Source organism: Toxorhynchites rutilus, chromosome 2, assembly GCF_029784135.1.
Source record: "Toxorhynchites rutilus septentrionalis strain SRP chromosome 2, ASM2978413v1, whole genome shotgun sequence".
NCBI classification, from domain to species: domain Eukaryota; kingdom Metazoa; phylum Arthropoda; class Insecta; order Diptera; family Culicidae; genus Toxorhynchites; species Toxorhynchites rutilus.
In genome coordinates, this window is record NC_073745.1 from 226,140,223 (window position 1) to 226,211,700 (window position 71,478).

The following is a 71,478-nucleotide window of genomic DNA, read 5'->3' on the forward strand; positions in this document are numbered from 1 at the left end:
CATACAACTAATTTGACAAAGGGGTTTGATGCCTTGCAAAAGTTCAATCTGAAGATTCAGCTGGACAAGTCAGAATTCTTACGTAAAGAAGTAGGTTTTCTTGGTCATATCGTTACGCCGGAAGGTGTTAAACCCAAACCGGATAAAGTTCTGGCAATAAAAAACTGGCCCATACCAAAAACCGAAACAGAATTACGAGGATTTCTGGGAATACTTGGTTATTATCGGCGCTTCATAAGGGACTTTGCTAGAATAGTAAAACCCTTAACTAAACAACTCCGCAAAAGAGATACAAAAAAAAATCACCGTTTCTCACACCGATGATTTTATTCAGGCCTTCAACAAATGTAAAACATTGCTCACTAGTAGCCACGTTTTACAATATCCCGATTTTAGTAAGCCGTTCGTACTCACAACGGACGCGAGTAAGTTTGCGATTGGGGCCGTGCTTTCGCAAGGACCAATCGGACAAGACAGACCCGTTGCATTTGCTTCGAGGACTTTGACTAAAACCGAGGAAAACTATTCGGTTATAGAAAAAGAGCTCCTAGCAATATCATGGGCATGCAAATCTTTCCGCCCATATTTGTATGGAAAGAAATTTACCTTATTCACGGATCACAAACCGTTAACATATATGTTTAGCTTGAAGGATCCGAACGACAAAATGGTCAGATGGCGGCTTCGTCTCGAGAAATTCGACTACGAAGTGAAATATCGTCCGGGCAAACAAAATGTTGTTGCCGACGGATTATCAAGAATCAAGACCAATGAAATAAACGTAAACGACACATCATCAGAGTCCGGAACATGTCATTCCGCAGACACCGATGATAGCGAATTTATTATGTCAACCGAATTGCCGATCTTTAGTAATCAGATTATACTGAAGAAAGGCACAATGACTCTATAGAATACGAAGAAGTATTCCCTAGAGTACATCGACGAACAATTACTCGCACGGATTTCACAGTAGTCAGGGTCTTAGATATATTCAAGATATATATGAATCCAAAGAAGATTAACTGTATTATATACGACGAGTCTCTGATAAATATTCTGCAAATAGTCTACAGAAATTATTTCAGTCGCTCGAAAACGTTCAAGATAAAAATTAGTCAAAAACTCCTTACAGATCTTCGTACCGCTGAAGAGCAAAACGAGATTATCAGGAAAACTCACGATAGAGCCCACCGCGTCGCTAAAGAAAACCAAGTCCAGATCTTACGCCAGTATTATTTTCCAGGCATGAAGCCGCAAATTCAGCGCTATGTGAATATGTGCGAAACATGTCTTGAAAACAAGTACGAGAGAAGGCCATACAAAATTAAACTATCCGAAACTGATATCCCAACCAAACCGTTTGAAATAGTCCACAAAGATATTTTCATTTCACAACCCGACCTATTCCTATCCGCCGTAGATAAATTTTCCCGTTTTGCTACCTTAATTCCAATTAAATCCAGATCAATACTAGATGTGCGAGCAGGATTCGTCAAATTATTGACTTTATACAGCACACCGAAACACATAGTGTGTGATAATGAACCTGCTTTCAAATCTATTGAAATCCGATCTCTCCTTGAACGATTAGAAACCTCCATCTACTTCACCCCCACAGATCATAGCGAAACCAATGGAATCGTCGAAAGACCAAAATTTCAGAAAACAGTAGTGCGACAAAATAGAATCAAAACCATAATAGATTACAAAGGAAGAAAACTTCACAAAAACAAACTAAAAAGGAAAAGGAAATAATCTCTCCAATTTCTCTCCTCACAGAATGAGGACTCAACTGATAGTGCTGGTAACCCTCCTTTATAGTGCCCCATCCATCCAAAGCTCATCTCTCCAAATTCAAAACCTCACAAATAACCCAGGACTCATCCCCATCCAATCAGGTATAGCCCGAATTAGAACCGGATCGCATAGAATCTGCCATTCAATAGAGCTGCTTGAATTCGAACCAACATTTTAAAAAATTAATAAAATAATTCAGGATTTACAAATTTTCAAACACAAAGATCTATCAGAATTGCTTAATCAGAAATTTTCTAGAATAAAAAATACATACGATAATTTGTTACCAAAAGCTAGACCAAAAAGAGGACTATTCGATGCATTAGGGAGCACTATTAAAATAGTTACAGGTAATTTGGACAACAACGATTTAATTAAAATAAATGAACAGCTCGATACACTATACAAAGGAAGTAATAAGCTCATAACAGAGAATAACGAACAAGTCCGCATTAACAAACAAGTGCAAGAACGAATAAATGTTATAATTAAGCAAATAAATGAGCAGCATAAAGCAATTGTAAAAAACCTGATTAAGCCTAGAGAAGAAATAATTAAAACAAAAAATAACATACCAAATCAATGTACTTAAGGAGATTCTCAACCTAAATCTCAGACTTACTCAAAGACCAAATAGAGAACATTGCGGAAGCCATTCAATTAGCTAGGGTTAAAACTATACCAAGAAACATTCTGACGACAGAAGAAATTGTGGAAGCAACACATATCTTGAGAAAAGATAATGGGCCTGATTACAAACGTCACTTCACGGTGAAAACGGAATGAAATGCATACAATTTATTTCGTTCTCACCGTGAAGTGACGTTCGTGATCAGGCCCAATATTGCAATCAACAATTTTGAAAAAACATACGAATATTTGGAATTAGCAGCTATAATTCAAAATACAAAAATTATATTCATTGTTATGATTCCTAGTTTTAAAAGTTCAAGTTACACCCGCCTGCTTCTGGAATTCTTCCAGAACTGTACTATTACTATCAACAACACAAGATACAATCGGCCTGATTCTACGCGGCGTGTGAGGTGAGATGACAATTGTCACATCACCATCACGCAACTCTCCTCACTCTATTCCTACAGTCGTTTCGGATGCCGTGAGAGGTTCATTTGATGTATGTGAGAGGATGAACAGCAAGTGACAAGGCGTTCATTCTGCTGGTTGCCAAATCTGATCAGAGATGCCACATTCGCACATGTGTTCACGAATTTGTAGACATTTAACTTTTATCATAACCTTTTATTCCTGCTGCAGGCTATTTAAAATAGTGACAAAACATTATTGATTCCATATGATAAACGAAGCTGGTCAGTATGTCAGACATTAGCACATATTTACAAATATTTCAGATTTTTATCGCATATATTTGAGAAAAAACATCTGGCATCCCAGAATTTTATTTGTTTCGCTCAGAGAGGTCAGATATTTGTTTTGCTGCAGTCAGTACCGTATCTATAGATCTGATTTAACCTGGCCTGTTGTTAGTGTATCAGGACATTCTGCCGAATTTGCAGGTATTTGATTTAGATTTGGTGAAACAGTTGATTGCATCCTGTAAAGTTTAGCATTTTTGTTTGTTTTGGTCGTAGTTGCTGCTGCTCTCTGCACTCTCAGTGTTAAATTGTTGCTCTGGCTCCGGCTCGGGCATATACCACGGCTTCTGAAATGGATATGCAGTTCGGTGACGATGACTCGCGGATAGATAGATGAAACACAAGACCCATATGATAGATATATTTTAGAGAAAATAAATAGATTTCATGAAATGAAAATAATTTCGGTGTGCTTATTCGTCCAATTGAGGAATAACAGACTCACTACCGCTTTCACAAAAAAAACAAACTACTTGCAATTTGTCTTTCGTACTGTGAAAATTGAAGATAAATTGAATTTATTGATACATATAATACCATTACTATCGATTCTATACGACCCAAAAAAAACACTTATTATTCCTCTTCCTTTTTTCATTTGTTTTCATGCACTGTCGACACCTCAAGACATGTCGACGATTGTCACCTAGAAATCCCAGTTCATGTGACAATCGTCACGTATATTTGAGAGCGGGAATAAAGTGAGAGTTCATTCAAGTGAGATTTCTCACGGCATACGCCTGGTGGAATCGCGTGACATAAGTGACAATTGTCATCTCACCTCACACGCCACGCAGAATAAGGCCGAATAACATTGAATTATCCGGCAAGGAACCACTTCTAATGATTCCACTGAACGGATGAGACATTGTCGAATCCCATTTAGAAACCAATGAAACCGTTACCCTCGAAAAACTGGAGGAAGCACATTTTTCAACAAGAAAGAAGCTCGAAGTCTTGCATAAACAACAATTGCATCTCACTTTTGGAACATGGACTTTCGTAGTATTCCTAGCAATAGCAGTTGGACTTATGAAAACCCGTTACACATCATGCAAACCAAAACCAAACACTTCAACCAGATCCATCGAACCGGGACGGCTCGATCTTAAAGGGGGAGCAGTTACGGCCCATTCTGGCCCTACACAAATCGAGACAACCCAATCGATAAACACCGTCAGCAAAATCGCCCGCGAAACATCACAGTCCGACGCACCATCAAATTCCAGCGACGACCTGGATATTATCGCGGCGTCAACAACTCAGCCACGCGTGCACGCAACCGCCGAAGTAAGCAGAACACATCCGGTCAACAACAAACAAATTTGCGGAAGCAGCAGAACATCAGGTCACCATTCCATTTTTAATTGAATAAAGAAATCAGTTTCAATTTGACGACCGAATCGAATCGACGCATTTTTTAAAAAACTCTAAAAAGAAAGTCCCGGTCGTTTTTTATATATAACTGTAAATTTTCGGACATAAAAGGCAATTTTAAATGCAATTCAGTAAAACTGTAAATTTTGAAATAATTTATATTTACTATCAACATGTAGTCAGTTCAAGTATTTGGTATGCTATTACTAATGACAAGAATATACATCTTCTGAAGCCGCTATAACGCGGAACAAAATTAAAATGTAAGTTAACCCTAACAGATACGAGAAACTCAATTCTGCATTTCCCAACACAAATCAGACTTTCAAAAATTACGATAAGCTACTTAAATAGTGGAAAATCGTATGTTTAATCAACTTCTTCCATGTGTGAGGCATCCTCGGTGTCATCCACTAGTGGAGGGGCATCTTCACCAGTAGTTGCGGCTGGAGTATCATCCGTGCTCATAGCTTCGTCCTCGTCGATTCCAAGACCCAGCTTGACCATACGATAGATACGAGATGCGTGCACACCGGGCTCATCCAGTGAGAATCCTGACGATAGCAGCGCAGTTTCAAACAGTAAAATTACAAGATCCTTCACAGCTTTATCATTCTTATCGGCTTCAGCCCGCTGACGGAGTGTTTCAATGATGGAATGGTCTGGATTAATTTCCAGATGCTTCTTGCCGGCCATATAACCCATCGCAGAAGAATCGCGGAGAGCTTGAGCTTTCATGATACGTTCCATGTTAGCGGACCATCCGTATTGAGAAGTGACAATACAGCATGGAGAGTCAACCAAACGATTCGAAATAACGACCTTCTCGACCTTGCTGTCCAAGACTGATTTCATTACCTTGCACAAGTTCTCAAACTTGGCCTTATCCTCCTCGCGTTTCTTCTTCTCTTCTTCATCCTCTGGCAGTTCGAGTCCTTCCTTGGTGACGCAAACCAGCTGCTTGCCTTGGTACTCCTTCAGTTGTTGGATGACATACTCATCAATAGCTTCAGTCATGTAGATAACTTCAAAGCCACGTTTCTTAACACGTTCTACGAAAGCTGAGTTCTTGACTTGTTCAACGCTTTCACCAGTAATGTAATAGATGTGTTTCTGGTTCTCCTTCATGCGGCCGATGTAATCTGTCAGCGAACAATATTCATCTCCAGAGGCTGAGGTATTGAAACGGAGAAGATCGGCTAATTTTTGACGATTTTGACTGTCTTCATGTACTCCCAGCTTCAGATTTTTGCTGAACTGATCGTAGAATTTCTTATAGGTTTCCTTATCCTCAGAAAGTTCTTCGAATAATTCCAAACATTTCTTAACCAGATTCTTGCGAATCACCTTAAGAATCTTGTTTTGTTGCAACATTTCACGAGAAATGTTTAGTGGCAAATCTTCTGAATCTACGACACCCTTGATGAAGTTCAGATAATCTGGAATGAGCTCCTCACAGTTATCCATGATGAAGACTCGACGAACGTACAATTTTATGTTGTTCTTCTTCTTCTTGTTCTCAAACAAATCGAATGGCATACGACGTGGAACGAAAAGCAGTGCTCGGAAATCTAGTTGACCTTCAACAGAGAAATGTTTTACCGCCAAATGGTCTTCCCAGTCATTGGTAAGAGACTTGTAGAACTCGCCATATTCCTCCTGGGAAATATCGTCAGCGTTTCTGGTCCAAATAGGCTTAGTTTTGTTGAGTTCCTCATCCTCGGTGTATTTGACTTTTACGGTCTTCTTTTTCTTGTCCTTCTTATCTTCATCATCTTCAACATCCTCGATTTTTGGTTCGTCATCCTTTTTGTCTTCTTCCTTCTTTTCCTCCTTCTCTTCTTCAGCCTCGTCATCGCTTACTTCCTTCTCACGCTCCTTTTCTACCAACAGTTTTATTGGATACCCGATGAATTGAGAGTGTTTGTTTACAATGGATTTGATTTTGCTTTCCTCCAGATATTCCAACTGATCTTCCTTCACGTGCAGGACAATCTTGGTACCGCGGCCCAAAGGTTCTTCGTTGTCGGCGCGGACAGTAAATGAACCACCGGCAGAAGATTCCCACACGTATTGTTCATCGTCATTATTCTTGGAAGTGACAATGACTTTATCAGCAACCAAATAAGCCGAGTAGAAACCAACACCAAACTGGCCAATCATGCTAATATCAGCTCCGGCTTGCAGAGCTTCCATAAACGCCTTAGTTCCGGACTTGGCAATCGTACCAAGGTTATTGACCAGATCGGCTTTGGTCATTCCGATACCAGTATCGATGATAGTCAGGGTTCCAGCTTCCTTGTTGGGAATGATCTTGATGAACAGCTCCTTACCGCTATCCAATTTTGAGGGATCGGTGAGCGACTCATAGCGAATCTTGTCGAGAGCATCCGATGAGTTGGAGATCAATTCACGCAAGAATATCTCTTTGTTCGAGTAGAAGGTGTTGATGATCAGTGACATCAACTGAGCGATCTCAGCCTGGAACGCAAAGGTTTCCACATCTGCGGCGGCTTCTGGCATCTATCAGGAATTGAGAAAACATAAAAATCAGTGATACTGGGTGATTTTTGTCGCTTCAAACATAACTCTTAATACAAGAAAAATCATAAAAAATACATTTGCTCAAAAACTTCAATGACTAATCAAAACAAAAAAAAACGAAAGACGAGTTCTAAAAACGCAAATCAAATGTTTCATTCATATAACAAGCCTTCGAATCAAACAACTGAAACAAATAACTTTATAAGACCAACAGATTTGGGAAAAAATAAATTCACGATAAAAATTTCTCTCAGAACTTTCATTGAAAGAAAAACTTTAATTATAATAAACGAGAAATCTTTAAAAACGAAGAAATGCACAATGCGAAAAATGTAAAAATAAAGGTCAATATTGATTTTGATTAATCAAATTGAACTGAATGAGTATCCACTGAAGTATAACTTCAAGTATAACTTGAATTACCTTGATCACTTGTTTTTCTTTACAGGGGGATAATGGTATAGCACTTCCTTTTAATTCAAATTGTTAAATTTTGCACAAATCTCTTTTGCTGAAATTAGCACAACTCTTCTTTCACCTCTCACTTTTCACTTAGAGAAAGATTTTCCTTTGATAGCTTCCGTAAGTTATTCACTCTTCAAGCGTCTTTTCACGACTGATGCCGAGCAAAATCGACCGCTGGTTTTTATCATAACAAACCTATCTACCGGCAAATGCCAGAAACTTCTAGCATAAGGGTGGAACGGAAGCGGAGCCTTCTTTGATGTTGTTTCATTCGCACATATTGTTCGATTAGGTTGGTCCGGAAAATTTGTAAGACAGAAAACGGAAACTGACTGATGGAAAAGTCGCGATGCTTCTAGATTGTTCGAGAGGCTTCCAGACTACTGACAGACTCGGTACAAAACGCTGTGTTGTGTTTCTCTCACTTTTTACCCCTTATGAAGGGGAGATTGGGTTCGCCTATGACAGTCGAAAATATGTTTGGCTAATTATCATGTTCTGTGAGCTTTAAAAAAATTATTCAATTTTTATGTTTATGGACTGAGATGGGGAGAAAATTGTCGTATACATAATGGATTGTACTAGCGAAACATTGTGATTCCGATCCGAGGAAAATTCATTAGACTCGGAAAAACAGTTTATGAATATCATAAGGTTGACTTTTACTAAATGGATACTCGTCGTTAGTTAAAATCCTCATAATGAGGAATAAAAAAATGATTTGTATGTTTTAGCAAGGATATAGAAAAGAAAAAAAAGAAGCAGTATAGCATACTACGCATTATGTGCTAAAGAAGTATTATTATGAATTAATTATCATACATAATAAAATTTAAAATACATTGCATTTTCTAACTCTTGCCAACACTATCACACGTATGCATAATCGAACCCCAGACCATTTGATGGAGCTTGTGAATCTACAATATTTTGATTAGTTTTATCCTCATTGAATTCTGATGATTACGCAGAAACAAAAAACAATGCTATTTCTTTCCCGCCACTTCACATTTGCTGCCGGTTATGACTGATAATTTTCAAAAAACTGCAGAGCCATTTTATTCATCCTTAAGTTATCTATACAATCCATTTATTATTATCATATCTACAGTGACTCTTAATAGATACCTAAATCTACAACAATTATTCGATACCTGACCAACCGATTAAGAGATTTTTGGAAGATGGCTATTGTTTGAGAGCTGTCGTTGCTCTCTGAATTGAAACATATTGTATTTGGCTACAAAAACAAACTGAAAACTGAAAACTTCAGTATCCAAGGGTCACCATAAATCCATTTCTACCTGTTATTGATTGTTTATATAACTGTACATCAAAAAAATAAAAAATTTTTGAAAAAAAATCTATTTTCGCGTTCACGTTCACCGAAGCCAGTGAAGGCAAGTTTAGAGTTCCCGTGAACGTGAACATGAACAGGTGGTGAAAAGGTACGATTATTTCACGGTGACCAACATTGCGAACAAACATTTCAAAAAATCGTGGTGGATAGAATGTTTTTGTTCACGTTCACGTTCATATTACAAGTTCGGCAGTAAACGTAAAGTAAATGAACACCGATCATCAATAAAGTAATTCGGATAAAATATACAGTTGTTCACGAATCAACCCGTAGCAACGAAGTTTTTCAACCCGCGCAGAGATCCGATTGAATGAAATTGCATCCATATCGAAATTTTCATTGAAACTCGAGAATTGCTAAATATATCCTTCTACAGTTCACGGTGAAATAATTTTCAGAATGCCTTGCGGCATTCGAACGTGAACATGAACGGGGAAATATTTTGACGTCTATATCCACTACTGTTTTCACGTTCACGTTCACCGATTCCACGGTGGAAATTCAATGTCGTAGTGCAATATTGAATTAATCCATTTTTATCCATATGAATTGTGTTTAAATATGTTTTTCAACTAGAAAGTGCTTCTTCCTATCGTTTCAAGATGTTTTCCTCGCGTTTTATATATGGAATGGTGAATTATTAACAAAAAAAAGTGTTCGCGTACACGTTCACGAGAGCTCTAAATCTGCCTTAACGGATGAAAATAATTTGATATTATTATGGCAAGTTTTGGTAGAGTACTAGGAAACTTATAGTAAAAGGAAAACGTAAAGGTTCGATTAGAAGATCAATCAATCTTCTTCTGTAGGAGCATTGTACCACTGCGACCATTAGTTTGATCTAATGTAGTGCACTCCAGTTATGCAGTGTCAGTTCGTTCCATCACTCAGGGAATAAGTGATAGTCGCACCAGAACTTTACATATCCCCCACGACGGTATGACTTCCTTTATGAAGTTCCTCACCTTTTTTGGTTCTCGTTAGGCATAATAATGCCCTTTTCAAGAATCCGCAGTCTTCGCTGAATTAGTGTACAGCCTTGACACAGCAAATGTTCCGAAGTTTCAGCTTCGAAATTGCAGAAACGACATATATCATCTGCCAGTTTTCCGATTTTTTTAAAGATGATACCTGCTCGGACAGTCAATAGATTTACCAATTTTAGATCCATCGGTATAAAACACGAGAAAATCAATCAATGAACAGTTCTGCGATTGGACCCATGAACATTCACTTAGTAAAAAACGTGAATGTCTGAAAGTATTGATAACGAAAAATCCATTCTGTGTGGGACGAAGTTTGCCGGGTCTGCTGGTTTGATATATAATTTTATATATGTTTTATGATGTTTTCAGGTGAAGCTTTCAACTTTGCAGATTGCTTCACCAGAAAACAATATATATTAGAATTGAACGAAGCAGTTGCCAACACAAATCGCATTATCTTGCTGATATGGAACTATAGTTCATTTCATGCCTCTACATCTGAAATATCTAGGAAATTTATATTTTAAATTATCAGATAGATCAGAAAGATAAGTAAGGCAAAATTCTGTTTTCTTTTGGCGGAAAATGTGTACAATGGAGTTTGGAGTTTTTTTTTTTGAGTTTGATAATCCCAGTTTACCGTGACTATATATTTAAAGAAAGAAACAATTTTTTATCACTTCGCCACAAATAACACAAAAATATCATCTAACACAATCGATATTACTTCGCCGTCTAAATTCAAATTTACCCTAAAACTTACAAGCTTCTCTCAATCTTGCAAACTTTTTCTGGATCTGGATGCATGCTTGAACAACATTAGATAGTTCATTTTGAATTGATTTTCAATACTTTCGTAGGAAACTAAAGAAAATTTTTTTGGCATGTGAATTCGATTTCTCAGATGGCAATTTACCATACAAATTTTAGAGAAATTTAATCATTTTTTAATAATGCAAATGTACCAATTACAATTAACATAGATTGTTCGCGTACACTCAATTTGAAGATTCTAGAATAATCTTTGTGACGGGCTCTGTAGTCTTACACAATTATTTGGCCCATTATATTATTCGACCTGACAGTAGAAACCCACCGGCAAGCTTGCGCGCATGTGCTCACCCCACTCTTTTTCCAAATGTTTCACAAACACATTCAAGCGACAACTCTTTTGAAACTCGAGAAATTGCTGCTTCATTTCCTATTCTGTTCCCATAAGCTGATAGTTCTAGACGTTTGCAGCGCAGACTTCCAAAGCGTGTTCTTGAAAAACTAAACTTTTAGAGTAAAACTTTGAAAATTTTACAAAAAGAACAAAAAGACTCGAAGGTATGTGTAATATTTTTTTTTCTTAATATCGATTATGATTTGAAATGCAAAATTTTCTGACATCAGAAAATGTAAAGCATTGCACGATTTTGGTTATGATTTCATTGTTTAAAACTCAACTTTTCAGATGCCAGAACCAACCGGAGATGTGGAAACTTTCGCGTTCCAGGCTGAGATCGCTCAGCTGATGTCATTGATCATCAACACGTTCTACTCGAACAAAGAGATATTCTTGCGTGAATTGATCTCCAACTCTTCGGATGCTCTCGACAAAATTCGTTATGAGTCGCTCACCGAACCCTCAAAATTGGACAGCGGTAAGGATCTGTTCATCAAGCTCATTCCCAACAAGGAGGCTGGAACTTTGACTATCATCGATACTGGTATCGGAATGACCAAAGCCGATCTGGTCAATAACCTTGGTACGATTGCCAAGTCCGGAACTAAGGCGTTTATGGAAGCTCTGCAAGCCGGAGCTGATATTAGCATGATTGGCCAGTTTGGTGTGGGTTTCTACTCGGCTTATTTGGTTGCTGATAAGGTCATTGTCACTTCCAAGAATAATGACGATGAACAATACGTGTGGGAATCTTCTGCCGGTGGTTCATTCACTGTTCGCGCCGACAACGAAGAACCTTTGGGCCGCGGTACCAAGATCGTTCTGCACGTGAAGGAAGATCAGTTGGAATATCTGGAGGAAAGCAAAATCAAATCCATCGTGAACAAGCACTCTCAATTCATTGGCTATCCAATAAAACTGTTGGTAGAAAAGGAGCGTGAGAAGGAAGTAAGCGATGACGAGGCTGAAGAAGAGAAGGAGGAAAAGAAGGAAGAAGAAAAAAAGGATGACGAACCAAAGATCGAGGATGTTGAAGACGATGAAGATAAAAAGGACAAGAAGAAGAAGACCGTGAAGGTTAAATACACCGAGGATGAGGAACTCAACAAAACTAAGCCTATCTGGACCAGAAACGCTGACGATATTTCCCAGGAGGAATATGGGGAGTTCTACAAGTCCCTTACCAATGACTGGGAAGACCATTTGGCGGTAAAACATTTCTCAGTTGAAGGTCAATTGGATTTCCGAGCACTGCTCTTCGTACCGCGTCGTATGCCATTCGATATGTTCGAGAACAAGAAGAAGAAGAACAACATTAAATTGTACGTTCGTCGAGTTTTCATCATGGATAACTGTGAGGAGCTCATTCCAGATTATCTGAACTTCATCAAGGGTGTCGTAGATTCAGAAGATTTGCCACTAAACATTTCTCGTGAAATGTTGCAACAAAACAAGATTCTTAAGGTGATTCGTAAGAATCTGGTCAAGAAGTGTTTGGAATTATTTGAAGAACTTTCTGAGGATAAGGAAACCTATAAGAAATTCTACGATCAGTTCAGCAAAAATCTGAAGTTGGGAGTACATGAAGACAGTCAAAATCGTCAAAAATTAGCCGATCTTCTCCGTTTCAATACCTCGGCATCTGGAGATGAGTACTGTTCGCTGACCGATTACATCGGTCGCATGAAGGAGAACCAGAAGCACATTTATTTCATCACTGGTGAAAGCGTTGAGCAAGTTAAAAACTCAGCTTTCGTAGAACGTGTTAAGAAACGTGGTTTTGAAGTTATCTACATGACCGAAGCTATTGATGAGTATGTCATCCAACAACTAAAGGAGTACCAAGGCAAGCAGCTGGTTTGCGTCACCAAGGAAGGACTCGAACTGCCAGAGGATGAAGAAGAGAAGAAGAAACGCGAGGAGGATAAGGCCAAGTTTGAGAACTTGTGCAAGGTAATGAAATCAGTCTTGGACAGCAAGGTCGAGAAGGTCGTTATTTCGAATCGTTTGGTTGACTCTCCATGCTGTATTGTCACTTCTCAATACGGATGGTCCGCTAACATGGAACGTATAATGAAAGCTCAAGCTCTCCGTGATTCTTCTGCAATGGGTTACATGGCCGGCAAGAAGCATCTAGAAATTAATCCAGACCATTCCATCATTGAGACGCTTCGTCAACGAGCTGATGCTGACAAGAACGATAAGGCTGTTAAGGATCTCGCCATTTTGCTGTTCGAAACTGCACTGCTATCGTCAGGATTCTCATTGGATGAGCCCGGCGTACACGCATCTCGAATCTATCGTATGGTCAAGCTGGGGCTTGGAATCGACGAGGACGAAGCTGTGAGCGCGGAAGAAACGACTGCCGGAGCTGCTGGAGATGCTCCGCCTCTAGTTGACGATACTGAGGATGCGTCACACATGGAAGAGGTCGATTAAATCAAAACTTAAGAAAACGAAACGCTGTATTTAGAAGATTTCTTGAAATTCACCGTGTTTTAACGGTTTTACGCCTACACCAAACGCTATTTTTATTAGTAATGTAATGGATACATCTTCAAACACATTTACTTTTTGTCCTTTTTCAGTTGAATGAGAGAAAGTAGTAGCCAAAATTGCATTTATGTGATTATAAAACAGTGAATATAGCAAACAAATAAAGAAAATCTCTTGTTCCATAACAATGAGCGCTTCTATAATAGCTGAATGTTAATCAGCTTTGAAAGAAAAAAAATTCACAGTTCGGTAAATCACATTGATAATTTCGCACCGTCTGACAGAATTGGTATACCAATTAATTTTCGATGATCCATCGAGAGGCATGCAAGTATCATACAGAAAGAAAATTGAACGACGTTTCAATGCGAAGGTGTTATAAATGATTCCCTCTCTCGTTATGTACAGACTGATCACACACTTCACACAAATAAACAGCAACAGTCTTCGATCTTCTCTTGCGCCATTCATCTGTTTTCATTCGGAGTCTAATTTCTCTCTGAACAACGATTGATGCTCTGTCGTCTTATTTGATACGTTTCTTTTCTACACGGGCGTTCCGAGATAAAGCTAAACACATTGCTCATGTTGCCTCTCATGGGTGTTCCAGTGGCTTAACAATTCTACTAGAGAGTAAAAATCGCATAAAGATCAGAACCTTTCAGGTGAGTGGAAGTGTGACACTGCAGCTGTTTATATCGTGTGAATTATAGTTCGCGAGGACTGAAGAGTTGTAAACATTTTTTCATCGTTCTGTGATAAAATATCCTGTTTTCTCTTTGGTATGCGTATATCTGAAGGGTCTTCACCAAAACCTAGCAAAACATAGAAAGTTGAGAATGTTTTTTTCTGTCACTCCCAGTTTCCCTTATTGGAAAAAAAGTGTTGCGTTCAGTTTGCTATCGAACTGAGGAAAAAGCAATAACAGAAAAGACATCCGTTGGATGTCTCCAGCAGAACTTGAGCTTAATTCGTCGTTTTGTAAAGTGAGTTTATGAATGTTTCAAGGTATCAATGCTAAAAGTTCTTTATTCATTCATACCTCAATGAAAGATAACATCGGAGCATGTGTTATAGTGAGTGACCGGTGAGAAACATGAGGCGTAATCGGCACAACTGACTCATTTGTATTCACCGATGATGATGTAACGTAATTTATGAGTCTGACAATCTCATTGTTGAGTAGCTAATACATCTTGAATGTTTCTACAATTATATCCAGTGAATCATGCCTCATTAAAATGAATCCTGGTGAACATGGTATCTAGGAGGGTTTTTTCAATCTAACGTAATTTCCGAAGAATCCCAACGATCGAACAGGAAGAAGTTTCAGAGCGGTCTGTTAGAGAAAATCGATATATCGGATGGTGTTTGTTTCATTTTTGTGGAACGATCGCTTATCATGATGAGGTAAGATGAACAAATTGTTTGGCACCAATAATTCGTTAATCTCAAACCGTGAACGAATTCCGGTGCAATATTCTTTTTTGGCCAACTATCTAATGTTTCATTTGCCATAATTGTCCAACATTTCATTCTCTTTATGAATGTTTTCTTCAGTTTAAGAAATGTACGCCTTGAATGTTTCGATCGGTGCGTCTGGTTATTAAGAGAATTTCTGGTCTCATGGAAAATGTATTTTCCTCCTGCTGGCATTGCCACAGAGTCTGTTGCCGGCCTACCGAGTTCGCCTCAGCTCGGAATTTGTTCCTGATACCGTTTTTAACTCGAACTTAGGAAGTTTGGAACGCGACACCCGCCGCAAGATGTTTCACAGCACAGTCCAGTGTGTTTCCTCCCTACCACTGGTTTTTACAAGAAAACTTGCTGTCATGGGTACGATCTCATCAAATCGATGAGTAAGTCGAAAGGGGGTTCCTCTATTTAATAACTTACAGAGACTGCTGGCGTGGATGACAGTAGACCGGAGACAGTCCGTAGTATCTTGGTGTGGATTGGTTCCAGTGCTATTGGGAGCTTGTCAAACACGCCAGTTCAAGGCAAAAGGTGAGCCAGTTGTTAATGATTGCTTCGGCCACCCGTAGGTGGTTCTTCCTGTTGTTTCTCCGATGGGATTTAGATATTTTTTAAGCAGGTATAAGCGGGTGCCGCAGTGCTTCTTAAATTCCCTCAATTGGCGCTGGAAGCTAAGGTTGTGGTCGACAAATACTTCAGTGATCTTCAATATTTTAAGGCGTGGGATGAAGCCGTTATACAGTTTTATCTTGGTGCCTGGTGTCCGTAAATCATCATATGCCCGCTCTTCTGCGCTGAGAGCTTAAACTCCTTTTTGAGCTGCCCATTAACCGATAGTTTTGGTAGCTGCCTGCATCCTGATACGTGGGATTTTGTACGCGTCTCCTACCACCACCAGGAGAATGTTGTCGGCGTAGACAAATACGAAAGCTCCTTCAACTGTTCATGGAGATGAGAGGCTGACGATGTTTTTTGACGTAGCACTACGCCTCTCATTTCTGTACCGGGGTGTAAGTTCAAAGCTTCGAGAACGAGAGAGTGGAACTGGAGTTCAAGGTTTTCAACGTTAATACCTCTTTACCGGCTGAGTGGAGTGGTATAATCATCACTCCATTCGAAAGATGCCAAAGAAGTTAAATGATTGTCACTCATTGGTCCAAAAAATCGTTTCAATAGCTTAAAATTTGCTTTGAAAGCAGGCTATTGAAATCATGACCACCTAGCTCATTGATGATGATTGCCTTTGTGGTGATCGGAATGTTTTCCCGAACACGGTCGCAAAATCAAGGCAAAGGAAAGTAAAAAATTGCAAAGGATTTTGGAATTTGCGCATTCGGTTCCCGTGATGCAATCGTATTCAAGAGCATCAGTTTCTGTTTTACTTTCGCATGGAATGATCATGAAAACTCTCGTGTATTATTCTCACGAAAACAAAATAGATTTCTGTATCAAACATCATCAGTTGCTTTTGAAAAACCACGGAAACCTAATGGTTCTTTCCTGGACCACTAACAAGTTCGAAATAGTTGAATTTCATGTTAATAATAATTTCATACTCGTACTCATCCACTCACACTCTAACAAAGAATTTTCAGCAATCTTTCGAAATAATCATTCATTCGTTCGTTGAGAATTGATTCAGATGCAATTTCCAACAAATGATTAAAGAGCCAGCGGTAGTCCTACGTCTACCTTGCCGTCATATCACAGGTTCCACGGTTCTAGTGTTATTCTTTGTTTATGAAGCTTTGGGCCGGTTGGCCTTTGTAGCGACTTTATTACATAAAAAATTACATCGAATTTGAACTATGATTAATACGAAAATTAAGCACATTAAAAAAATAATTTAATAAAAAATATTGGTGTTCAACTTGCTGCTTGAATGCAAGCTGTTCTCGGGCCATGGTTTCAGGCAAGTGGAGATGAAACCGTGCCGCTGGAGATGAAAAAGTATTTTTATTCCCCTTCTTCATGGAGGGGAAGGAACAATGATCTTCGTGGCTGATCCATTATTCACGCGTTAGATCTTGAAGAATAGTTCGGCATCTTTCTAGTAGCAGAAAAGCGCTGCTACTTTCGCGAAATCCATCCACACAGGAATTGTTCGACGGAGTTATGAATTTGGCAGAGGTCGCAGAGTAGACGGAAAGACCCTCTGTTGACTCCGTGCGAGACCGAGCATAGACCGGTCTTCAGTCTAGATAGAATACGCTGTTCTCTCATTCATTTTACGTCCTTGAAACTGCAATCGACCTCTTAACTTTTCTGAGGAATTGGCTTGTCTCTGCGAATCACCTCTCGGTTCAAAAGTTCGAAAAGAATTGGTGATCTACAACTCGTTATCAAGCGGCACCTCTCGAGTGCAAATCAGTCAGATGTCGATCGGTCGCTTGTCGGTTGCTCCGGCGCGGTTTGAAAACAGTTTTCAAAAGGTTCAGACGAGTGTCACAACTCTTCTTCTTAAAAATCGTAGTTCAATTTCCTGTTTTCGTACAGAAAGTAATCCAAGTGTTTGTTCGCCATTCTTTCCAGTATCTTGGACGAACAGAAGGTTGAGGAAATTGGACGGTAGCCTTTGACGTTCTTGCTGCTTTGGCCGGCCTTAGGAATGAAGGAATTCTTGTATGCTCTACAGATCGTTAAAATGCTGAGAAGCACGGACTGTCCAAGCTGGGACAGCTGTATTTTATATTCGATACCGCCAGGGCCGATTGACTCACCTTTGTCGGAACGTAGGGCGTCGAAAAGTTCCGACGGTGAAGTTCCTACAGTGAGGATTATTGAGACGAATCACCGGGACCATGGAGTTGCTGATTGAAGTGGAATCCGTTCCCTGTTGACGAATGCACTCGGAGTCATATTCGGAGATTGAGGATATTTTCGCGAAATAATTCAACGAGTGCATTCGTAGTATCTGCTGGATCGCTGAGGGTTATACCGTACACTTGAAAAATGGGGTTGTGTCTCCTCTTCTCATGCAGCGCATTTACTCTGCCCCAAAGGTCCACAAAGAACTGTTTCTCTTTGATAGACTCTAGAAATTAGTCCAACTGTGTAGCTCCCCTGATATATTGCGCTAGATATCTGTTCATGGGAGCTTCCTTTACCGGATCACCGAATGATAGTTGTTTAGTCGCATACAGAAACTGCCTGAAATGTCCTCGAACCATCAATGTAGCACGTTTTTGTCCGGAGTGGTTTTCGTTCTTGGGATGTAGGATCCGGCCACCTCCATGAAGATTTTGTTGAAAGTGACGAAGGTGGTCGAGTTGTCTCTAGATAACAAGAAGTCGGATGATGTTGGAAAGGCAGCCCAATCGGCTTTTTCGAAAATCCATCTGGTTCTGCGAGGTCTGTAGGTCGTCGACTTTGTTCCACCCTAGCTTAACCACTAAGTTGAGTTGAGACTGGCTGCTGAAATATCATAAATAAATGGTTCTTGAAGTATAGTAACTTGTCGTCTGTCTCCCATCTACGGTTTCTGTTGGTTTCAGCTATCACCTCCCCAAGGGTACTCGGCCGAAAGGTGAACTGCAGACGATAAAATTTTCTGTTTTCGGACACAAAGGTAAGCAGACATCTATTCGCCATCCTCTCTAGGTTCTCGGAAGAAATTGGCACGTAGCCTTTAACGGTGTAGTTGCTCTGGCCGATTATGGGTATGGGTATTACGATGTTAAGTCTCCAATCTTCTGGGAACTCGTGCTTTAAAGTCGTTGGAGATGTGGAGGAGAGTGGTAACAATGCTGATCATAGATATGATGGGATCATTAGATCCGATTTCTGTTCTAGTTTGGCTTTCATCCGATTTACACCGGTACACGCGTAATCTTGAGCTTTCCGCTCAAAAATACTACCGAGGCGTGTCGTTCGGATCACATAGAAGCCAACGTTTGATTGGTCACTATTTCAAAGCTTCAATGAAACGTGTTTGTCAATTGTTTCATTTCTTAACGACGAAAGCAACCTCGTAAGTGGTAATAAATCGCCAAGCGCCGTATTAACCAATCTACGATTTCTAGAACCACAATTGTCATAACTTGCTCTCTGAAGTTGGATCGAATCTAGATAAGCATTTCATCAATTTTGTCATACAATCTAATCTTTTCACGAGAGGCAGATTAAATTCAACGTTTTGTAATCTGTAGATAAAAAAATACCTATACGATTTATTATTTGCTTTTTTTTTCCAAAATATATATTTTTATCAAGGCACATATGGCGTTAGCCTCACGGGGCCGGGAGATCAATACTTTGACAATTTTTCTTATTATCTATGTTAGTAATATGTAACCGATTACCCGCGGTTGGCTCAAGTGTTTTCGTAATTCGGATGTTGCTGTCTCCAAAGCTCTGTACGTGTGCCCGACACGGAATACTTCCTATTGGGATGCAGCTGACCCTTAATCAGCAACGCCCCCCTAGTCTGTACCTCATATCTAGCGTGGTGCGTCTTTCTCGACTCGAGGAATCCAGGATAGAATGGTCACTAACCGGCGCAATCATCAGTTCATGTAGAGTTGTCATGAGCGGTACAACCTTTGGCTCTTGTTGAATGATCAGTGGACTGCACAATCTTTAGTCCGTGTAATTATTTGCTTTTGATGTAAGTGTTTCTAATCAATCGATTATTGCTGGTAATCACGAATGGTCAAAATATGTGATAATGAGATAACGGTAATAGAATGAAAACTTTTCATTTCTATTGTAAAGATAATTTCAAATATTTTTATACAAAAGCTATGGAGATAAACTTTAGTATCATCAATAAGATGCTTCATACAATTACTGCATGCAACGATCTGTTTCTTTTTCATGTTCAGTATCCCGTGTGCAACGATGGTTTGCGGGCACCTAATCGTATTTACGGTGATATGTACGGTATTCTTGTCCTCTGCTGACGGTGGTTGCTGCGAATCGTACTGCTACAGCCAAGATAGCGACCGTACTCAGTCGAAACATTTTGCTACCAAAACAGCCTATGAATTGATCCGAGCTACCTCTAACCGTGAACACGTAGTACCAAGTTAGTAATCTACGCAATAAACAGTCCACCAAGATAATTGATTCATTGATTTTGTTCAGATTGTAGACCATCTAAGTTTTGGCTGCTAAGTCGACACGGGACGCGGCTGCCCGGCAAGAAGGACATCGAATCGCTGCCGCGAACATTGTTGAATGTAAGTATCTTTTTTATATATAAGTTAACAATATTGATGTTCTTTTCTATTATGCTTATCTTTAGCTACGTGAATCAATTCTGGACAACTATGGAATTCGACGAACGGCGCCGGACACTGGACGCATGTGTCAAGATGATTTAGAACTTCTTCGCAATTGGCGATGGGACAGCAATATTACGACCGATTACGATTCATTCCTGACGACTCAGGGTTGGAACGACCTAAAATTTTTGGCGAAACGTGAACAAGATCGTTTCTATGATGTTTTCACAGGAAATTATGAGAGAGAACACTATTTGGTTCGTTTTGTAATTTAAATCGTGTGCATAAAAGATTTACTGACTTTCGCTTTCCAGTTCCGCCATACAAAGTCACAACGAACAGAGGCAAGTTTCAAAGCCTTTGTTGAGGGTTTGTTTGGTGATGGGGCATACAACAGTATCGAACCGGAACCAGAGCCAAATGACGACACCTTGTTGAAACCGTACGAATTTTGCCCTGCTTATGATGCCAACAAGGACAAAAACAACTTACCAGACTCAGAACTGAACAAGTTCTTAAAATCGCCTCTATTTGTGCAAACTCTGGCAGACATTTCCATGAGATTGGGTTTTCGGTATAATCTGAGCACCGATCAAGTAGAAGCCATGTGGAATGGTTGCCGGTTCGAGCAAGCATGGCACCTACAACAGTTGAGTCCCTGGTGCAGTGTGTTCACGAAAGAACAAGTCAATGTACTTGAGTACAAAGAAGATCTAAAGTATTATTATCAAAATAGTTACGGATATGATAAAAGTCAAGATCTTGCATGCTATGCAGTTAAAGATATGGTCAATCATCTCAGTCATCCAAACAATCCACTAGTTGTGGCATATTTTACTCATGAATCAGAAATTCAAATCTTCCTTGCTGCCCTAGGTGCTCGAAAGGATCGCGAAAGACTGCGTGCAGATAATTACTATTCAATGCGGGATCGCAAATTCCGAGCTAGTGAATTGACACCTTTCGCTGCTAACCTGGCAGCAGTCAAATATCAATGTTCAGATCCAATAGAACCAGTGAAAGTAATATTTTTCCTCAATGAGAAAGCGTTGATGTTTGACTGGTGTCAAGTTGGTCTGTGTAATTGGTCTGAAGTGACGAAGCGGTACAAACGGTATACCGAAGATGATTGTGCGAAACTGTATTGTGGGGGAAATATGACTCCTCCAATGGTAAGGCCGAACTGGGTATTAAGCATAGTTGTTGCTGCGATGTTAGTATTTGTATTATAGCATCTGAGGTTATACAGGCATATTTCAATAATAAATTTTGTGAATTCCAAATTGATGTTTTTCAGAATCTTGGTTAATTTAATGACAATTTGAATTTCTCGTTCTACAGCTAATACTATGTTACACAAAACATTCGTAACAATCATTAAAGTTTGAAACATCGTTCGGGAGAAAAGTATAATTAAGCAACAATGTTAATGAAAATGCTTTAGTACGTTGTTTAGGGTGATGACAATCATTCAATAAACAATGAAGATCCTCTATTCATAAACAGTTGTTAAAATTTATTGAAATTGTAGAGGTTCATTGTTGCTTGGCATATCGCTGACTAAATTTCTTTAGGTTCATTCTTTCAGTTTGTGTACAATATACATTATTTCTTCAATTCCGGATACGGCGCGATCGCACGGTTAAATACAACACTCGCTGGTTGGGATGCGTATCTAAAATATTTTCATGTTACAAACACCTTTGTCATTAAATCAGTTTATTCGCACTCACCTGAAGAATAACGAACTTCCCCGTTTGTGCTCTCCCGCTTTTCTCAGTTTTGCATAGCAATCTCGCCAATCTCGATAGGGCTCCATGTTAGGCAAGCTACCTGCCTTCAATCTGAAATATAATTGATTCATGTGACATCAAAGTTTAATTATTGCTACGAAATACGAAGGTTTACCTCGATCCATTAACAATCATGCATGTAGATACTACATGATACGGATAGAACATGCTTGATGCAACGAACTGCGAAATGCTCGAAAAATACACACGACCCTCGTGTTCTTTGATAATATATCTGCTAGCCAAATAAGTCACTGAGCTAGAAACGATGAGGCAGCCCAAATCACATAACAGCCGTGGTACGAAACCAGCAAAAAAGCCGAATATCCCCTCCTCTGACCAAATTTCCCGTATCGATTGCCATACGCCGGAGTAAAGCTTTTCTCGTCCAACGAACTGGGCCATCATCCGGATGGAGATAACATGGAATGGCTGCGAAATAACCACGCCGGCTGTATGAACCACCAAGTTGCGCTTCAATTGTTTTTTGAACTGCTCATCCAATTGCGTATTATCTACTTGTTCGTCATTCGTTTTACGTTTCACATCTGTGTCGTGTACCTCTTCCAGACCAAGCTCGTCGGCAATCTTTTCGCTGTAATGAGCGCTGAAGATATTGCCAATTATCTTGGCGCTCAAACCGCGGAAGCAACCCGCAAAACCGTCAACGCGCTTAATGTAAGCGGCTGAAAGATATTGAAGTTTGATTATTTGATTGATGAACTTAACATTAATTTTGAGGACAAATGAGATAAAACACAAAAGAATGGTTTGTTATCAATTAAACATTAAAATGAGTTCCGTAACAGTTGATAATGGCTAGTGAAATATCCACAGAGTGCCTCGCAAATAACAAAATAAAGTCATTCAACGAATAATGAATGCGTCACTTTATTGTATTTGCCACAACGTTGATATTTATGGACTTATATCCATTCATCGGATATTCAAGATATTACAACTTACCATACTGGAATACGTTAGGCAGTATAAGAGTTGGTTTTCCCAGTAGTGTTCGTCCAGGCCGCGGGTCGATTGGTTCAAATCCAATCTAAAAAAACATAAATATTACCGAAAGCGAATCTTGTTACTAGGTCTAGGTCGGTGGCTTACTTGCATTAGCACCTTGGCGTAATCGAAAGGATGTAGAGCGGTGGTTACTCCTAGTCGAAGACCAAATCGGATCCATTGGTTTGCTTCGTGCTCATTGCCGTTGCCATCTATTTCCAGCATCGTTGGCATTGTTCAACAGTATTCGCTACGATGGATCGGAAAAAAACACAAGCTTAGAATTTGCGTTATATTGGAGTCCCCACGAACGAAAATTGTTGAACAGTTTTAAATAATCCCTGCTTTTCAGCCACCCGATTTGGATTCTTTTATCGTTGCTGTTGACGGCTGTCAAGGAGTATGTGATGCAAAGTGTCAAACCCATGAGAAGGATTATTAGGTGCAAGACGGGTCTATGGTACTAGGTGAGGCCGTTTCGTCACTAAGTTGGTTAGGGGAGCGGTATATGAAAACAGTACGGAAGAAAGCAGAAGGGGAATTATTTGCTTGTAGCGTGAAAGAGACAGACTGATCACGAGCGAGCTTCGGCACTAGCGTATTGTGTTTTGTTTACAAACAAAACACAGTAGACTTCCAAGATGGCTGAAGAGTGGTTTTAGCAAGTTGGCCCACCTTAGGATATACTTCTAGGCGCCTTGATTAGGTGGAGCCCAAGGCGCGTAGAAGTATATCCTAAGGTGGGCCAACTTGCTAAAACCACTCTTCAGCCATCTTGGAAGTCTACTGTGTTTTGTTTGTAAACAAAACACAATACGCTTGTACCCAAGCTCGCTCGTGATCAGTCTGTCTCTTTCACGCTTCAAGGAAATAATTCCCCTTCTGCTTCTTTCCGTACTGTTTTCATATACCGCTCCCCTAACCAACTTAGTGACGAAACGGCCTCACCTAGTACCATAGACCCGTCTTGGTGGAGCCGATGGCAGAATTTACGAGCGTAGTGTGCGTGATAGCATGCCTTGCCATAACTACTTTTCACATTGTGACGTCGTATTTGTGCTTATATTCAACTAGCTGACCCGGCAAAATTCGTTCCGCCCAAAATTTGTTTTTTGTTATCAATACCTTCAAACATTCACGTTTTCTTACTATGAGTAAGTTCATGAGTCTAATCGCAGAACTGTTTATTGATTGATCTTCTAATCGACCCCATTGAATTTACCTTTCACTATAACATTCCTAGTATTTCTAACAAAACTCATCATTCTAATATCAGATTATTTTCAGACACAATTCTCGTTCAAGATTTTTCAACCTCTTGCAAATAACGTGTTTCTCCGTTACATGGAATAACTGTTTTATACAAAAAAATATGATAGAATAAAGACAGCCCTAAATCGGACAATTCCTTCCTCGAGTTTTGCTCTTATCAACACATTCGGCGATACTTTTTTATTGGTATAGATAGAAGAAGGATATAGGAGTGCGTTTCATCGTGCGTAAAACATATGGGAATTTTATTTTCCGAATTTTCCCTTTTCCCTTCAGAGTTTTCCGAAAATTTTCAATTGTCATGTTTGGTTGGAATATTTTTGGTTGAAATATGTGTAATATTTTTATGGGACCCCCTCTCCAGGAGGAGAGAGGGGTGTCATACCATCATAGAAACATTGCTCGTACCCAAAATCCCTCACATCCCAAATTGTGCTTGGTTAGTTCTCGAACTATGCAGAAGTTTGTGTTTCATTTCTATGACTGAAAGGAAAGGTGGGAGGAGTGTGGAACCACTTCAGAAATGTTTCTTGACCCCTCAAAGCTCCCCATGCCAAATTTGGTTGAGTTTGCGTCAACAAAAATTTGAGTTTGAGTTGAGTTATGCAGAAATGTATGTTTCATTTCTATGGCAGCCCACCTCCTTAGAGAGGTGGGTGGATAGTCTAACCACCATAGAAACATTTATTGCACCCTATAACCTTCACATGCCAAATTTGGTTTCATTTGCTTGAATAATTCTCGAGTAATGTAGAAAATAGTGTTTCATTTGTGTGGCAGCCCCCCTTTAGAGAGAGGTTGGAGGGTCTAACCACCATAGAAACATTTATTGCACCATGAAACCTAAATATGTCTAATTTGGTTTCATTTGCATTAATTCTCGAGTAATGCAGAAATTTGTGTCTCATTCTATGACATGATTTCTATGACATATAATGCACCTAACTAGCATATGCATGCAAAAGTGGAGGCCATACCCAGCAAACATTAAATCGTATAATTTTGCACGTGCCAAGTCTTACAAGAAATCCGAATAAATCATAATCGCATATGATATCAATCAAAGTATGTATCGTGTATATTTGAAATCGCATTAAATGTAAAAACTCGATTTTATATACCATTATCAAATTAAGTCGCATATCGGTATAATAAACATCAATTTTATGATGTACATTGTCGTAAAATATATTTAATCCGCATATGCGTATATTACGCTGATGCAGTTTGTGTGTCGTATAAGCGTATAATTTAAATCGATTCAGTACTGTAGTAAATCGTGTTGCATGCTGAAGAAAATCATGAAACAGTAAATCATATTAGATCCTAATAAAGGACATATTACATCATATTGAAATGTCAATGAAATGCTGATGCACTCAAAAGTTTTAACCGCTGTTGAATTAAATTGCAGATAGCCGCGCGAGATAGCTGGTGGATGATAATCCAGACGACCGGAGTTCGAACCCATATCGGAGCAGTTTTCACCAATCTGTGCCATTTTAAACATTCAATTCCACTCCCAACACAAGTCAATCAAACAATTATTATTTCTACAAACATAAATACTCATATATAAAAATGGCGATTCGTGAGGCTATAATAAACATTTCACGAAAATATTTTGCGCCATTTGTTTTTTTTCTATGTCTGTAATAAATCGTATATGAGTATGGCACAAGTCGCTATTATAGCCGGTCAATGTTGCATATTCATCCAAACAAATTCGGTAAGCATTTGCCATGTATGTATATGGCCTCCACTTTTGCATGCATATGCCAGTTAGGCGCATTATATGCCAACCAAATTTTAGGGCATATGATGTTATATATACGCTTGTTATGCGATTTAATGTTTGCTGGGATACATGGCAAATGCTTACCGAATTTGTTTGGATGAATATGCAACTTTGACCGGCTTTATAGCGATTATGTTGAAATTGAATTGCGATCTAATATGAATATATTCATGAATTGTCAAAGCACCAATTACGACTTTTGCCATACTTATATACGATTTATTAGACATAAAAAAAACAAATGGCGCAAAATATTTTCGTGAAATGTTTATTATAGCCTCACGAATCGTCATTATTATATATGAGTATTTATGTTTGTAGAAATAATAATTGTTTGATTGACTTGTGTTGGGAGTGGAATTGAATGTTTAAAATGGCACAGATTGATGTTCGGTGAAAACTGCTCCGATGTGGGTTCGAACTCCGGTCGTTTGGATTATCATCCACCAGCTATCTCGGGCGGCTATCTGAAATTTAATCCAACAGCGGTTAAAACTTTCGAGTGCATCAGCATTTCATTGACATTTCAATATGATGTAATATGTTCTTTGTTAAGATCTAATATGATTTACTATTTAATGATTTTCTTCAGCATGCAACACGATTTACTACGGTACTGAATCGATTTAAATTATACGCTTATAAGACACACAAAGTACATCAGCATAATATACGCATATGATGCGGATTAAATATATTTTACGACAATGTACATCATAAAATTGATGTTTATTATACCGAATTGCGACTTCATTTGATAATGGTATATAAAATCGAGTCGTTTTTGCTCCTTAAATAATGGAAGTAAGTCACAATACAATTATCATCTATTGAAAAACAATCAGTTACAAGATTTCAAGAGCCGCGAGTAATCGGTTACATATTACTAACATAGTCGTAAGACAAAAATTGTCAAAATATTGAACTCCCGGCCCCGTCAGGCTAACGCCATATGTGCCTTAATAAACTATATATTTTGGAAAAAAACGATTTCAAGAGCATTTTGGCTCATGACATCTGTAAAGAAACCCACTGATCTGGCCGATCTGGCCACATTGTTTGGGGCAAAAACCGGTCTAGTGGGAATCGACATCATTGACAGGTAGGAAGAATAGAGTAGAAAGGAGATAAACAGAACCAAAACAAAACGAATAGAAGTCATTAGGGTGGGTTTAGACTAGGGATATATTCATGTGAAGAAATATGATGAGATTTATAGAAATCGCATCAACCGTTTACACTAGCGTGAACTCCTATAATGAATATATTCATATTTCCGGTGAATTTATTCACCTAAAGTAGAACTGCATCCAACTTTAGTGATTTCTCACCAGTGAGAAATTCACAAGCGTTTACATATGCTGAATTTATTCAAGTTATATATACCTCGAATAAGTGTATCATATTTATTCTCACCCGTTTACACCTATTTTCACGTGAATAAATGCATCTATAGCTATAGATCTCCCTAATGTAAACCCGCCATTAGATTGGAAGTTTGGAAATTTGTAAAATAAATAATTAAAATTTGTGCGTTTCTGCAATATTACTAGCAGTAGCACTGGAAGTGGTAGAATTAGTGCCATTTAGTTAATTGCACGGTAAGAGGAATACAATAATAATTGTGTCGATAAGTTGTCCGAATATGATTCTTTTGAATGTAGGTTACACCGGAAGGCAAGGGCCAACTATAGGGTAACAATTCAAATTAAACTGCCCATAGTTATCTGGTAAGTCGAAGTCACCTGCGAACCACTTCTGTGAATATTAATTCAAGTAAGTGTTTCGAATACTAAATAATTGGAGCGCTCGTTGTAGGAGGTAAAGCGGAGAAACTATCTTTGTAAGTAGTAATTATAAAATTTTTAATTGAGCAATGTATGGAAGCTAAATTAAATTTGCAGTTTGAGCTGCTGAAATTTGCTGCTACAGAACAGTAGTGTATTCCCTACAATCCGAACAAACTCAAAAAAGATATGTCGGATATGGAATCCTCAAAAACGGTTGCAAACTTCACGATGACTGCCTGCGCCGCCTGTACGGAGGCGACAATTGGTACCATTATAGATGTATAGGATATCCAGAAGCAGGAGAAGTGGTTTTGCCCGACAGAAGAATGCCAGAAGATCGAATTAGAGATGGCAAAAAGTCGGAAGAGAAGCGGAAGAAAGGATCGAAAGGAAAGAAGACAATAGACGACGTCTCCGACAAGTCGAACTGTAGATCAGAACGATAGTCTGTTACACCGTTCGGGAAGAAGATGAAAGCCCTGGAAAATGAACAACGGGCAAAGGAGAAAGAAAATGAAGATGAGTGTCGACTATGGGAGAAGCGTATGGAGAAGGAAAGGAACCTGAAAGAGAAAAGGCTGCAAATGGAACCGAAATGCGGAAGCGCGAAATGGAGCAAGAAAAAGCGCTGCTAGAGAAATCACTCCGAAAAGAGCAGGAGCAAATGCAACAAATGCAGCAGATGCGGAATCGCTACCATGATGGCGGAAATTAAGAAGAAAAATGCGAAGCCAGAGACAGCAGCTGAGGAGAAAACCAAAGAAGAGAAGCACGTAAATGAGAATGAATCAAGCTGCTCCGAAGAAGAAGAATACGAGTCCGAGGAGGAAGAACCCGAAGGGGAATTGGAAAAAAAATGAGAAAAAGAAAGATAAAAAGCAAGTCAGTAAGAAAGTAGAGACGTGGCTGTGGCCAGAGCTGCAATTTGTCATTGTCACTGCATATATTTGGGCTACTATGACGACTATTGCAACATTACCACCAAACGACGTGCAAAAAAATATAAACCGACAAAACAAATTCCTCACTCTTCGATACTAAATAGTTTGTCAGTGTGTGTTGACGACCAAAGCATGTTGCAAGTCAGTGCCATATGATCGTCAAGACGGAACATACTATGTCACTTGATGTAATGGAAGTTCACTCGTTTACCAGGGTGCATTTGTTTACGTTGGGCTACCTGAATACCATTCTTACACGTTATCGCGTGTTCGACATAGTATTTACTTCAGGTAATACCGGGAACAACAACCGGAACGAAAATCGAACCTTTGCTCGATGAGAATAAAATGCAGTCTCCGACAATCATCAATTCGATGCTGACAATTTTACCGCCAACTTGGTCGGTCAAAACGTAACAGGCAAATTGTTGCATCGTACTCCGTCAGTCACCATTTGACCAACATTTTTGTCAGTAGGATGTGACTAACGTGGCTCGTCAGTTGTCAGTAACATTGATGAAAAAAGGCAGCTCTGGCTGGGGCTGGGGTAGACACGGGCTGGGGCGACAATTTGCAGGACCTTCAAAGGCGCAGTTGGCCGCGCGAAATGGTATTTCACGGAAGCTCCCGATATTTTCCGGAAAGCCTGAAAAGTGGCCACTCTTCATAGGAAGTTATGAAGCGTCGAATGAAGCCTGCGGTTACAATGATCTTATACGTCTGCAGGGTCCGCATTGGAAAACATTCGTGGACAGCTGCTGATGCCGAAGTCAGCTCCGAAGGTGATAGAGAAACTGCGACAACTCTACGGCCGGCAGAAAGATCCACGAGCTGCTCAACCCGTTTTCTATCAATGAACGATTCGTGTTCCGTACACTACACCATTACACTGCACAATGTTATCTATGTTGTTTATGAACGAGTTGAACGCAATCCTCTTCGGAAACAAGCGTTCATTAGTCGAAATGAATTGGATATATTAATTGGTGCGTACATCGATGCGTGAGTCATTCATTGACGCACAGATTGAAGCGAATATATTTAGAACGATGCAAAAAAACTCCTAGAATGGTTCAAAAACGAGACTAGCAACCAACCTAGCTTCAAAAATCACAAAAAGATTTTATAATTATAAAAAGTTTGACTGAATCCGATAGATGAGCCCTAGAAGAATGAAAGTTTATACAGGACCAGACGACATGCTCGATGTCATGATAACCATCACTATAAAATTAGGGGAGGTGGGGGTAAAACGGACATGTTAAGAAGAACTTCAATTATATCTTTGGAAACCTATGTTTTTCAAAACTTAGATGCAGTTTCTTGCAATTCAATATACTGTTTTTCTACCTAATTGGCCAAATATTTTACAAAAAAGTTTTTTTCAATGTTTTTTACTGAAATTAAAACAGACCGAAAAATACAAAAAAAATCAATGCAGGCAATACGGACATATAGAGGGGGTGATATGGACAGGTTTGTACTCTATGAAGCGTAGAGGTTTGTCGATCGCGAAAGGAATAATTTTATTGAACTAAGGTCACGAATGTCCGTTAAGCGATGAAAAAAATCGAAATAATCCACCTAGAAGTGATATCGTGCTTTTCATCAATATAAACGGACAGGCCCTCAACTATTTTGCTTTTTGTTCCAGTCAGCTTCTGAACAGTACACATTTGGCGATTTAATTTCCATTTATAGACGCAGGGCATTTTTTAGGAATAGATTAAACAGACATTTCACAGTCCATCTCACTCCCACTGGCAACTGTCCGTTTTACCCCACCAGTACAATTATTTCAATAATTTGAATTTTCCACTCAAAAATGAATTTAATTTTCCGTACATACCTAATATCGCTTCTCTGTTAACTCACAAACCGAGATATAACCATTAGCGAATTGAATTTTGATATTAAACCACCCAAAATGCTTAATATCGAAGCAACTAAAATTACATACACTCGCGGAATCATGTATGATTTTCAATTTTTGTTTCTGTTTTCCACTTTTGATAAGTAGTCATTGCCATAGGGTGGCTTGAATATTATAGAATAACATGTAGAAGGTGTTCTCATTAACAGAAATCTCAAATACCAAATGTAACTGTACAAATCAACTACCTGTCATTTTACCCCCACTATCCGTATTACCCGCGGTTCCCCTATTATCAACGATTCTAATGCGATAGAGATGTGCATCTATGTTCGTTCATATAACTGAATATTATAAAAATAAGTAAATGAAACTGACTTATTATTTAAAGTCTGATTTTTTTTTGTACTGATTTGTTTGTTTATTTATCTACTTGAATATTCAAATACAGAAATTTAAATAGTTACAACATAAAAAACGAAATTGCTTCTCTACGTTCATCGCTGTGTAGTGAACAGAGAATAATAACTATATAAGCAGCGTTTCAATGGTTTCTTCTTCTTCTTCTTCTTCAATGGCACTAACGTTCCTAGAGGAACTTCACCGTCTCAACGTAGTATTACTTGCGTCATTTTTATTAGTACCTAGTTGAGATTTCTATGCCAAATAACACGCCTTGAATGCATTCTGAGTGGCAAGCTCTAGAATACGCGTGATCACAGTACAAGTCGGAGGAAATTTCTTTGACGAAAAATTCCCCCGACCAGAACGGGAATCGAACCCGAACACCCGGCATGTTAGTTATGACGCTAACCACTCGGCCACGGGGGCACTCAATGGTTTCTTATATTCACCTATTAGGAAACGCTAAGTGATAAGATACTGTCAAGAAAGGCATGTTTGGACAAAAAAATGTGATTCAAATGTAGATTTAGCTTATAGCACATAATACTGGTAATTGTTGATTTTCGATCGTTGTATGAAAGCTCTATGTAACTACGGCTGTTATGCGTAGAAACAGAGATTTTTCGAAAACGTTTTTTCAAAATTGCTCAGATATTTTCGAACAAAAAATGTTTGTTCGCATGTTCGCATACGTATTATTTTGTGTAGAATGCGTAACAACGAAAAAGTCGATTTTGTTCATTTTGTCGTTTACGTCTCCTATACAAAGATAGGCAGTGTAGGTCTAAGAATTTAATATCTTTGATAAGCACAATTCAGCTATTATTTTAGAACTAATCACCGCTACCTTTAATCCGATTCGTAGAATATAACAATTGTAGAATAAGCTCAAATGTTGGATTTAGTTCAGTTTCCAATCTAGAATAGGAAAGGTACTTCGTCATAAATTTAAATATTTTAAAAATACAGTAAAACCCCAGTTTTTCAGTTTTTGGTCTTAAGAGACTTTAACCCGATGGTCATTTGTCCTTGCCAGTAAAACTCCGATATCCGCTGAAGCGAGCTCTATTGTAATTCTATAGAACTTTCCGAAATTTGTCAATGAGTGGTAGGCTCTTGATCTTTTGTTTTGGTTATGGCTTTCACATTATCTGTCCTCTGATATATACGACTCCACAGAAGGATAGTTGAATGATTGCTGTATTGATAAAACATGCCGAAATAACTTTTTTTTTGCATTCTCAATTCCGAGGTAACGTTGCCAGATCATTCCGCGGGTAATTGGGGTTCTACTGTATATGTTTTCCAACTTTAATTTGCACTATTTCCTAGCATTTCAGTAATCGCACGTACAAAAATTCTGCTTGGGTTAAGAACATTTCGTCTACAGCTCAGGAGTTGGTCGTTTTCGCACGTACTTTGCAAAATAATCCGGTCTCCAGCATTTGCATGATCCCGGTATTAAGAACCAATCGTAGTAGAGTCGCACTTGGAAGCACCCAATCTCATCATGACCAAGGTGAACCTGAGGACTTTATCGGACTTCCTGGCGAGAAACGTCTCGGAGGCTTGCGAAGTAAACGCATTTAACGCGACGCCAGTGAACGAGACGAGAAGCGGAAAAATAGGTAGAGCGGGAAGGAAAGAAAAGGGAGCAGTTTACAGCCACAGTACTCTGATGAGTTCAGGGGATAGCACTCCACTGGGAAAACCGTCGATCGCAAAGCCTACGTACGGATCATCGACTACGCTTTCGCCAAGACTTTAAGGCTATGTCGTTCGCTGATCGGTATGAAAATAGTTGAGCTGGGCAGATTGTGCAAAGTCTGCCTGAACGATCATGGAGTCGCACCGTGCAAGTTTAAAATTCGATGCGACGTGCAGCGTGTACGTGATGGATGTTGCCACGTTTGGTTCGAAGTGCTCTCCGAGTCAAGCCCAATTCGTGAAGAACCTGAATGCGATGGAGTTCAGCCATATCTTTTAGATGGTATACGCCCAACAAAACGAATCGTCCTAAGTTGTGTGATGGGGTTTTTCGATCCACTGGGACTACTCACTCCGTTCACAATCCACGGAAAGCTGGTGATTCAGGACGTGGCGAACCGGATGTGACTGGGACGAAGTGATAGATGATGCCACCTTTACAAAGTGGGATCGGAGGACTGAACTGTTGCCAATGGTTACTGATATTCGCATACCTAGGTGTTACTTTCCAGAAATCCTTTCGTCTTCTATTGAGTCTTCGGAATTGCATATTCTTACCGATGCAAGCATGCACGCATACGACTGCGAAGCATACTTCCGGGCTGTGATCGAGGGAAATGTTCGGTTTAGTATCGGCTGATGTCAGTGTGGCCGTGAATCACCTGAGTCCCTTTCAAAACTACGCCACCGACGTCCACTGGTGCCATCTGAAGCGGGTTCTTCGGTACTTGCAAGGCACGAAGCACTTCAACCTGGAGTATCAACGGAGTCCAGGAGCAGATCCTTTGGTTGGATCCGCTACCTCGATCAACCTCGGGATATATTTTCCAAATGTTCGGGAACACTGTCTGTTGGACCACCCGGAAGCAAGACACATTTTCACTGTCGTCGACCGAAGCCGAGTACATTGCTCTTAGCCAAGTAGAATGTGAAGCCATATGGTTGAGGAACTCGCTAGGAGAATTCGACGTTGTTCTGAGTGCACCGCTGGTAATACACGAAGACGATCAGTCATGCATTCGTATTGCCGAGGAACCACGCGACCAAAAGAGGATGAAGCATTTAGACATCAGGTACAACTTCATTCGCGAATGTATCCATAATCAGCACATTCAAGTGCGGTACATACCAACGGGGCAACAACTTGCGAGCTTCTTCACCAAAGGCCTTCCGGTGTGTGCGTTCAAGGAACATCGAGCAACGCTGCGTCTGAGAGGGGGTGTTGAATAACAGACACGCGATCTAGATAACTAGATGAGTTTTCATCTTGACATATCCTTTACGATGCTCTTGAGTAGTAGGCTCTTTATTTTTCTATACGTTATAAAACCGTTGTCATTAAATTGTATTGTTCTCTTTATCAAATAAACTATTGCTACGCTAACAAATCTGTACCTCATCAGAAACTAACCATGCAGCATCAATCATAGTAACCCATGAGTCAGCAGAAATAATTTGACAGCTCTATCAGTCGAACTCTAACCGTGATGGCAAAAACAGTGAAGCTACCCGGTCGGAAGTGTGCGCGTTCAAAGAACGGTACCCCGCCGTGTCGAAAACGGACAACGTGCGGCAATTTGTGGACGCCGGATACGTTCCAGCATCTACAACATCTTGAAACTATTGGACAACAATCAGAGCTGGAAAGAAAGCCCGGTTCTGGACGGTCGACGACCATGAGCGACAAGAAGCTCCAAAGGATGCTGAAGAGAAAGATCGAGGGAAACTGACTACATCGCTGCGTGATGTGATGTGATGTGCCAAACAGTGAAGAAGTACCCGAACATGGACATACATGTCAGGAAGCGGAAGTCCACTGGTCTCGGAGCTGCAGGCAATGACGCAGCGGCAGTGGCTGAATAAGATGGTCAAGTCGATTTTCCCGGCGAATCGCGTCATGGCGGTGGTGATGGACGACAAGACCTATGGTCCTGGATGGCAACGACTGGCAGGGTACTTCGTATTTTACTTCCCCGAGCTCCGAAGTGAAGTTTACTTCACACACCAAGTTCCCCAAGAAGGTGCTGCTGTGACTGACAATCAGCGAGAAGGGATGTCAAAGCCTCTCTTCTTAAGCTCCGGACTGGCCGTGAACGAGGAAATTTATAGTACGAAGTGCATGCCAGAAGATACGTCGTTCATGAAGAAATACCATAAAGGCGGAGACGCGGTGTTCTGCCCGGATCTGGCATCGGCCCACTACTCGAAGCGACCATTAGAGGAGAACGCTGAATATCGATGTGGTACCCAAATCGGCGAGCCCGCCCAACGTCCTCCCGCTGCGTCCCATCAAGAATTTCTGGGGAAACCTGAAGCGTAAGATCTACTCCAACAATTTCTTCGCGAAAACTAAGAAGGAATTGATAAATAAAACAAAGAAAGATCTCAATCACATGCCTAAACGCATGTTTTCGTCCGCCATGGCGAATGTTCCGGGTAACCGCCGGAAGGTCGCTCGTAAGGGCGTAGAATTTTTTGCAAGTAAGCTGATACAATTACCTTCCATGGGAAATTTATCAAACTCAATTTTCTATCTTAGTTTTTTTATCACCATCCGAAAATATGTCCATTTTTTGTGCAAGCGTTAGTGGCCAAGAAGTTATGCAGATCCCATGTCTCAGCAGCTAAGGAACTCATACGCATATTGCATGGAAAACCAGAACCAGAACCAGATGGAAAAGCGCAGGGATTTGGGAGGGAGTTTGAGGTATTAGAGCATCAGCCGCAGCCGTATATGGAAATGGTGATATCAGTGCATAGTAAAATTTTTCACTCATCTGTGTTTTGGTTTTTCCGTACGAATGAACGCATGATGGGTGCATGCGGAGCGTTCACCAAGTGGTTGAAGCAAGGTGGAGCAGTCTCGCCTGTCTGCGTAAGAGGAGTACACGATAGAACACATAAAGGGTACGTGCGAAGCGGTCACCGAGTGGAGGAAGCTAAGCGGAGCAACGTCAGCCTGCGTACGATAGCGATAATTGTTGCGCTTGACGGGCGCAGTTGTTCCGTGTGAGCATGTGAACAAACGGTAGAGCAACTTGCGCATGATGAGGCATCTCTACTGCGTGAAAATCATTAAAGTGGTGATGATTATGCTATTTAGAATGGTGCCAGACCCTAATGAAGCGATTGGCCATTGAGGGTAAGAACTTTTGAAACAATCTAATATGTACAACCAGTAATTATAATAAACAAATGAATACAAATTATTTTCACTTTACGATATATTTGGATTAGGTTAACAGTCGATTATTGCAAAACTCGGGGGCTAACTTAATTGAAGGAGTGTAACGTACCCAATTAAAAATTAAAAATTCATGCTTTAGCGAGTAATAAATTCTCTTCCAGGAAACATCGTTGGGCAACGAAGCTGCGAAAAAAGATTATGTTTATTTGAATACTGCAAATCCTTTCAATCTTCACCTGTTGTTAACACCCCATTCATCTTTCTCGCTATCGTCTCGGGGAAGTAGAATGTCAAGATCATCGAAGATGTTGTACACAATTTCGTTATGCGTAAATATAACCTGTTGGTGCCGTTCCGATGGTGGACAAAATATACTGAAAAGAGACAATGTTTCATTTTTGTGTACAATTTCCAGACAAAGAACTTACGAATCATATAAGTTCCTTAGTTGCACAAAGTGCCGTCCGTACGCCATTCTTGACGATCCATTGTCATTTATCAGAGCACTCCAACTCACACACAGTGTCATATGTCGATCGTGTGTCGATATAATCTGGTTGAACTCTTCATTATTTGTGTTTTCATACACTCGAATGTATTTGGTTTCAGTTTTCATCAAGAAGCTACCCATCGAATTGTAGTTTGGCAAACGTTTGATCATGTCTGCAGTGGGCGCTCGAATTACAATTGTCGAAAGTTTATTATATATATATTCGCCAGCATCTCCTTCGAACATTACATCACTGGGACGTTTCTGTAAATTGCACCTCAGGCTGAGTGTTCCGTTGGTTTTCAATCCTACATTCTCAACGAAATGTTTTTGATAACCCGGGTTCTTGATATCTTGAAAAACAATGGAACACATATGCAAAGTGACTGATTATTGAAATGAGCAACTACTTACAGATGATTTTTTTGTCATTCACTTCATACGATGAACAGTACAACACGATATCGTGAATTGTAATTTCTGTCATAAGCGGATGGTGCACCTGATTTAAGTTTTTCATGTTCAGATCGATACCTAGTTCATTGGTTAACGGATTACTTATATTGCAATTGGCGTCAAGAAGAAGTGATTCGTTAACATTGAAACTCCACGTGTGGCGGACTAAACGATACCTACAAACAACAGTACAGATTAAAAACTATCCACATTGAAAAGCATTTACAACTCACTTCAACTTTTGGTATTCTGGCGGCATCCCATAGTAAATTAGAATTTTGATATTTTTGAGACCTTTCGAGTACGGAGCTTGTAACCAAATCGTACTGATTTTGGTTTCGTTTGGATTAATGGAATCGATACCATTTTTGAACGCCTTGAAGACATACTGTTTGCGTGCTTCTTTCTCTCTTCCTAAATTCTCGTTGCTCAAGTTTCGTAGATCCCTTAGAATCGATAGTGGAAGTTCGGACTCATCCGGATTTATCAGTGCGTAGCGAGGGTTATCGACGCAGATGTAAATATCGCTCAGTACGTTCACACCCGCATTAGTCATGTTAAATTTAATAGGAATAATTTCACCAGCGAGCACTTCCACCGGACATGGGGAAAAGCTGACATGAAGCGCTGGGGCGGGGGGTAATACTTCAATTTCAAGCCTACGATCGAATTGAACAGGACGATTCTCCTTAGCATTGGTGCGTATCGGGAGCGCTTCAAAAAGCTGCTTTCCCCAAAGATTCGGTGCATCAGTGGTGCCACTGGCGGAGTTTGACGAAATTTTCCCTACAACGCCAAGAATTCTTAGCTGCCCGTTGCATCTGGGTGTAATCTTGAGGGAAATGGTTTTGGATTCGTACTCTCCGAAACTAACGGAAGCGACCGAGGTGGTTGTCACAATGCTGTCGATTTCTTTACGTTCTTCGGTTCCTACATCCCTCATGAATAGAGGCTTATTTGAATATATTTTTTGAGTTTCGGTGCGAAATTCCCACAGGATATGAATGCATTCAAATACGATCGGTGGTTTGATAGCATTTTCCAGAACGACTGCGACTTCAATCGGCTCTCCGTTGACACTACGAGGATTTTCTGTAGCTGGCGATTCTTGTGTGAATAATGACTTCGTTGCTTTGAAGATCATGATTGATTTTTTCGAAGCGCTCTGTATCAGCATTTCCTCCATTTTATTCCATACATTTTCCTCGTTCAAGTTAGAAGTTATCGTTATATTCATCGCAGGAATCAATAGAGGATTCGCTACCGGTGGTGGAGATATCACTAACACTCGAGTCATACATTGGACGATTTTTGGAAGAGAAATGGTTGGGATATCGTTGATTTCTCCTTTGGTGAGCAATGCCTTCTGCGTAGCAAGAAAGTCCTTCAAAAAGAAAGCCTGTTGAGCTGCGCTCTGAAGACTCGACGGTCTAAGCAAATGAGCCAGACAATTGCTAGCCTCATCCAGTTTCTTTAAATTGATTGCCTGTCGTCCTATAGTATACTGTATGTGATCCTCCGCCAAACTCCAACCACGATTCTCAAAAACCTGGTAGGCTTGCTTGTATGTTCGGAAGGAATGTTTTCTTTGGCCAGCTTTGGAATACCGATGCCCAGAAAGTACTGAATGGAATGCGTATTTTCGATACTGCGGTGGATTCGACAGCAGATAGCAGTAAGCTGCTTGCTCCAATAGGACAGCCGATCGGAGATCCGAGTCTTCACTGGTCATCCGAATCAATTGCTTAGCAGCTTCATTATACAGTTTGGCTGCTTTGAGACACTCCATCGAGAGAAGCGTTGCACGAGTAGCGAATTGAGGCATCTTGCAGCTACTTAGGTAAGTTACGATTGCTTCCTCCATGTAGTCATACGTTTTCCGATTTGCTGTACCCTGCATGAACGCTGCTAATGCTGCCATCTCCAAAGCACCTGCGTAATATTGCCAAGCGGAATCTGCATTGAAGTCACGCTTCGCTTGATGATATGATTGAAATGCCAAATAATAGTGACCAAACATGAAATAGAGATCGCCCAGTTTTCGAGTTTGCAGCTCAGTCGACTCATTGGTGTAAACAACCGCATTTTGATTTGTGTTGGTTCCTGGTTTATTAGTAACAAACCACCGTTTTGTAGCACTGAGAAGTGAACGACTAACGCCTTTCTTATTCGATATAGAATCGTTTAAGATTCCAACCAATTTTTCAACGTATGGAATCAATGCTCGCACAGCAAGGTCTTGAACAAAGTGCTTCAAATTTTCAAGATCACCTGCGGTCAAAAACGTCCCATGCGCAATATCAACGTCACCTTCAACTGTCCAAACATTCGGATTGATCGTTTGCTGAGATAAACTATCGATGCTTGACGTTAAACTGGATGTTTCCTGTATTTCAACACCGGTTTCCTGAACCGGACTAAGCGGATGTGTGATCACTTCGCCGCTGACAATTCCCGATCCCAGAAAAGAATCGGACGCAGTACTGCTACCCCCCGGAGTTAAAGATGCCGTCTGAACTGTTGTTGGCATAGATGTTACAAACCCCATATCTTGTGGTGTTTTTGGAGTACTGTCGAGCTCTGTGGAGGCAGCTTCAGAACGCTGGTGCTTTCTCAAATAACGAAGCCAAGGATCAGGGCATTCCATTGGGGGTCCCTGGTGGGTGTTTATTTGCAGCAGAAAGCACTGATGGTCCCCATATGTTGATTTCAATCCTTCAAATGCTTGCTGAGCCCTGAAACATTCTATGCTATACTTATGCTAATTCATCCATTGAAACATACTTTCCGATATCACCAGAGCATCCATCATGCAACATCACGTAGCAATTTAACGAATCAGTAGAAAACCATTTCGGCAATCGGGGCGGAGTAATACTCTGCATCATCTGGATCTTTTTCGTTAGTTGTCCAGCCACTTCGAGTGGATTCACGTCGATGCTCGATACCACTATCAGTGAACATAACAAGTGCCTTGTAAATTCATGATCCGAAGGAAACTGAACGGTCAAAAATGTCTCGCGCCATTGCTCGAACCATGGTTCCGATGCCGGAATATCCAAATTAGCTCCATCATCAAGTTTGATAGTTTTTAGTTTCTCTCCAACGGCCGAGTTCACGGAATCGTTGAGCATTTTTTTCGCCAGAATTGTTTGTGGAGGTCTCCAATTTATATCACATACGTTTATCCGAAGACCTTTGATTGAGACACTGGTTCCAGCCGTGTCTCGAAAATGTGCTAGGAATAAAAAAATATTATTTTGCTTTCAAGATGAGAACGGAAACATATTTTACCATCAGATGACAAGCGAAGGAATGGTTGAAGCATTTCTACAAACGATAGATTGTTTTTCTGGCACAACTCTTCGGCTTGGGGAGATATTATTGCTCCAACCATTGGAGAGAATATGTTTTGAATGACTTCCCTCGGAGCTAGATTTTGTCCGGTTAAATGGATCATGATTTCAAATTCTATAAACTTCCCGTTCTATAATCCTATCTACATTTATTTCCCGGAAGTTCAAGTTTGCTGTAATAAATTTAATACTGATTGAATAAATGAACAAAAATGCATTTGAATTATTTGATAGTTTTTTCTAGGACTGAATTCTCTAGCGAATCACTGTTTTTTTTATCCTACGGTGTCTGATTATATCATTGTGATAAACTCATGCATCTTGCATATTTCATTCGCGATTAGGATTGCCATTGGAATGTAGCCTAAATAGAACTGGGCAAATCGAACGTAATCCTATCGTTTGTTTCGTTTTTAGGTAATTACTATTTTAGCTGATATTACATTCAAAATATGTAATGCTTTTAAATCGCACTGCTTCAGCATTCGATGAAAAAAACAAACATTTATTTTCTATAACCAACAGTGTTGGTGTGCAGTCAATGAGTACATATCGAGGTGAAGCAGTAGGCAATTATACTTGTATTCGGATGCAAAATTCCGTGTCGTTATATTTGCGTTCCTATGAAATGTGTACGGAAGAAACAAAACAATGCTCAAATACTTACGGTTTCATGATGATTTGAGCTTAATTTCTCACGAAATCTTGCAACGGTTTCTTTTTTAACAGATGGCAATTGTATTGTTACTTATTTCCATTATTTATATGGTAAAAATGTCCAGAGAGCAGTCCTATTCTTAGTCTCCAGAATCATTAACATTTCCGGCGAAATACTACTTAATTGAACACTATTTTCCCACATCACACACAGTGACACTGAGAGCCATAGTAATATCAATATGGTATGGTAAAACTAGAGGTGTGCAAATCAGCTCATCATGATGAACAGCTCTGATCATATCAGCTCATCTAAATGAGCTGTTCTTTATGAACAGCTCTTCAGCTCAGTTGTCAGTGCCGACTTTCAATTTGGGTCCCAAACTCGATAGCCACGAAGCCAGTTTGAAAATGTTAAAATTCAAATGAAATTTTTCACACCATATTATTAATTACTTGAAACACGTATTCCAGACTATTATTTACAACAGACTCGGCGAGTACAACATTTCCGACATTTTTACTGAGGCTTTACATTACAATAGAAAGTTTTCTTCAAAAAAAAAAAATCTTATGAGATTTTTGCACCGCCTGCAAACAAAGTGTTTTTCATTGAAATAGAATACTCATTTGATACACAGAAGTTAATTTTCATTAATAATTTGAATTTTAAAAACGTGTTCATTCTGCCTGAGAGCCAATTATTATTTTTGGCGCCCCCTAAACTGGTAAACAAAGCTCAATGCCGTCAACGCGAATATAACAGTTGAAAAGACGAGGGACAAATGAAACTAAACTGATGTCTTAACACGAAGAGCGAGAGACGGTCAGTTCATTTGAATCTTACAGCTCACACACTCTTTTCAATTCTACAGCTCTTTTCTCTCCTTCATCATCATCAAAGTGAGCTGAAGAGCTGTTTGATTTTTTTTGCGAGCTGTTCCGCGTCAACTCACTCAGTCGATTCTTCGGAACAGCTCATGAACGGATGGCACATCTCTAGGTAAAACTAATGAAAGTTCTTTCGTTTCTATGGCCGTGGGGGAGTGAAAATGTTGTACCGAAGTATTACTTTTATTCGTATTTTTCAATTTCATAAAACACATACTGAAAATGGCATTTTCACATGGATGTGGTGAGCAATCGAATATAAACACAACGACTGACGTCATTATTTGAGAAATAGTTATGCCAGTGCATGCTATGTCGCTCGAAAAACCACCATCTTCATTATCTTTTTTCCAGTACATTGGTGTGCAGTTAATGTTTATCAAACGTCAGAAATCTCTTCAGTGTAAGCAAAATGGCTCGTAATTTACACTATTTAGAAAAGACGTATGAGGAATGGCAAGACGAAAAGTTTGGATTTGTTTATGTTATTACTTACGTTGGTATGGTTACATTTGATTTCGTCGAAGGTATTCGAAGCAATATAATAAATAAACAGTTGTCGTTGAAAATAGTAACCTAGTAATCTTTATGCATATGCTTCTGCCAGCTGGCTCGGCTAATGTGATATGATTTATTCAGGGAATGCTTTGATCGTGGTATCGCCACTGGCGCATAATTTGCAGCATAGTTTTTTGTGCTGGTTCATAACGGCAATCAACCGTGCCGGCGAAACTGCAGCGAGCCCGGCTCGGAAATTGGTCCTGTTCAGCCGTATGGCACCCGCCATGTTTTTGATGCCAACATCTAACACGTCAGAAGTATTTGTTTTTTTCAAAACAGCGATCCGCGTTGACAGCAGTGAGCTTCGTTTACTAGTTTAGGGGAGCGTCAAAGAACAGCTGATTTTCAGTCGGAGTGAACGTTTTCAAAATTAAAATTATGAATGAAAATTAGCTTTCCCATATCAAATTAGTATTCTGTTTAAATTAAAAACATTTTCGTTTGCAGATGGGGAAAAAGTCTCATACGAAAATTGTTTATGAAGACAACTTCATATTATAAAGAAAAAAATCAGCAACAATGTTGGAATTGTATGACCATATGGTTGAATGAAAGTCAGAAATACGTGTTTCTAATAATTGAATAACATAATGTGAAAATTTTCATTCAAATTTTAAAATTTGAAAACCGGCTTCGTGTCTTCTAATCTGGTAGAGATTACACTAACGATTTTGGGACCCAAATTATGACTCAAACTTGAAGTCGCCACCAGACGTCGACGTTATCGCGAATTACCAATTTACCACCATCTGACATATCGTGATGTCGATGATGAACTTTTACAGCAGAGGGATAGTGAGATAGGCGGTGACGGTAGGTAGAGTGAGATAGCGATAATCGTGTCATACACCTGGTCCTGTTGCTAAGGGCGGTCAGGTGGGTTTCCCCTCTACCGCTGATTTTCGACAAAAAACTGGCACTCCTGGCTACGATCGTCGAGTCTATAATTCAAATAAAAAAAAATAGATCAAAACGTGGTTCTTAAATTTCAGCGCAGACAAAGGCAGCTGGTGTTGATGGCAGGAGGCCGGAGACAGTCTGTAGTGTTGGGATGGGTGCCAGAGTTTTGGGAGCTTGTCTCCAGCCAAATACGCTAGTTTAAGACCATAGGTGAGGCTGGTGATGATAGCTTTGGCCACCCGTAGCCGGATTTTTCTTTTGTTGCTCCAGTGCGGTTTGGAAATAGTTTTCAACAGTTTCAACCGTATGGCACAGTTTTTGGTCAACCAACATGGTTTTCAGCGGTTTTCGGCGAGGGATGTTGTCATATAAAGAAGGTAATTCCTCGCGTATCTTTTGAAAAGATCCAATGTAAAATTTACGCCCACTCGAGAAAAACAGAGCAGAAGACTGGCACATTGTTCCGCGAATTGTTTCAGAAGGAATCGTATTGCAATATGATAATTGTGTAAAAATGAATTGAGAACGCAAAATGAACCTGGACGCTCACCATCCCGCGTTTTGCTTTAAATTTTCAGTTTATAAAAGATTAACAGGAAAGCAGCTTGCATTTCAATAAATAGCAACTATGTTCCAGAAGAATTGTGTTTCATGTTCTGTATTCAAATATTGGGAGATTGTGAACAAACTACGAAGCATTACGTCAGATGTTTGAGGAAAAGAGTCCTAGTTTAGTTTTATTAGCCGAAACTCAAATTGTTGAAATTGAATCATTCGATCAATATAGTATTCCTGGATACATCAGTTCAGCTGAAATGTTCATAAGGTTGACGTCTAGATGGCGCCTCTTGCAAAAATCGATGTTAGAGGGGCAACAATTTTTGTGAGACTGGTCAGGTTAGGAATATGGATATGAGGTATCGTTGTTATTGTGCATAAAGACGGTAATCGATGTCATCGTAACCGTTTCCACACCGACAGACATTGCTTTGAACAAGATTTATCCTGTGGAGATGCACATCTAACGAGTAGTAGTTGGACATAAGTCTAGTTATTACACAGGTTTTCCATTTTCATAGTCTTTAGATTTAGATTTTCCAAAGCAAAGCGCTTGTTAATAACTTCCGATATTATTTTATAATGCTGTGAAATTTTAGAAATAACTATTTTTCACAACATATACTCAGCTACAGCTTTTCATAACATATACTCAGCTACAGTCGATTATATACTTGTTGTGCCATCACCATTACTCCACATCTCATCACTAATCAATATAACTTTGGCACCGCATGGAAACAACAATGACAATACTTGCAAGTATCAAATATCATGCTACATGTTATTTAGTATTGCCTCAGTGGAATCGCTCCTCTAGACATCATTCGTACAACGTAAACCAAGCGCCGAACAAGCGTTCGTCATAGCATACATGCAGAGCCATACATCGGTGGCTTGAAGCTACTAGGAATATATACACTTCTTATCATTTAACGCTATTCTCAATAGAAACGCTTCTGTTAATGTAGTATAGTAATCAGTGTATGTAGATGTAACGGTGTAACGGTATGGTTTACGTGTGTGTGAGTAGATGACTGAGATGGGAGAGTACACATAATAAAGGCAGAAGTAATTTGGACAGCAACAGTTAACAACGTGTTTTACTTTCTCTCCAACGGTCTTCGTTACTACAGTTAATATAACTGGACTCGAAAAAAGTTGCATCACTTTTCCATGCTCAAGATAATCGCAGCTGTCATCCTTAGTGGAGAAAGTATTGCTACTAGCAAGCGAAACCAAATCACATACAAATTTCCAGAACGACGTTTAATTTCTTGGTGACTAAATAAATGAAATAAACTTTTTCTGTTAATCTCAACACCCTCGAAAAGAATAGCATTGTTTCATTATGATCAAGATTAGCGCAAATGCAATCATAGTTGAAAGTAGTTTTGCGACTGGCACGCGAACTCAAATGACTTATAACATTCCAGCACTACATTCAATATGCTTGGTATTCCCCAAATAATTTTTTGACGCACAACCTTAACGCCTGCTTCGCCATACCGTCAGTTCAATTCATTGAATGCAATGTTAAAGGCTACAACGAAAACAAACAATATTAACTGCTTGGAAAAAAGACTGAAAAAATCATTACTAATACCCTAACGCAAATATTTCCCTCCCACACTATTTTTACGTACGGGTTATGAAACACGCACGAATGCGCATGAATATCCATATGCCGGTTTAGATTAGCTTAGCTGCCATCCTTGGTGGAGATAGTTTTGCTATCGCCATGCGAAACTAAATCACAGACCAAATTCCAGAACATTAACCCTCTACCGCCCAAGTTTTTTATTGATCTAAAAAACCTACTCCACTTTTATCTCGAATTTCAGACTTTCAACATAAAATACTTCTAGCAGAAAGCTGCCAGCATAAAAACAATGGGCCTGATCACGAACATCACTGCCACGAACGCTTTCACGTCACATACACTTCACTTAATCTTTTTGTGTCTATCATCATTGTCGCGGACAGTTGCGTGTAAAAATGAACTCCGTGGAGTGAAAGTGTTCATTCCCGACATGTTGGTTGCATAATGTCGGGTGTTTGAACGTTGTGTCGGTTGCCTTATTTCGGACGTTTGAACGTTATACCATGGACAGACATATAGCTGTACTAGCGCTGTACGTCTACAGCGTTGTACAGGTACCACGATAGCATGACACACATACTTTGGTTGTACATTGTACCGCATGTCAGACTGACAATCAACAGTTTGAATTTATTGCATTGTATTTTCACCAATATTTCAATGAAAAAGGTTTTTATGTAGCGTCTAAACTATCGAACACAACAAATATGTTTCCAATCTGAGTTATTAACTCAAGAGAAAGTCAATGAAAAGAATGTATACCAAATGTTTTGATTCGTTTTGTTCATGCTACCCACCACTGACCGTCTATGGCGCTGCGCACAGTACAACTGTAGCCATGTACAGCGGAAAAATAGGTCGGTACAGGTACAGCGATTGTACAGAGTTGCTTGCATGGTTCTAGCGCTGTACATGGTGACAGACATACAATTTTCGAAGTACAACGCAAGTACAGCTGTATGTCTGTCATAAGTATTATGTAGTTTGCGATTATACCAGATTAGTTTGCTGAATCAAATGCTGGCTCAAAGATAAGGAGAAATACTTGGTTGCTCGGGAATAATGTAGTTGTTGAACATATGGGAATGTAATTTTATTTTCTCTTTCTATAAATTACGCTAGAATAAAACATGACTATTACGTTTAATTATCGAAATCTCGCATACTCTTGTACTTAGCTCTGTCTTACTCGTTTGAATAGTGAGAAATATTTAGAATCATTTTTTATGAACCTTTTCTACAATTTTGATGAATAATAATATCTTCTATATCTCAGAACAAACCGGAATTTATCCACCTCGTGATCAGTATAATCTGAGCTACTCTGAAGTTTAATCCTCTTATCCTTCCCATTCTCGTGTAATTTGATATACGGGATATGAGGTTTGATTTAATTATTTAAACAGAAGGAAGGAATTTGACAGAAGCGGAAAGTGATTCAGATTTTCTTCAGACGGATATCAAAATTATGGAAAAAGAACTAGGGAAGAAATTAAAAACAGTATCTTATGAATGCTCTAAAAAGTTATAACTATCGTCCTATCGTCTGGACCTACGGGAGCTACATTTTCAATCCTTAATTACATCCCATAGCGCATTTACCGAATCCAAAAAAACAAATTTACGTCTTCTGGATACGTCAGAATTTCGTTCTAAAAATGCCACCAGGCGGGTAAATTGCTATTTGTTTATCTTTTGTTTCTTAAACAAGACAAGACAAGATTCAAAATGTTAGCAAAAAAGCAAAATAAATACAAAATTAAACATACTCCATTCCGCGTGACTAGCTTTCACCATCTAAAACACAAGTGACAAATATACCTGTTTTTCTCCGTGACATGACAGTATCGTGGTAATCTTAATAACACCGAGTCCATCAAAGTCGTCACGACGGATGAACTCTCCTGGATTCTACACACACGGTGACAGCCGTAATAAGGTCATGTACTTCGTTTTCACCGTGAAGTGACGTTCGTGATCAGGCCCAATGTGTATGTGCGATAGATGAAAATATTCTAAAAACGTTCTAGTGGGGGTGAACATTGAAAATAATGTCTGAATAATATGAAACGAGAATCCGCGAAGCCCGTCTAAAGGCGGACTTGGGCTGTAGAGGGTTAACTTGGTGAGTCGACGATAGCCTAGCATGATGATTCCCCACACAAATGTGTAGCTCAGAACCTTAATATAATGGCGTCAGTTTGATGCAATGACCATGTCAGAGACATCAGCGAATGAATAACTACATCTCAACCCGAAACGAAGGCATGTGATTGTGGTATCGTGCGATGGGCCCACTGTACTATGATTAGATACTATTTACATTGGACCGTGCTAGAAAAATGAGCCATGGTTTTGACAGTGGGTTATATAATGTCAATGTATAGAACTAACGAGGCAGAATAAAGAATGGCGTATGAGTGACTAGTTCGATTTCAGATTTATGCGCGTTATTAGAGTCACAATCCGAAAACCATCGACATCACATTGGCGACGAGGATAAAACATGTAAGTAAAAGCTACTTTAAAAGAAATATTGTGTGAAGTACGAAAATGAGTGCTATTTTTGGTCAAGTGAAGATCACATTATTCATAAGCTGGTCAGGGCTATGCCCCCTCAAGAGAAAATTTTCAGATGAAAAAGATGGCCGCCAAGATTACATATAGGCCTTGTGAGTTCTCATATACATATAAAGAAAAAAAAAAACAAAGTTTATGGACACAAGTGAAACGTTGTGGGGATAATGGATTAATCTATCGTGTGAAGGGAGAGGAGAAAATATAACGGGAACACTAGAGTTGGCGGGCTCGTCATGCTATAAATAGTACAGGTATCAGCGGGTTCGCTTATGTTTGAGACGGCAGGATTGCCAGAATACTGGAGAAGAGGTGGGATCACTGCATACAGCTGGCAGGATTGCCAATAAATTTGAGAAATCATTTTTGCTGCACGATGAAGGGCAGGATTGCCCAGTTGCTTTACATGATGGCAGGATTGCCTAGAGATTTGCGCAAAGCGGGATCGCTATCGGTTGACTTGACAGGGTTGCCTTAGGATTGGGAATAGGCTGTATATCAAAGTTGATAGGTTTGCGGGTTCGCTATATTTATAGAAATATTTTGTCAAGTATAGAATAAATGAGTTGAGTTGGTAAACATATCAACTGACTGAATTGAATTGAGTTATGATTCAATTCTACAGGAGACCCTGACTTAACATTTACAAAATTAAATGTGAGAAAAAGCTTTCATCTCGATTGGAAGAATTATTTTGGAACACAAAAATTTTAATGCTTTGCAGTCGGTGATGAGCTGAAACCGTTGACCCAGTAAGTACAAACTAAACTTCAGGAAACGTTGTGCTGAGGGGAGATAGATTAATAATTCCCGAAAAATTACAGCAGCAAGTAATGGATTGTGCACATGAAGGGCATCCGGGAATGTGTTTGATGAAAAGACGGTTGAGGCAGAAAGTTTGGTGGCCCAAAATGGATATTCAAGTGGAGAAGTATGTACGAAGTTGTCAATCGTGTACACTTGTGTCGTCCTTGTCTCCTCCAGAACCGATGTTAAGAACGAAAATGCCTGACCGTGCATGGGCAAATATAGCGACAGACTTTCTTGGTCCGCTCCCCAGTGGACACCATCTTTTGGTTCTCATTGATTACTTTAGCAGGTTTACTGAAGTAATTATAATGACCCAGACTACAGCTGGCCTCACCATTAAAGCCCTATACGAGACCTTTAGTCGGTTTGGGATTCCAGAAACTCTAAGAACAGATCATGGCCCCCAGTTTGTTAGTGAGTCCTTCAATGCATTCTGTAAAGAATACGGCATCAGACATCAAAAAACAACCCCCTACTGGCCCCAGGCAAATGGGGAAGTCGAGCGGATGAACAGCTCCATTCTCAAACGCTTGCGGATAAGTCAGGAATCAAATCAAACCGATTGGAAATGGGATTTGAGAAGCTTCCTTCTGATGTATAATTCAACACCGCATTCCACAACAGGGGTAGCTCCGTCAGTTTTAATGTTTGGTCGAATTCTTAAAGACAAGCTGCCGACTGTGAATCAAGCGTGGAATGATAAAAATGAGGAGACCAAAGATAGAGATTGGACGAACAAAGTGCAAGGAGCAGAATCATGTAACGAGCGAAGAAAGGCCGAAGAATGCACGTTGAAAGAGGGAGATATTGTTATCGCCAAGAGAATGACTAAGGAGAATAAACTTACAAGTAACTTCAGCCCAGAACAGTATATTATAATCAGACGAAACGGAGCCGAAGCTAAATTACGCTCAAAAATATCTGGGAAAACCTATTTTCGGAACGTATCTCACCTTAAGCTGTTTTGCGGAAACACGACCGAATTCACTGAAGAGGCAGCAACCACGCGAGAGGATTCCAATGAAGCTGTTATTCCGAACACTCCTACAACGATGCCTGAACAGGATGAATTAAGGAAAAGTGCCCGTGATAGACGCATTCAGAAGCCGCCAACATATCTACGAGATTATATTAAAAGAGTGAAATCAACCGATAAGTAAGGGGGGGAATGTGGTATCGTGCGATGGGCCCACTGTACTATGATTAGATACTATTTACATTGGACCGTGCTAGAAGAATGAGCCATGGTTTTGACAGTGGGTTATATAATGTCAATGTATAGAACTAACGAGGCAGAATAAAGAATGGCGTATGAGTGACTAGTTCGATTTCAGATTTATGCGCGTTATTAGAGTCACAATCCGAAAACCATCGGCATCACAGTGATGACGCAAAACAAGGAAGAACAAGTGATGTTCATTGCTTTGAAAACAGAACGAGACTGAAAGTTTTCCTCAGCGAGATCCACTGTTTATACTCTAAGCAAATATTCCCCTTCGTTCTTCTTCCTTTTCTTTGTTCACGGAGACTTTAAATCTTACGATTTCCCCTTCGTTGTCCGTCGATAAGTTGCCCGTTATTGACAGCTCTGTTCAGGAAAGCACACAAATCAACAGAACAAATATATGGGAAAAAGGAAACATTTATAGCTATCATGAATTTTGACAATGTACACACCAGGGGATTGTGATATATAGAACATCAAACAAATCTCAGGGAATTTCCGATTCGTTTGATACGTAAATCGCCAAAATCCGTTCATGACAAAAATAGTTATTAATGTTAACTTTATTTCATAAAAACGTGACCTGTTTTTTGATTTGGTATGAAAGACGTCGTTCTACGTCAAAAACGTTTTGACAGCAGTTAGTGTGGCACAAGGCGCCTCTATATATATCAGGTGAAACAATCATATGAAATGCACTTTCAGCCATACTGGAATTGCTGTCGGTATTGTTTACAAACAGCATCCGAACGCTGCTAGCGGTTCTCTACAAACTGCTACGATGCTTATTCGAACGATGCCTACTATGTTCGACTTTCGAGAATTTATGTGAAAAAGAAGAGATGATTTTGTAGAATTTCATTCTCATCCAATTCGTCCATTCCTCTCGCATGTGAAAATGCAAAAATGGCGCATCCTAGCAATAACAAAACAAACAACCCCCGCTCCACAAACCGTAATCCTCTTCTCATTGAAGTGATGATGTTGCTTCACCTGTTATACATTTATACAAGCGCCTTGGTGTGGCACTGGGGTTGAAACTGAACAAAAACAAATTCGCTATAATCAAGCAAACCATTTGTCATGCGTAAATGCGAAAACAGAATAGAAACATACGGTATGAGGCATGATGTCGACGCCAACCTCTCTCAGTTTCTATTCTGTTTTCGCATTTTCGCATGACAATTGTCATGACAAATGGTTTACTTGACTATAATACAAGTATACTCCACCTACTACACCACTTCGATATGTATCTTTTGCATTGATACTTCGACATATTTCGTGTACAATCGAAATATTTCACCCAAGGCGCCTAGAAGTATAATCCTAAGGTGGGCCAACTTGCTAAAACCACTTTTCAGCCATCTTGGAAGTCTACTGTGTTTTGTTTGTAAACAAAACACAATACGCTACTGCCGAAGCTCGCTCGTGATCAGTCTGTCTCTTTCACGCCACAAGCAAATAATTCCCCTTCTACTTTCTTTCTTTGTTTTTAAGAGGCTTTAAACTTTGCAGTTCATTCGCCTCTATTCTACTTTCTTCCGTACTGTTTTCATATACCGCTCCCCTACCAACTTAGTGACGAAACGGCCTCACCTAGTACAATAGAGCCATCTTGATTTCACCTGAATCGATTAAACGAAATGTTGTAATCAGCATTCAGCCCGAATTATAAACAAGGTGCGTTTTCTAATCAACATTGTACCAACATCAAACATATAAATGAAGAAACCCACGCTCATCTCACAGTCGGGCAGAAAATGAATACTAGTGTTTTCAATCGAATTCATTATGTGATGAATTCGTTCGCTACTTTCGGTGCAACGAAAAAGGCCAACACGTATTTTGTAGCCTCAGTTTATTTCCACGATTATTTATAGTAATATTTTTTACTGATGGAGTTTCGTTCACACTACTCTCTAAATAACTAAAATGCGTTAAATATTTTACTGAGAACAATTTTGGTAATGCTCCCTCCGCAATGTGCCTTTGAAATTAGCAACGATTTGCTGAAAATCAAATTGGGGCAAAAGTGCAAGAGAAGAAGAAGTAGGTGACTTCTTCCCGCGATCCTAATACACAAATATAAAATCAAACATGATTATCCACATTTTCTCAGATTAGAATTAAAAGTGAATGAGCCAATGATGATTTCGATCAAAAAAACATGTACACAACTCAAATAGTTGCAATTGTATTGTTGTACGACAGAACTGATTCTTGGATGAAGTGAAAATGATCACCGAATGTTTCAGGGATAATTTCGGTAATGACTCAATTGTGGACTCGGCCACGGTTAGTATAGTTATGAATTTAGAGTACCAGAGCGATAAGAAATACTATGCAATTATATTTTTTGTAGGTTTTCAAGTACGATCAGCTGGAAACTGATACAAACTCCTCGGAACTAAGCCACGGCAGTACCTCGAGAGAACCGCAATCTGTGCAGGAGAAGACAGCACTCATTGATTCGAATTATATCGAAAGTAAGATTAAATGTCTCTTAAACGGAGAGCGTGCCGAATTACATTCATCTGAAAAGTCAGAAAACGAAGAGAGTAGAAAAGAAATTAGAGGAATCCTGATAACAGAAGATAGCTGTAACGCGGTTGACCACAAAATTTCGAATTCTTTGGAAGATGAGAAAAAGGTTTCTGTGGAGGATCTTTCCTTTAACGGCAAAATCAACTGCTTTAATGGTAAAATGTCTGACACTAGCCCGCGCAGCAATGCCGAAAATGTAGAATTGAATCATAGCGACGAAAAGTTGCGTAGAGATAAGTTTAATGAATCATTTGAAATGCTAACAAAGGAAAACAGTTCATTAATGCATTATACGAATGAAAAATCTCCGGATCTTTTCGATGACGATGACAGTGCTGCAAATGACCTGAAGTCAGATACGGAAGATATACCCTTGGAGGATAGATCGTTCAACACGTCGATTCTAAGTAGTAGCATTGCCAATTCTGCATGTCCAGCAGCAGAAATTGAAAGAGTTATACTGAAACGTTTACAAGGTTCCTTGTCTGGCGTTTTACCACCTCCGTCCGTGACGTTCTCCAACATCGATGTTAACCGAATGTTAACACTTTACCGGGAGAATGAAGCACGGTATGTTTACCGACATGATCAGCCCACACAGGAATCAAAGGAAGAATTGAATGAGTCCAGCGTACTTTCAAATTGTTTAAGTAGACCAACTCACACGCGATCAGATATTGAAATGCTTGGTTGGCCCGAATTGTTGATGGCCAAAGGATACGGATTGCATTACAATCGATCTACGGTTTCGGAAAAAATTGAATTGTTGGGATTGAAATACATTGATCGATACATAGGAGCTGAAACTAGCTCTACATTCAACATAACTCATTCGCCGTCCAGTTCAAAGAAGCGAAATCTACGACTGAAGTAAGTAACCAACACAATTTGAGCAACGTTTATCTGATTATGAGTTTTTAGATAGATTGTAGAAAAAAATCATGATATTTCTAACTAATAAATTGCATGTTATTTCTAATTTGCTAAACAGAATGCTTAATCAGTCACCGGGTCGCCGGCTGAGTCATTTGGCACGACGTCGAGCAATTTTCTCTTCAGCTAATCTTCTCTGCAGCTCCGGTTCTACGACGAAATCTGCCTCAATGACTACGAGTCAAACAAATCCGCTTCGTTTGTGCAATAGGCAAATTCTGCTGGATCCAAAGTGAGGCTACATCAATGTATGACTCTTAAAATTTTTAATGACATTTTCTGCCTACAGGAGCAAAACCAATCGGCGGAAAAGTAAAGGACGAACGCCGAAACGTCGCACACCAAGCCGTCGTAATACACCACGCAGAAAAACGCCCGGTTCCTCAGCAAAGAAACGTGTTATGAGTTTACCTGTGACGAAGTTAACCCAACATCCTGTTAGCCGAGAAACCTCCAAGCGTGCTCTTTTTCAGAGCCCTTCAAATGATAATTCAAAGCCAGAACCTTTGCACAAACCCGGAATCAGCAGTGTTTTGACGGATAAAATTCAGAAATCTAAGCGAGCCCTATTCTCACCTCCCAAACGCATCCATCGATTCGCATCAGTTTCCATTCGGCAAGATTCGTCAGTTAAAGAGTCGTTGATGTCATCGCAACAGTACGGATCAACAAACAACATTGATATGCTGCGTGAGCAAACTATCGAACGTATCGGGAAGAGAAGACGATCCATCGATGAAGAGGAGAATGTAGACGCAGTGCCGTCGGTGAAAATGCCCAAATTGGATAAAGAGGATCTAACGCCTAGATCATTGAAGTTTGCTAGGAGTCAAAGTTTCTGTGTGGGTTCTCAGAATCTTAACACAAAAAACGCATCCGAGTCGGGCCTATGTGGCAAATCATTATTCAGAGCTAACTCAGAAGTGGCTTTTCCTGACTCCGTTGCACGACCGGTAACAACATTATCGGAAAATCATAAAAAGGTATGTGATGTATGAATACAAGAAATGGGAACAAAACATCACATTCCATATTTTTTTAGAAATTGCTGTGGGCAGTATCACAATCACTACAGACGAAGCAGATCTCAGTGAAACATGAAAGCTTTAAGCACTATGCTTCTAACCTGGCGAGAGTTGTTAGGCGCTTATTTTTAGAGTTTGATACCCAATTAGTTGCTAGTACAAGTGAGAAGTTGTTGCGGTAAGTTGCAAACTTTATTATATTCTTTTATTTAAGTAAAACAGCATTGAGACAACGCAGAACAAATGAAAATGTGAGATGTTTTTCAACATTTTCATTGAAATTTAAAACATTTTTCGGTCTAATCCAAGCGATTGGTGCAAAAACAAACTATCGTTTTTGCCACAGTATATCGCATTATTTCATATGATGAATATATACCGTTTTGACTCATATTCCGAACACTTCATTTTAACACTAAACCAACCACGAGGGGTTAAACGACCCATTTTAAACTTTTAGTCGAAATTTTCTTGCAAATTACATTGTCACAACATAATTTGCCTACACTACTTTTCTGAAAACATACACCGAATGTATTTTTCAATGTTTACTCCTCTCTTGTTATTTTTTTTAATGAGAAATATATGTAATCTGCCCTAACTACCGCAACGGGTCATTTGACCCGTGCAAACATCCGTATATCAGTGGTTGTGATACAAACCATTGCATTACACATTTTTACTATTGCTTTACATATTTTGTTGTATTTGTGAATGAACGGTGAATGATTAGAATTAATTTTATTGCTGACTATCCAAGCGAGCTAACAGTAACATTCCAAGCTACAGTGCTATTTTGCGTGTCAAAAATTTTAATTTCATTATTTGCTAGTAATTGTTATCCTAAAATGTCGAAATATACAGGAGAAATATAGTATGCCACGTTTCTCAACAAAACTACATAAATCGAGTCATTGTTCACTAACATAAAGGGTCACTTGACTCGCTGTGGTAGGAATAGGTATGCATAAAATATCGGTAGGTTCAGTGCTAAAAGTAAAAACAAAGATTGTAAATTTTTCAGATTTTATATTTTTTATATTTTATTTTCAATATTTAGTTCATTGTTTTCATGTTAAATGCTAGAACAGGTAAAAACCTACTATAATTTGAATGAACAAGTGATCATAATGAAGAAATTTTTATTAAAATTAGTACTGAAGCAGTGTTCGTAATATGAATCATGTTTCGGCGCATGATTCAAATTCCGAACAGCAAATGTTAAAACACACTATTTTCAGGCAAATACAGTAATAGTTCACTAATTAGGCTAAAAAGACCGTCCACTTTTGAAGCAATAATAGAATAAGACCTAACACCATTTGTAAAAAAATGTTTGTAAGCCCCTTCATGGTAAATTTTGGGCCACGCATAAATCAACGAGAGTGAATAGCTTTTTGAAGTGGGACTACGTCTATCAGGAATATATGGGCATAGGAGAACGTGCAGGAAAAAATGAAAGATTTCGAATGTTTATAACTTGAACATTTTTAATAGATTTTTTTTTTTTTTTTTTTATAAATACGTTTATTTGTCGTTTTTCTTTGGTAAAAATTATTTACATAATTGATTCAACCTCGACTTCGAAACTAAATTTTAGTTCATCTATGTCAATTCTACCATTGCTGCTATCAATGAAGGTGATATATGTCAACAGCAATCTCATTATCAAAATTCGTTCATTCATTGCTATCCCCTCCAGCGACGGCCGAATGAGATTCTCTAAATGGAGTGCGCGTTGTCCACCAGTTACCACTAGCAGCTGTTGTTGTAGCACATTGAAAGCATCTCGTACTCTCGGACACCCAAAAAATTTGTGCTGTATTGTTTCCACACTCGAAGAACAGTGTATACAATTCTCATCGTCCGTTCGCCTCATAACGAACATCAGTCGCCGGTGCGAGAACTTCTCGTTTACCCACATGTATAGAAGACTACGTTGTGTTGGATATAAGTCCCGAACAGCAATATTCTTCCACACACGGGGCCAGTTAGTTGCAAGATTTGCTATTTCTACTTTCGGTTTTGCTGTACGTTCTATGAAGAAACGGTGGATGAGATTGGCGGATGGTTGCTGTCGGATTTGGAAGGGGAAATTTGGAATGTGGTTTAGGATAAGCTTTAGGCAAGGAAGATCTGAAGGGGGAGTGGTTGTTTGGGAGAGGAAGGAATTGTAATAGGGAAGGGAACTCATTTCGTGTAGGTGCCGATTGATCAACAATGCCTTACACTTTATCGCTGGCAATTGAAGATTGAGACCGCCATTTTCCCGTCTTCGTGCTAGCTGCTCCATTGGTATGGTTGCACATGCACCACGGAATAGAAAGCGTCGCATAATGGTCGTCAGTTTCGCCACGTGTGCTGCCGTTGGATGCAGATTCGCTGCCATATACCATGTCCTCGAGGAAATAAAAATGTTCAACAGCGTTACCTTCTGTGTTAATGATAAATTTCGTGAAGAATGCAGCCATACTTGACGCGAAAAGTTCGTCACGAGTAAGTCCCAATTTGTCTTTGCCATACATCGGACCGAATTGGTAAAAATAATCCCGAGTATTTTGACGGTGTTTTCCGTACGAAGCCACGTTGTAGTGATTGGATCGTTTACGCATCCAACGTCTATTGCGATGGTTTTATTCTCATTCAAGCGTGCCCCTGCTACTTTTTCAAAACGCCGGAACAAAACACGCATCGCATCAAGCTTATCTACATTTGATACAATTGCACTAATGTCGTCAGCGTAAGCGGTAATTAGGTCTGCTCCACACACGTGCTCTAATCGCTGCAGAAGTGGGTGAAGATAGAGCACGAAAAGATGCATCGAAAGAGGATCTCCTTGTCGGATAGATCGTTGAATTTGGAATGGTGCGGAGAGGTGTCCGTTTATGAGCAAGCGAGACGAAGAGGCTGCTGATACACGAGAGAGCAAATCTACAAGTTGTAGATTGAAGCCCAGAGCTCGCATCGTGGTAAATAAGAAACGATGGTCCACACGATCGAAAGCATGATCGAGATCGAAAGAGATCAGCTTGCCTTTTTGTCTGTCCGCTTTCAGCTGAGCAATTTGTCTTTCAATGCTAGCGTTGCTTGAAAGATATTGCGACTGCCGTTTGAACATTTTTGTGAGCGAGTTAAAATGCTATGAGCTCGAAGCACATTTTCAAGTCGCTGCTTCGAAACACGCGACAGAATTTTGTAGTCGTAATTGACTAAACTAATCGGTCGGTAGGAACGTGCGCTGTCTCCCGAATCTCGTTTCTTAACCAGTACGATCACCCCATCGACGAACTGGGATGGGAAATTTGACCTGATAGCGTCATTGATAACCAGGTTCAGCTCACGATGTATCACATCGAAAGTTCGCATATAAAACTCTTTTGGCAGTCCGTCGGGTCCTGGTGATTTTCTCGATGCGCTTGTGCGGATAATGTTAAATGCTAGAACAGGTAAAAACCTACTATAATTTGAATGAACAAGTGATCATAATGAAGAAATTTTTATTAAAATTAGTACTGAAGCAGTGTTCGTAATATGAATCATGTTTCGGCGCATGATTCAATTTCCGAACAGCAAATGTTAAAACACACTATTTTCAGGCAATACAGTAATAGTTCACTAATTAGGCTAAAAAGACCGTCGACTTCTGAAGCAACAATAGAAAAAGACCTAACACCATTTGTAAAAAAATGTTTGTAAGCCCTTCCATGGTAAATTTTGGGCCACGCATAAATCAACGAGAGTGAATAGCTTTTTGAAGTGGGACTACGTCTATCAGGAATATATGGGCATAGGAGAACGTGCAGGAAAAAATGAAAGATTTCGAATGTTAATAACTTGAACATTTTTAATAGATCGGAAAGATGTTTGAATCAATTGATTGGACATATTTCTGCGCATCTATCATAATGAATGAAATGTTATTTTTCGTGAGATACACAATTGAATAATTGTTAAATGTCAAGCGATATCATACTACAAAACCATGGAGCTTGGGGATATCGGTTTTGCAAATATATGCAAGCTGCGAGTACTTTGGTACTCGCTTGCCTTTGTGCAGATCGGAATATGTTTCCCTCACACGCAATTCTAAACTGAGGAGCCTGGGAATATCATCATTTTAGATATGACTGATCTTTCTAGTTTAAAGCCTCTATAGCGCAAAAAGTAGAAGTTCAAGTTGTTGATTCATGTTGTTGATATGCCGGGAGCATATACACTCTCGAAGGCACTGGAAGCTATCCTTCACCTGCTACATTTGAACCAACATATTCAGCTAGAGGCTAAGAAAAATGATCTAAAGCAGAAAAATCCTAAACGGGGATGAAATTGATCGCTTGTGCATCCTGAATCTCTTACCCGTAGGACGCAGAGATGAACAGCGATTGGATGGAACCTAGGACAAATTACGACATTCCGACATACAGTGTAATCGAACCTTCTCGATCAGTATGAGATGAAGGTGGTCGCAGTGTTCGTAATTGGTTCAATCGTGTTCTATAGTTTTTCAGGCAGAAATAGCTGCAGTAATAGAATGTCTAAATGTCTGGCTCAAAAGAAAATATATACACGCTAACATCTGCATATTCTCAGACAGTCAAGCACTAAAGCTCTAAACGCTTTTAAACGCTCTTCAAAATTGTCTGGGAATGCATCTTCCTCTTACGGCAATTAAGTCAGATAAATTCGGTACAACTGTACTGGATTCCCGGCCATTGCGGTATAGAGGGAAACAAGCGAGCAGATGAACTTGCCAGGAACGGCTCAATCTCACCCTTCATATGTCCAGAACCATCCTGTGAATTTCTGACTGTGTTGAAAAGTGAGCTGAAGAAATGGGAAGACCGGGAAGTGATAGCCTGCACAATTAAACCAGGCAAAAAAATTATCACGCTGAGTATTAAAATTACTCAACAACTGCTGAGCTTTATGTGCGTAGTACATTATGAACATCATAAAAAGTATGTGATTTTCGCATTTTTGACGTAGGATTACGTCTTTCGGGAACATATTGGGGTACAAATTGAAAATCGAAAATCGAGCACATCGTGAAAATTGTCCAATGTTAAACGATTATTGCTCAGTTATTTCATGATGGATTGATGAAATTTTTGCGTCAATCGATTTTGGCACTCCATAACACTTTTTTATATTGAATAAAATAATATATGTCATGAAACTAACTAACGAAAAATTGAAAAATCTCAACCCCTATCCTAACGGAAATATCCACTTCTAATTGGTTGAAATTCACGACACATGCGGCGGTTCCCTAACAGAGACATCAAAACCAAGCTGCCTGGGGGAAGTCGACATTGCAAATACATGAAAGTAGGGGTAGCTTTCGTTCCCACCGAAATGTGTTCCCTAACAGAGACATCAAAACCAAGGTGCCCGAGGGAAATCAGCATCGCAATATATGCAAGTCGGGGGCATTTTTATATGAAACAATTTATTTCAATTTTTCATAAATAAAAACCAAGGTGTGTTCCCGCTCGAGGCGGGTCGTTCGATTTAAGCTGTCCGTTTTGTTGTGTTCATTTTCACCCAAGGAAAGTTCATGCGGCGAGAAAAAACTAGAAGTGGGTTATGTCTTCGATATAACCGCAAGGTGGACGTAGGACTAACGTTGACTCAGAAATCAACAAGTAACAAGCATATACATCTTAGACGTTTCATCTTTCAAATAAAGTGATTATCATACCACTTCATTTAGCCGGAAAAGAATTATTAACGTTCAAAGGGGGAATCGATTCTTCCTCGCGTTTAGAGGCGAATGAACTGAAAAGTTTAAACCCTCTTAAAGCCAAAAAGAAGAAGAAGATTCCTCCTCGGAAATACCCAGCGCAAATAGTACCCACCAAGCCCCGACAATTAGAATCATCGTTGATCCGGAGCAGGATTATTAACGCTTGAGAAGGAATGGATTCCTCCTCGGAATTACACAGCGAAAATAAGACCCCCTTCCCAACAATTCCAACTTCCCAATAACGACGATCGATTGCAGCATTCGTAAACAAATAGTTTTATAACGCTGCTTTTATAAATGTGATTTCTTCGATATGTAATATAATATCCACTTTGATCATATCCACTACACCGTATCATACCATATCAAATCCTTAGTCAATCCGAGTACAATAGAACTCGCTGCTTGCATCTAATTTTCTATGCTAATTTCCCCTGGCTCCATGGTTTTGAAATCTGTGTTAGGGAAACATTCCGATTTGCAGAAACGCATGCGAGTACAAAAGTACCCGCAGCTCACATCTATTTTTCAATTCCGATTTTCCCATGCTTCATGGTTTTGAAGTCTGTGTTAGGGAAACATCCATCCATTCCAGCGATCGTACCTCAATCGTTGCGCAATTATAACTGAGTGGATTTCCGAGCGGCACTCGCTTATATACCGATTGGTGTGATTTCAATAGCCTGTTTTGAAAGTAATTTTAGGGCTATTGAAACAAATTTTTGGATCATAAAATAACAAGCATATAACGCGTAGACATTTCATCTGTCGAATGAATTGTGTATCATACTATTTCGTTCAGTTGCTATAGCTATTAACTATTAAGCTATTAACGCTCAAAATCTTGTTCTCCGGCGTAACCCTTTAGTTTTCGAAAGTTTGAACTTACACCCCAGTATAGAAATTAAAGACGTAGTCCTACGTCAAAAATTGGAAAAGAGAAGAAATATTCGAAAAAGTGATTTCCCATATAGTATTAGGTGTTGATAGTCCAATTAAAATTCGCATTGGGTTGAATGAACACTCAGAAAGTAAAAACTATAAAACAAAATTAATATTTCCATTTCAGATTCCATTTCTATATTAAAGTAACATGTTTTTACTAATGAGAAAAATTGATAATTGTGTTCGGTATTGGTAATTATATTATATTACATTTGTGAGCTTTTTTTTCTTTATTTCATCTATACATAACACAGGAGGCATCTCGTACATGGTCACAGAGGGCGGTTTTCATCATATCTCATTCTACTTCGGCTTCTTCTATCTGATACCACCCAACGACTGTTTATCATCCTTCTGTCATCATCACTCGGTAAACACTGGTGGAGTGAACAAACAATACCCAACAACCAAACAAAATTGCCCTTTTCAGGGTCACCAAATCATTATCAATGAGTTTAACGATGTAATTCTTCAAACATATCCCAAATCAACAGATAGCCTAACGGAATCCTACGTCAACTTTGCGGTCGTGTCCCGGACACAACCCTCCTGTGACTTTTTTTTTCAACGAGAAAATAAATTACTATGATCAATCTGATATCACAGTTTTATTATGTATATATTACTTAACAAGCGAAAAATAAATTGATGTCACATGGACCTGAATAGCCGCAACCGATTTGTTGAACCCTTGCAGCCAAAACCTTGTAAACTGGTGAGAGTTCTGCAAGTTTTTCTAGTGGACCGATTTCAACCAATGATTGTTTTACGTAATCTTGGATATTTTTCCTGTCATTGTACATAGGATTTTTTCAATATATTTACTTTTGACGAAATGGCGACATTATTTGTAAAAAAAATGCGTTTTTGCCTTAAAAACCGAACCAAAATTTTATTTTTCAAAACATAAAAAAAATAATATCCTACGTACGATGACAGGAAATTTAGTGGAGAATCTGAGAAAAACTATTTCATCAAAATCGGATGGACCGTTCCGGAGATCGAACTCCCACCACTTCCCTAGAGACCGACGTTGAGATTTTTGTGGTAGGAAAGCGTTGACTGACTGGGACTGACAGTTACAAAATAATAAAATAAAAATAAGTGGGTTATATCTATGATATAACCGCAAGGTTGAAGTGGGACTACCTTAGCTTAGTAATTATTTGTTTGTATTGATTTAATTTTTGATTGAATAAAACAATTTCCGAATTCAATATATTTGATTTGTGAGTAAAAAAAATGTATAATGCTAGGTGATATCAATCCATGCATTTGGATATATTATGTTCTTCGTTACAAGTAAATTTAATGACAGTCCTTTTACGTTTGGTATGATGACATCTTTGTTTTGAAGTCTGTGTTAGACAAGCACATTTCAGTCGGAACAAAAATGTCCCCGATTTGCATGTATTTGCAATTCCGAGTTCTCCAGATAGCTTCGTTTCGAAGTCAGTAATAGGTACATTTCAGCCAAAATAGAAATGCCCCTGAATTGCATGTATTTGCAATGCCAATTTCCCCACGCTCCTTGGATTTAAAGTCTGTGTTAGAGAAACACATTTCAGTCGGAAGAAAAATACACCCGACCTGCATGAATTTGCAATGCCAACTCCCCCAGACACCTTGGTTCTGAAGTTTTTGTTGGGGAAACACATTTCAGCCGGAACAAAAATGCCCCCGACTTGCATGTATTTGCAATGCCAATTTCCGCACGCTCTATGGATTCGATGTCTGTGTTACGGAAACACATTTCAGTCGGAATAAACATGCCCCCGACTTGCATGTATTTGCAAATTGCAATGCCAATTTCCGCACGCTCCATGGATTTGAAGTCTATGTTAGGAAAACACATTTCAGTCGGAACAAAAATACCCCCGACTTTCATGTATTTGCAAAGTGGATTTCCCCAGACACATTGGTTTTGATGCCCGTGTTAGGGAAACACAGCTCGGTTGGAACAAAAATACCCCCTACTTGCATGTATATTTGCTAAGCGGATTCCCACAAGTACATTGATTTCGAAGTCTGTGTTCGGGAAACCGTAAATCGGGCCAATCAAAACTAGGCAGTTGGAGCGTTTAGATAACGCTTGACATTTCACAGTTATTCAATTGTTTATCTAATGAAAAATAACATATTATTAATTGCGATAGAAGCGTAGAAATATTCCGTATCAATTGATGCAAACATCTTTCCGATCCAGTAAGAAATGTTCGAGTTATAAGCATTTGGAATCTTTCATTTTTTCCTGCATGTTCTGTGTTTAGGTTTTCATTTTATCCCCCATATACTCAGGTTAGACGTAGTCCCACGTCAAAAATATATACGGTTTGTTTTCGGTTGTTTTACAAAATATGACTACATTCTAGTCGAATCGCTGACTATTTTCTATCTATACAATAAGTATCTTTGGAAACTGGGAAACATTGAAAATAATCTCTTCGAACATGTTTTCTTCTCTCCTCAGGCTAGCCAACAAGCACGTGTTCGAAGTGATACAAGGTAACAGCGTAGATGATATCTACCTCAGAGAGAAGACGCGTATCATGAGTGCGAGAAACATCTCCAAATTGCAGGGCTACATCGGCCCCGAAGAATATGAACAACGGAACCGTCTGCTGAAACGGAGCACCTCCATCTGTACCGCAACATCAGAAAGCTCCAACGATAGATCGCCGTTTATCTCCTCAAGCCAACAATTAAGTCAAAGTTCCATCTTTTCACAAAGTTCAGAGTTTTTAAACCAATTGTCGCAAACATCAGTCCGTAGTAGTCAAGTTGTATCAAGCACAGCACCCGTTGCTGTTGCTACTGATTCGACTATTTCAGAAAATACAATTCTCCGGGAAAATGTTAACAACGAGCAGAGACAAAAATCGGCACAAAAACAGATTTCATTCTCCGGCAAAGACCAAAAGAATCTTAGTCCTTATGCTGACAGCAAGGCAGGTTCTCAGGCTAAAACAAAGATTCTTGTCGGAGGAATGGTTACCTCTAGCATAATGAAAGCGAAAAGACAAATTTCATTCGAATAACAGAATGCGGTATGATTAAGTCGTTTATAGTGAACCGTAAGTTGATGAATTATGGTTTATTTTCCTAGATTTTGTTTTGTAATTCAGTCTATTTGCGTTCAATAGCAACAAAACCATGCGTAGAAATCGTGTCACTTCTAAATTATTTTCTTATATTTTCAACATAGTGTAAGGTGGGGCATTTTTCTTCGAAAATAAAGAATTATTAACTTATTAAGATTGTTGTTATATTATTCATTGTGAAAACATCGGTAAATTTCTGTGTAATCGTATTTGGCTGTGGCTCTAGAACCTAGACCATTTTCCGAAAAAAATGAGTTGATCTTAGAATCCGACATCCCGCAGATTTTTCGGCCCGGAGATCATACTGCACCAGGTGTGCCAGGTGTGTTGTTTATACATTTATGAAAATGCATTTTTTTTTATTTCAGAAACGAATTGCAGCATGGGTAGGACTGGTGCTTCAAGAAAATTTACAGCAAGGGAGCTATAAGTGCGATTCACATACAACATCTACGTCACGTTCACGTCCCGTCACGTTACGTTACGTCAGCTATTCTACCATGAAATTATTGGGCCCTATTATAGAAATCAAGGCGATAAGAATTTTGCTCGTTAACTCTATTTTACTATTATAGAAATCGAGCAATTCGATAGCACCGAGCGAGTGATAACTATCGATGCAAGTGTCAGAACTTTTCGAGTTGTTTGGTTAACTTGTTGCATATCTTCAGAGAATTATTTTGTTTTGGCTTGAATCCCTTTGGGAAACATTTCAGAAACGCTTCAATATATGCAATTTGCAACACATGTTCGTTTGTTTTGATCAGCATTTGTTTTACGGTGCTGCCAGAATAGTCTATAAAAGGTAAGTGTTCAATCTAGCATTATTTATATTAATCATGTTATAACTTACAACGCAGAATCTAATTCCAGCGCATATTTCAGTGGCTGAAAATGAGTGGTGGAAGAAAAAAAACCAAATCACCACCAGTTTGAACGGCTCCTTGAAACAATGGAAGCGAACGTAGACCTTGCAGTTCTAATATAATCCCGGTGTAGGAAAAGTTGGAGGAATCCAGAGAGGAGCTTAATGCACTGAGACCACCAATGCATCTAGGTTCAGAATGGCAGAAAGTAAGTATTTCTTTTGCGATACACATAACTTTCATAAGTAAATTTTATCATACTCTTTGAGTTTCTTTCAACCGAATTTCCTACCTAAAAATTGCTTTCAAAAATAGCATACATTATTACGTTATTTTTGGCAGCAATTTTCTTTTTTATTGCTATACTATGCCAAACTATACCGCTTTCACTACAATAGATCAAACTAATGGTCGGAGTGTTATAATGCTCTATACCATATGCTAAAGCTATCCTGCAAAACAATAATGATTTTATTTAAATTACAGGTTTGGATTGACATGAGGGGAAAGGTAAAGAAAACACTAGCACGCAACAAGCGAGAATTTAGAGCAACAGGTGGTTGCCCCTATACAATAAAGCTATCGACACCGCTACAACAAGAAATCGACGCTAAAACAGAATCACAAACATGAATAACAAAAATTGTTTTGCTAAAAAATGAGTGGGTTATATCTATGATATAACCGCAAGGTTCACGTGGAACTACCTTAGCTTAACAATCATTCGTTTGTATTGATTAAATTCTTGATTGAGTGAAACAGTTTTCAAATTCAATTGAGTTCAATATATTTGCTCTGTGAGTGAAAAAAATGAACAAATGCCGTGTAAAGTCAATTCATTTATTGTGATTGATTGTTCTTCGTTACAAGTAAATTTAATGACGGACCTTTTACGTTTGGTATGATGACTAGAACAAAATATATGTACGGAAGAATTATCAAACGTTTGATGAACCAGCCTAAGGCTGAAAATCTTTCCAATAAAGACAAAAAAAATTATCAAACGATTATTTTATTTTACATTTCCCTCTGAAGTTTACATCCCAAAAGTGTACATACTTCTCGAATCTCGAATTTACTTGAAACTGGGAAGTTCATTCGCTTCTAGTGGCTGCACGATTTTCCCAGGTTCCTAAATTTAGAAGATCATGTTAGGACAGACATATTCCACTCTGCACAAAGGCAAGCGAGGACAAAAGTACTCGCAGTTTGCATTTATTTGCAGAGCCGATTTCCCCAGAAACCTCGGTTTTGAAGTCTGTGTTAGGGAAACACATTTCAATCGGAACAAAAATACCCCCGATTTGTATGAATTCGCAATGCCGATTTCCCCACGCTTCATGGATTTGAAGTCTGTGTTAGGGAAACACATTCCAGTCGGAACAAAAATACCCCCGACTTGCATGAATTTGAAATACCGATTTCTCCAGGCACCTTGGTTTAGAAATCTCTATTAGGGAACACATTTCGGTGGGAACAAAAGCTCCCCCTACTTTCGTGTGTTCTTTTTCTTCTTTTTGGCTTTAAGAGGGCTTAAACTTTTCAGTTCACTCGCCTCTAGGCTCTTTCGTGTGTTTGCAATGCCGATTTCGCTGCTTGGTTTTAAAGTCTGTGTTAGGGAACATTTTTCGATGAGAACAAAAGTCCCCCTACTTTCATGTATTTGCAATGCCGATTTCCCCAAGGCTGCTTGGTTTTGATGGCTGTGGGCGTTTAGATAACGCCTAATATTTTACAGTTATTCAATTGTTTATCTAATGAAAAACAACATTTTGTTAGTTGCGATAGATGCGTAGAAATATTCCCTATCAAGTGATGCAAACATCTCTCCTATCCAGTACGAAATGTTCGAACTATAAGCATTCGAAATCTTTCATTTTTTCCTGCATGTTCTGTGTTTAGGTTTTCATTTTACCCTCCATATATTCCGGTTAGACGTAGTCCCACGTCAAAAAAGTGATATTCGTGCATGACTCTGTACGGAATTCCATAAATTTCCTAATAATTATATTTTTTGTACAGCAAATTGTTCCACGCTGTCGTTTTTATTACACATGCATGCGTGCCTTAGGCCTATTAAGCTTTATTTTTTGAGGGAATATCAATTTACTCCAAAACATAACCATATTAACACTTTTGGAAATACATTTTCATAGTAGATGCCTCAAAAATAGATTTGGCATCCTTTATATAGTGCTTCATGAAACATTTCAAACTTGTTTCAATATATTTCATCACAACCGCTGACATTCGAGCTTGCTAACGAATCGAGCAGTTTTCCTCGATTTCTATAATTCCAGATTTTACTCGGTGTGATAGTGATTGTGATTGTATCAAATCATCGATTCGATTTCTGTAATAGGGCCCATTAAGTGCGATTCACATACAACATACACGTCACGTTCACGTCCCGTCACGTCACGATACGTCAATGATTCTACCATGCAATTCTCATGAAAACATTCACATACACCAGCAACGTAACGACCCGTCAGCATACGTACAACGAAAACGACCGGCAGGGTTTGTAGAAAAGAATAATTGACGGAGACGGACGGCTCGTTTGGTTTTTGTCTGGGCTTTGTGTCTCGGCTTTTGTTTTGATTTGGTTGTACAGTAATTTACATCTACATCGACATTAGGCTAATTGAACAGATCTGTGATGCAACACGTTTAATTAGACATTTTTACCTCTAGTTGGACATTTTTGTAAACATTGAGTTCGAGACCCAAATTATGGTCCCACATTGAAAGTCGCCACCAGTCGCAAATGTCCAATTACTGGTCAAAATCGCCTCCAATGCGACACTGAGTGGTGCCTCGGCATGTCGCATTATAAGTATCATACTGTGCTTTTTATGCCAACATATCTCTCAGTTCCAAATTTCGGAGTGAAAATCATTCGCGACTAGCTGAGAGAAATGGTCTATATATTATTATTGTTGAATAATGGTAGGGACTACGGGGTTTAAGCTGAGAGAGAGGAGCCAGCTCGCTTTTGTTGTGATCACCCTTATGTCAGCGCGAAGTCACAGTGACCCAAGGGGAAGTATTGAAATATGTAGAAAATTTCAACATGACATTTTTTTGCAAGACATTTTATGTGAAAATAATTTTGACGTCGGACTACATCTTTCATTTCTATACTGGGGTGTAAGTTCAAAGCTTCGAACACAAGAGTGTTACATTGGGGATTATATTGGGGAAACAAGATTTTGAGCAATAAAACCTCTTCGCCGGTTGAAATAAATGTAATGATAAGCGCTTCATTCGAAGCATAAAATGTCTACGTGTTATATGTGTGTTACTTATTGATCCAAAAACTTGTTTCAATAGCTTAAAAATTGCTTTGAAAGCAAGCTATTGAAATCACAAAAATCTGTATATAAGGTATATAAGGTGCCAGCTCGGAAATCCACTCAATTATAATTGTACAGCGGTTAGATCATTTTGGAACAGTTACTGATGCAAAAAAAACCAAACTTGCTACTGTGAAGAAGGCGACCAGCAAGAAGAAAGCTGCTGATACTGCTGGTGTGACTGCCCGAAAGCAAAAGTCAAACAAATCTTCAAAAATCGCTGCATGCAAGCCGATAACGCCGAAGTCATAGAAATCAGTAGCAGCTTCGAAAAAAACTACCATAGCCACACATAACGCACAACACGAGAGAAAACAAGATAGTGTTTTCAGCAAATCGAATCCAGTTCTTTTCAGAAAGAGTTTATCAAATACTGCAGTCAAATACATAATTTTTGTAATTTTTTCGATCAACGTAAGATTACATCTTTCGAGCACTTATTAGGGGTACAATGAATCTTGAGAAAGACAATTCATTCCGGCTCGACACTCACACAAACAATGTTCACTCATCAATGTCACAAAAGGGAAGTGGATGTTGTGAGGGAGAGCAGAGTGACCGCTACATTTATGTAGACTGTTTGGAAGCGACAGTTATGTTGTCTATGGGAAATGGTATACAGAATAAATCACACATAAAGGGGAGAAAGAATCTTGGCCCTTTTAGTTTTGTGGACAAGACCAATTGGTTCACCTTCACTATCGGTCAATTCGATTGGATCTTCAGTGATACTATTGCCTTGATTAGCGACCTGCATGTCAAATTTAAAATTTGCATATGAATGGTCCATCAGTGATGGGCAGGAATATCATGGCAAAGATGACGAGAGACTGGTAGGATAATTCTCATCTTCATCCGAATCGTGATCACTGCCTGTTAAAATTGCAGACACAGCATCCTTTTTAGTCAACCTATTATTATTTCCATCGGACACAAACAAAATTCCCTCAAAATGCACCTGAGAGAAATCAATGTTAACACTTATTTGGAAGATTAGCACTTATTTTATATATTCCACATATGTTGCATATTCAAATTGCATCGGAGAATATACAATCATCGCCCACATTGCAAAAATCGATTCACTGAGCTTGCAGCAATAAATCAAACTGGAACCAGTGAAAGAATGAATGAAAGAATGAAAGAATTCGCGAAAACATAATGAAAGATCGGAAAAAGTCACAAATGAGCCCAAAACACCCATTAATTCACAAAAGATCTCCACCGACAAACAAATAATAAAAAACAGTTTGCTTCTTATTTCGGATATTGTTTTAGTAATCATCGAAATAATTCTTTAGAACAACTATATCGAAATTATTAAAAGTAAAAAAAAATGTTGGAATGGGCCGTTGCTGATGGAAGCCATGATGTGGGCTGACCATCTTTTATTATTTCCTACATGATCCTTTTTATACCACCCATATATTCCTATTAGACGCAGTCCTACGTCAAAAATCAAATCGGGGATAAAAACGCACAAAAGTACTCACAAACAAAGGTTCACGTCAAGTTTGAACGCTTTTCTCACAAATGAATGACAACAACTTGCTTGATTGAAATTGTCAGATTGGAATTTTTTTGATGATGATGCGTAAGAAGAATAAGAAGAAAACAATCTATATGTCATTCAGCTGGCTCCTCTCTCTCAGGGTTTAAGCATTTAAATGATTGAATTCAATGACTTTCATTTAATTTTTCAAAATTTAGAACTGATTCTAGGCATGCTGATTCGAAAGAGGACATTGCAATTTAAAATTTTTGTTGGTGTCGACACCATGAATAACATTAAATAAATCATTCGTTTAACATATGACGTGACGGTGCTGGAGCAAGCATTGACTGCATGTGTGAATTGGTAGAGACGTTGATGGAACGTAGACGTGCTTCTCCGTGACGTTCTATGTGAACCGCACAATATACTGCAGTTCGCTCAATACTCGTGTGTGCGCTTTAACACGTTCGACGCCCAACGCGGCGTTTATGAGTTTCTTGTGGGCCAAACTTGCGGATAAATTATTAAATGAAGATCAAACTTAGTTTGTAGACAACTTTTACATTATTTAGCAATATTTGTTATAATATGAAGACACTTTGACAACAATAACACATGCCCAGTTCACATTATATGGGTTTCGCACAAAACTGCATTACAAATCATCCGTACTATAAATTAATGAAAAGTATAGTATAAACATTATAATAATATGGTTATGATTTTATTATTTTTCTACATATCCTACAGTTACATTTAGGTGCCTATTCTGTCAAATTCCTTTTAAAAATGTATGCTAGTAGAAGTAGTTTGGCATAGTATAGCAATAAAAAAGAAAATTGCTGCCAAAAATAACGTACTAATGTATGCTAGTGGAAGTAAGCAATTTTTAGGTAGGAAATTCGGTTGAAAGAAATTCAAAGAGTATGATAAAATTTACTTATGAAAGTTATGTGTATCGTAAAAGAAATACTTACTTTCTGCCATTCTGAACCTAGATGCATTGGTGGTCTCAGTGCAATAAGTTACTCTCTGGATTCCTCCAACTTTTCCTACACCGGGATTATATTAGAACTGCAATGTCTACGTTCGCTTCCATTGTTTCAAGGAGCCGTTCAAACTGGTGGTGATTTGGTTTTTTTTCTTCCACCACTCATTTTCAGCCACTGAAATATGCGTTGTAAGTTATAACATGATTAATGTAAATAATGCTGGATTGAACACTTACCTTGTATAGACTATTATGGCAGCACCGAAAAACAAATGCTGATCAAAACAAACGAACATGTGTTGCAAATTGCATATATTGAAG

General features: G+C 39.1%; 6 protein-coding genes across 12 annotated transcripts; 3 read left to right on the forward strand and 3 right to left on the reverse strand.

Annotated features, from left to right (window-relative positions):
- Nucleotides 1-4,711: 4,711 nt before the first annotated feature.
- Nucleotides 4,712-7,926, reverse strand: LOC129767794 (heat shock protein 83-like). The gene is made up of 2 exons (XM_055768992.1): nt 7,539-7,926; nt 4,712-7,094 (listed from the first exon to the last, which is right to left on the reverse strand). The coding sequence occupies exon 2, from the start codon at nt 7,092-7,094 to the stop codon at nt 4,941-4,943; it is 2,154 nt and encodes a 717-aa protein (XP_055624967.1). The 5' UTR covers nt 7,539-7,926; the 3' UTR covers nt 4,712-4,940.
- Nucleotides 7,927-11,096: 3,170 nt separating this feature from the next.
- Nucleotides 11,097-13,778, forward strand: LOC129765241 (heat shock protein 83). The gene is made up of 2 exons (XM_055765334.1): nt 11,097-11,255; nt 11,383-13,778. The coding sequence occupies exon 2, from the start codon at nt 11,383-11,385 to the stop codon at nt 13,531-13,533; it is 2,151 nt and encodes a 716-aa protein (XP_055621309.1). The 5' UTR covers nt 11,097-11,255; the 3' UTR covers nt 13,534-13,778.
- Nucleotides 13,779-14,058: 280 nt separating this feature from the next.
- Nucleotides 14,059-21,794, forward strand: LOC129765242 (multiple inositol polyphosphate phosphatase 1). 3 transcript variants are annotated; one of them, XM_055765337.1, is made up of 6 exons: nt 14,352-14,372; nt 14,453-14,576; nt 19,890-20,092; nt 20,152-20,246; nt 20,312-20,548; nt 20,606-21,794. In XM_055765337.1, exons 3-6 carry the CDS (start codon nt 19,906-19,908, stop codon nt 21,521-21,523), a joined length of 1,437 nt encoding a protein of 478 aa, XP_055621312.1. In that variant the 5' UTR covers nt 14,352-14,372; nt 14,453-14,576; nt 19,890-19,905; the 3' UTR covers nt 21,524-21,794. The 3 variants fall into 3 exon arrangements, with proteins under 3 accessions (XP_055621311.1, XP_055621312.1, XP_055621310.1); XM_055765336.1 differs by lacking the exons at nt 14,352-14,372; nt 14,453-14,576 and adding an exon at nt 14,059-14,255; XM_055765335.1 differs by lacking the exons at nt 14,352-14,372; nt 14,453-14,576 and adding an exon at nt 14,766-15,000.
- On the reverse strand, nt 21,575-23,505 carry LOC129765243 (mitochondrial carrier homolog 2). The gene is made up of 5 exons (XM_055765338.1): nt 23,198-23,505; nt 23,051-23,135; nt 22,200-22,770; nt 22,025-22,135; nt 21,575-21,966 (listed from the first exon to the last, which is right to left on the reverse strand). Exons 1-5 carry the CDS (start codon nt 23,324-23,326, stop codon nt 21,897-21,899), a joined length of 966 nt encoding a protein of 321 aa, XP_055621313.1. The 5' UTR covers nt 23,327-23,505; the 3' UTR covers nt 21,575-21,896.
- Nucleotides 23,506-36,084: 12,579 nt separating this feature from the next.
- Nucleotides 36,085-41,255, reverse strand: LOC129768230 (trafficking protein particle complex subunit 8). Of its 3 annotated transcripts, none has more exons than XM_055769723.1 (8): nt 41,035-41,255; nt 40,306-40,540; nt 39,796-40,249; nt 37,245-39,746; nt 36,970-37,187; nt 36,494-36,908; nt 36,302-36,439; nt 36,085-36,248 (listed from the first exon to the last, which is right to left on the reverse strand). In XM_055769723.1, exons 2-8 carry the CDS (start codon nt 40,469-40,471, stop codon nt 36,194-36,196), a joined length of 3,948 nt encoding a protein of 1,315 aa, XP_055625698.1. In that variant the 5' UTR covers nt 40,472-40,540; nt 41,035-41,255; the 3' UTR covers nt 36,085-36,193. The 3 variants fall into 3 exon arrangements, with proteins under 3 accessions (XP_055625698.1, XP_055625699.1, XP_055625700.1); XM_055769724.1 differs by lacking the exon at nt 41,035-41,255 and adding an exon at nt 40,811-40,916; XM_055769725.1 differs by lacking the exon at nt 41,035-41,255 and adding an exon at nt 40,793-40,904.
- A 10,687-nt stretch (nt 41,256-51,942) lies between these two features.
- Nucleotides 51,943-64,600, forward strand: LOC129769285 (uncharacterized). 3 transcript variants are annotated; one of them, XM_055771419.1, is made up of 7 exons: nt 51,943-52,284; nt 52,355-52,447; nt 52,515-53,566; nt 53,688-53,861; nt 53,919-54,612; nt 54,672-54,832; nt 63,816-64,600. In XM_055771419.1, exons 2-7 carry the CDS (start codon nt 52,388-52,390, stop codon nt 64,381-64,383), a joined length of 2,709 nt encoding a protein of 902 aa, XP_055627394.1. In that variant the 5' UTR covers nt 51,943-52,284; nt 52,355-52,387; the 3' UTR covers nt 64,384-64,600. The 3 variants fall into 3 exon arrangements, with proteins under 3 accessions (XP_055627394.1, XP_055627395.1, XP_055627396.1); XM_055771420.1 differs by having other exon boundaries at nt 51,943-52,201; nt 52,272-52,447; XM_055771421.1 differs by having other exon boundaries at nt 51,943-52,201.
- Nucleotides 64,601-71,478: the final 6,878 nt, after the last annotated feature.

Excerpts from the sequence above, each read along its gene's own strand:
- LOC129767794 (XM_055768992.1), bottom strand. The coding sequence starts at position 7,094 with ATGCCAGAAGCCGCCGCAGATGTGGAAACCTTTGCGTTCCAGGCTGAG.
- LOC129765241 (XM_055765334.1), top strand. The coding sequence starts at position 11,383 with ATGCCAGAACCAACCGGAGATGTGGAAACTTTCGCGTTCCAGGCTGAG.
- LOC129765242 (XM_055765335.1), top strand. Across the intron at positions 20,093-20,151 it reads CCGTGAACACGTAGTACCAA|ATTGTAGACCATCTAAGTTT; the intron begins GTTAGTAATCTA and ends GATTTTGTTCAG. Across the intron at positions 20,247-20,311 it reads TGCCGCGAACATTGTTGAAT|CTACGTGAATCAATTCTGGA; the intron begins GTAAGTATCTTT and ends GCTTATCTTTAG.
- LOC129765243 (XM_055765338.1), bottom strand. The coding sequence starts at position 23,326 with ATGCCAACGATGCTGGAAATAGATGGCAACGGCAATGAGCACGAAGCA. Across the intron at positions 22,136-22,199 it reads ATGATTGTTAATGGATCGAG|ATTGAAGGCAGGTAGCTTGC; the intron begins GTAAACCTTCGT and ends ATTATATTTCAG. Across the intron at positions 21,967-22,024 it reads GGAAGTTCGTTATTCTTCAG|ATACGCATCCCAACCAGCGA; the intron begins GTGAGTGCGAAT and ends AAAATATTTTAG.
- LOC129768230 (XM_055769723.1), bottom strand. The coding sequence starts at position 40,471 with ATGATCCATTTAACCGGACAAAATCTAGCTCCGAGGGAAGTCATTCAA. Across the intron at positions 40,250-40,305 it reads CCTTCGCTTGTCATCTGATG|CACATTTTCGAGACACGGCT; the intron begins GTAAAATATGTT and ends TTTTATTCCTAG. Across the intron at positions 36,909-36,969 it reads GAATGACAAAAAAATCATCT|ATATCAAGAACCCGGGTTAT; the intron begins GTAAGTAGTTGC and ends TTGTTTTTCAAG.
- LOC129769285 (XM_055771419.1), top strand. The coding sequence starts at position 52,388 with ATGATCACCGAATGTTTCAGGGATAATTTCGGTAATGACTCAATTGTG. Across the intron at positions 53,862-53,918 it reads CAAATTCTGCTGGATCCAAA|GAGCAAAACCAATCGGCGGA; the intron begins GTGAGGCTACAT and ends TTCTGCCTACAG. Across the intron at positions 54,613-54,671 it reads TATCGGAAAATCATAAAAAG|AAATTGCTGTGGGCAGTATC; the intron begins GTATGTGATGTA and ends ATATTTTTTTAG.